The sequence below is a fragment of the Protopterus annectens genome, chromosome 8.part0, assembly GCF_019279795.1.
Source record: "Protopterus annectens isolate FY-2018-M chromosome 8.part0, PAN1.0, whole genome shotgun sequence".
NCBI lineage: Eukaryota > Metazoa > Chordata > Ceratodontiformes > Protopteridae > Protopterus > Protopterus annectens.
The window spans coordinates 64,271,727-64,343,815 of record NC_056741.1 but is presented as its reverse complement, the minus strand read 5'-3'; the positions used below and the strand labels follow the sequence as shown (position 1 = coordinate 64,343,815).

General features: G+C 40.6%; 1 protein-coding gene across 2 annotated transcripts; it reads left to right on the top strand.

The window, feature by feature from the left end:
* Positions 1-15,703: 15,703 nt before the first annotated feature.
* On the top strand, positions 15,704-55,572 carry LOC122808649 (T-cell surface glycoprotein CD4-like). Of its 2 annotated transcripts, none has more exons than XM_044079620.1 (8): positions 15,704-15,894; positions 22,037-22,181; positions 30,015-30,235; positions 31,880-32,146; positions 47,061-47,375; positions 48,214-48,504; positions 50,037-50,158; positions 53,869-55,572. In XM_044079620.1, exons 1-8 carry the CDS (start codon positions 15,846-15,848, stop codon positions 53,986-53,988), a joined length of 1,530 nt encoding a protein of 509 aa, XP_043935555.1. In that variant the 5' UTR covers positions 15,704-15,845; the 3' UTR covers positions 53,989-55,572. The 2 variants fall into 2 exon arrangements, with proteins under 2 accessions (XP_043935555.1, XP_043935554.1); XM_044079619.1 differs by having other exon boundaries at positions 15,706-15,894; positions 53,866-55,572.
* The last annotated feature ends 16,517 nt before the right edge of the window (positions 55,573-72,089 follow it).

Below are 72,089 nucleotides of genomic sequence, written 5' to 3'. Positions count from 1 at the left end.
GTACGAAAATTGGGGACAGCAGAGTGCTTGTGGAGAATGATTACTCACTGCATACCAGGCAGAAGAGAAATCAATTATTCCACTATTTAGGGAATTTTGAGAAGCAGGCATGAAATTCAAACTGCTTTACCCAGCTATCTTCAAAATATTTGTTCCTGTAGAGGCAAAATCATTTTGCTACAGTACATGCTAAGCAGGAAATACAAATGTTTGTCCAACAAAAAGTGAGCTGAGAAACAGAAGAGAATTCTGATTCTTGTTCTTCTGATAATAAAGACCACAGAGACTGTGCCAATGAAACCTTTTTCAATGTTTTAATGGAAAATGATTGAGAGAAGGACAAAAGCACAAGAGTTGACTAGAAAAAACAAGAGCACATTGGAAATGAAGCAGAGACAGGATTTACTAGATGGAGATGAAGAGGAATAAAACTAGTAACTTGGAAATTGATAAATGTGGAATTACAAAGCAATAATTGCATTTGTGAAACATGAAAGAACAAGAAAATCTGAAAATATTGGACTTTTTTTACTTTCTTTAACTTGCAGGGGACTCTAAAGCATATGCCCTACTTCAGGTTATTAATGTTTGGGAAAATAATTAGGAGAGGGGAAGAAAAGGGAAAAAGTTAACTGTAAGTAAACATTAGCAATATGTTTATAGTGAATGATTTTCTTTGCATGTTATAAAACAAAGTTTTCTCAGTTATCTTTAAGTGTAATGCAGATACTAATGTAAATAGGTGCTCCTGTTTTTTTTTTTCTTTTTGTTTCTGTCTCCATTCTTCTCTCTTTCTCCTTGTTCAGTTTTAAGAAATATAGGCAATGAAATGTAAAAAAAGCAGAACGTCTGGTCAAAAGAACATGACAAAAAATTGATGTACTTTTTCTCATTCTTGGCTAGGGGAATTACTCAGTTAAGGGTGTTAGTCTGATCTTATAAGAAAACAAGTAAATGAAAAAGAACATTGAACATTATACAGCTTTTTTTCCTAGCAAATAAATGTATGCTTTTGGTATCAGCTTTGTATCTGGTCCTCATTTCTCCCTGGAGACAGTGTGATACAGAGAAATAGATAAGAGATAATGTTTTTTGAAAGCGTTCAAGTGTTTTCCCGGCTGGGAGAACCATAATGATAAGACAAACACCAGACAGCACTTAGTAGAAGCACAGGTTGTACCATGTGTCTTAGCATGGATACCATTTATTTTAGGTTATCCAAAGTCTGTAAGTGTGCATGTCAGTTTGGGACACTTGCTACTATTAGGAGGGTAAAACTTCAATATTTGAAAGTGTAAATAGTTTTATGTGTTAGTATTAAGCTTATAGGTTTTAGGGGGTATTGGGGGCGTGTTTGTTTTTTGGTTAAGGGCTTTCAATAAAACAAAAAGTTTTGTAAGATGTGACATATGTTCAAATGGATGTGACAAGAAACAACTGTATAAAAGATCAACCTGACAAACAGTGTATGCATGTAACACCAGAGGTGGAACTTAACAAAAAAGCTGTTACATTTAAAATGTGGGAGTAATAACTTTTAAACAGAATGATGCTCTCTGTAATGTCTTTAAATGTCACTGGTCTCACAAATAAATGCAAAAAAGAAAGAGTAGTGAACTATATTTAAAAATGTAAAGTGCAAATAGCTATGCTACAGGAGACACACTTGGAAAGAACTGAACACGTGAATTTGATAAAGAAAGGTTTTCGGCATGGTTATTCAGTGGAATACTTGGGACAAATGAAAAGAAGTACTTATGTTAATTGCAAGAGTAGCTCCAATAGAAATAGATTAAGATAAAAAAAGATAATAATGGTATATTTTTAGTACTAAGGAGCAACCGGCAAGGGAGGAGGATTACACTGGCATGTATTTATATTTGAACTAAAACTGCTATAATGGAGCGTAAGAAAATACTGGGAGAAATAATTAATTTCAGGAAGGAATATTACTTACAGGTGGGGACTGGAATTTAATTTGCAGCACTGAAGATGTGTCTGGGGGCCCAGAAAGGAAATATAACAAAGAAGGGTAGATTATTGAAGATATTTATGAAAATATTTGGCATGGATGATGTGAATTCAGTACTAGGAGTTCAGAGTAAATTTATATATTATTCCCCAAGATATAAAACATTGCTAAGCTAGACAGAATTTACATTTCACAGGGACATGTGCATTTAATTCAAATTTTGATATGCACCCTATAACCTTTTCAGATCATGTGCCAATAATAATTAAAATAAAAACACAGGGTAGTGAAATCAAAATTAGACGCTGTCACTTTCTCACCTATCTTTTGAAAAGAGAGGAATTTAAGGAAAGGGTAGTGGAAATTATACAGGAGCTATTAGAGAAGATAGAAATTTCTTCTGACAATATAGCTAGGGAGTGGGATAAAATTAAAGTGGAGTTTAAATAGGGTGGAAATGAAAGAGAGATGCAATTCAGATTCAAGAATTATTTAGAGAGACTAAGTATGGCAGAATAGGGGAATCTCACAGAACAAGAAGAAGAGCAACTGCAGAATGCTAAACAAAAAATAAGGGATTACCTTGATGATATGTATGAATTTAGTAAGATTGCAATTAAGCAACTTATAATAATTCTAGAGCCCAAAAACTTTAAGCACAAAGACGCAAGTAACAGAAAGTAGAAAGGGCTGTCATCAAGCTTCAGGAGCTTATAACAAGAAAGATAACAAGAGATCCCCTAGAGGTATTAGAAATATTTTGGAAATTCTATGAAAGTCTGTATAAAGCAGAGAAATATGGAAACTAAGAAAAGGCATAACTGGAAATGTTTATGGAAGAATTAAATATGTCAATGTTACAGGCAGATGAGGCTCAATTACTTATAGGATAAGATGAGATGAGATAAAATGGTGATGTAAAACCAATCCACAGGAAAATACCAAGGAATAGATGGTATTCCTGTGGAAGTTTCAATACTAACTATGATTATAAATTGTTCATGTCTATAATGGCAAAAAGAATAGAAAAAGTAATGCCAACATTGATAGATGTGGATCAACTTGGTTTTGTGGAGGGGAGGCAAACATTTAACAACATTAACAGAACACTGATGATCCAGAGGGAAGCAGAATGTAAGAAAATACCACTGTTGTTGGTGGGTCTTGATGCAGAGAAAACATTTGACAGACTAAGCTGGGACTTTGTGAGCAGGGCAATGGAAGCATTTGCATTCCCTGATAAAATCATAAGGCTGATTAGGAGGATGTATGAGAGATCGGAGGTGAAAATTAAAGTGGGTGGATTTCTCTCTGATAATTTCTGATTGAGCAGAGGAACCAGACTACTTTCCCCACAGCCATTGGCAAAGAAAATACAGGACTCAAAAATTCAAGGATATAATTATTATAGTAGTGAAGAAAAGATGGCTCTATTTGCAGATAATATTATTTTGTACCTGACAGAACCAGAACTGGACATTTCATGTTGTGGAACATTTTGAGACCATTTCAAACCTTTTCAGGATACAAAATTAATGAAGGTAAAATAATGGCAACAGCTGTAAATTATGTAACCACACACAAATTGCTTCAGCAATATCCATATTTATGGGGACATGATAAAATGAAGCATTTAGGAGTATGGATTAAAATGGTTCCTGTGTGGCAGCTAAGGATATGTGAGAATAAACTAAATAAAAGATAACACAACTGAGAAATTGGAAGCTCTGTTATATGGATATGGATAGTAAGACACAAGCAGTTAAAATATTTTAGTCCATTTAATCTTAAATAAACTTCAGGCAAATTTTTATCAAGCAGAGGAGTTGTGGATAACAATTAATAAAGAGCTGAAGGATTTTATCTGTGAGGGGAAGACTGGAAGAGTTATTTCGGATAAGCTGATTCTTACAACAGAATAAAACGGATTGGGATGACCTGATTTGAAGGGATATTTCAGAGCTACATAGTTGAAGCTCCTATACACAGCACAAGCATAAACTTGTAATTTCAAGTGGAAAGGGATGATGATGAAACGGGGGAAGCTCAAGAAACAAGGAGATACTGGGATTGTGGGTGCAGATCTTTAAGGAGAATAACAATAATCATACAGAATATTATATTCATAAAGTAGTTGAAGGTATTCTAAGATCTAAACTCACACAGGAATGGAGAATAGAGATTCTGCCAATAGGGATGACTGCAATTAAGGATACAGACAACAGGCAAGAGGGGCTGGAATCTATTGGAGAAAAATGGCAAAGGAACCAAGATATTGGGAGCAAATAACTAGAGAGGGAATGGCAATAGAATGGGAAGAGGCCAAGAATTTATTTGGACTGCAGGTTAGAGATTGCCTTCCCTATCAAGGATTGATATCACAGTATAGGCAAAGAGAAAGAAATAAGGGGGCCCTAAATGAAAGACCAGCACTGGTAGAGTTTTTAGTAGAATCTAGAACAGAAGCTGCTGTTAAAAAAGGAATAATTAGTAGAGCATATAAATATTGCATGATAACTATAAGAATCAATTAGTGGAGATTAGAAAGGATTGGGGAGAGGGATTGGATAAGCGATTCACAAAGAAACAATGGCGAGATATATGCATTCATCCAAATATGCAACAAAATCTAGAAGATTTAGGACTTTTGCTTGGAAATGTTTACATAGGCATTTTTATACCCCAAGTAGACTCCAGAGAAATTTTCCTCAGGTAAACAGCAAATGTTGGAGGTGTGATGGGGAAGAAAGAGGTAACTGGGAACATATTTTCTGGGAGTGTAATAACTTGGCGGATTAAAGATTCCCTGCAGTCTACTCTATCAGAGAAACTGGGTGAGCAAATTGGTGTTTCTAGGGAAATTATTTTTCTGAGTTATGGTACAGAATCAGAATTGCCTAGACATAGTAAGGCCTTGCTGAGTCTAACTATGGTGGCTGCCAAAAAGCAATCACTAGAAAATGGAAATCAAAGTCTTAACCTACTGTACTAAAAGTAGTGAATATAGTTTGTGTCTTTCGGCTTTTCCCGGTTAAGGGTCGCCACAGCGGAACTTCGGTCCACTAATGATTGGCAGTAACAGAGATAAAACAAATTGGGATAATTAGAAAAGGGTAGGTGCAAATTACATAGAAAAAATGGGAATTGCGGGGACAATACAGGGGGGTGAGGTTTAAAACAAGTCAGGATTTGAATAAGCTATGTCATTTTATTTAGTTATTTATTCTGACATTTGTTAACTGTGTTAGTTTAACTGGACAGATGCCCTTTTTCAGTGGAGACCCAAGGAAAAAAGCTTCAGATGGTACATACATGGTATAATATGACATAGGAAATTAAGTGAAAACTGTAATCACAATACTATTACATCCTTACATAATCACAATAAAATTATTTAAAGATTAGTAGCATGAAGTATGTTCAGGATAAAATGTGATATCTGACTGACAATTACTGGATAGATTATAAGTGATGTATAATGTTTGCAACTAAAATGATGTCAATATGGTTTGTGATGTTTAATGCTTATAACTAAGATTATGTCAATATGGTTTGTTTTTATTTGTATAAATGTATGATTGACTGTGTCATACATGATAATTTAATAAAGATGTCTCTTGTTTAAAAAATAGTGGCTGTAGGTGCTACTGCAGAGGGATCGGGGGTAAAATATGAGTGGTCTGAGGTACAACTAGTGGCCACACCACAGCTACTCACCTGTGGCTAAGGCAAACTGCTAGACTGCTGTGATGGCAAAAGCTATTTAACTTTTTCTTTTTGCGGCTGAATTGCCCCAAGCATGGAAATGACAAGACTGCCATGGTCATGCCGAAAATGATGCCTCCTTCCTGGGGAAAACCAGCAGCAAATGCAAGTAAAAACAAAAAAGTCTTTAAAAGGTCACCTTTGTCATAGACAAACATAGCAAAAAGCACTTAAGCACTTTGCCATTCTCACAAAGTAAAGTAAACACAATGTCTCCACAGAAAAAGTATTTTCCAGTTACTTTAAGCAACTTTTAAACTAACAGGTGAAAAGAGTGATCCACTTTAAAAGTACAGTACAGTCTCATGACAGCCTGTAAAAACACAAACTCCTAGCTTTAGAATAACCTTCCTAAAGAGGAAAATTTTTAAATTTTTATTTATTTATTTATTTATCATTTGTTGACCGGGAAAGTCCAACTAGGTTCCACAGAGCCTGTTTTCAGCGGAGGCCCGGGGAGAAATGCTCCAGATATAATAAATAATAAATAAAATTATAAAATGGAGTTTTTTTCCCCTCAAAGGGAAGTTATCTGTCCTCAAAGGAACAAGACAAACCGGCTACTGATCCTTAAAAGCCTTACAGGAGTGTACTCTTCCATTGAAGTAAAGCCCTGAAGGACTTGGCAACCAAACTTGTCTTTTCTTCAGCTCAGCTTGAGCTGCTTGACAGTGTAAGTGTGTGGAAGTTGCCCTGAAGCTTTTGCTATTAGCATGCTGTTATATCATTAACAGGATGTGTCCCATAGAACCAAGGCTACTGCAGCAGTGATCAATATGATGAATATCAATTCCTCCTGTTTTTAATACCAGAAAACGTATAAGGCTGTTTGTTAAACTTTAGTTTGTGTACCCTGGAGAAACTTCAGCTATTTAATCTTTGCCTGCAGGCTGCATACTAGCAAAGTCCTAGGAGCATGACACACAGCACTGGTGAGGCGGCTCTGTAAAGTACACCCTAATTCCAGCTGCAGAAACTACAGGCCTATCAGCCTAATGAGTCTCATTTTGTAAGGATATGGAGAACCTTATAACCGGCTTGATTAACACAGACATTAAAGGCTAAATCAGGCTAGATCTGCAGCAATACGGATTTTGTTAAAGGTATCCTGTCTAGTGAACGTGGTAAACTTCAAAACGGGAACACAAACTGTTGACAGTAGTTATACTGTACACACCGCTTACCTTGATTTGGCCAAGACATTTGACACCACCCTTCATGCTAGTATAATTAATAAACACAGTGTGTTAAAACTAAACCCCTGGGTTGTGGTTCAGTGTATCTACTGCTGCCTGCACATTATGATAATTTAACAACATAAGTCCCTCCCTCTTCCTGTTTATTGGCTGCTGGCAATAAGTACATCAGTATTATTTTACAGTCTCTTCCCTCCCTCTTCCTGTTTATTGGCTGCTGGCAATAAGTACATCAGGATTATTTTACAGTCTCTCCCCTTAATTCATTAACACCTCTGTGTTGTGGAATGTCGCACCTCTAGCAGCCTACACACATGCTTGCATTCCAAAGCATTTTCTGAAAAATCAACTTAAAAAGTGTAAGGTAAACAAATGTAAATAATTTAACAATAAAAGTGATTAAACTATAGAAATAGCAATGTTTTCAGTGAGAAGCATTTTTTGCAGAGATAATACTCAGGGTATTCATAGTATTTCTAAAAATACTATAATTAATTCTCACAAACCTAGAATTTTATTTTTGCTGAACTTTCACAAATTGTCGTATCTTAGACATCGCATTCAATGAACACATATTGTTATGTGTAACTTTTGTTAACTAGACATAAGCTTTCATATGACAACAAGAAACTCCTCTATAAGTGCATGTTTATAGAGATATTTAAAGAAATATGAAAACGTATGTTTACTTACATAATTAGTAATATAAATAATACCTCTCAAGATGTGCAAATATGAAAAACAATTTTTCAACAAAATCTAAGTTTCACTAATGCTATGCAATAGTTTGTAAGTCATTTCTTTTTTGAAATATTAATAACATCTGGAAATATTGCTTATTTTCATAATTACTAGCACAAAACTAGCAATATCTGCAGTACAGTGTGATATAAATTGACACTGACAATGAATTTCTCTGAGTCCCACCACTGTATTTAAAATCATACTCCTCAATAACACGTAGGTATCTCAGTTATGAAAATATGACCATAAATTTGAAAGCATGAATAATAAGTGAGAAACAGTGATTCATTTTGGCACTGCAGGGTATCATAGATTAATAATCTTACTGTCATTTGTCAATAAATCTTTGTCTTGTCTAATACTGCCCATCATTATCTTTTAAGTCACTTAGTTAAAGAAGCCAGACCTTAAAATGATAAGAACGCCATAAGGAGTTATGGGAGTTAATGGGAAGTATACAAAAAGGGCACTATTGGCTTGAGTGAACTGAGCAGCAAGTCCATCCAAACATTATCCTAATCAAACTGAACTCCAAGCACCTATAGTCACTCCTGCCCGCTGAATCACTCCATTCGAAACCATGGACCAACACTTCTCCACAACTTCTGCAGCAAGCCTGGTTGACATGAGGATCTTGAGATCTTGAGTGCAAAAATTGCTGCATGCAGTCTGATGACCATCTGTTACTCAAACAGCATGACACAGCGTGTGAAAGATGGGTAGATATATATATATATATATATATATATATATATATATATATATATATATATATATATATATATATGTATATATATATTTATATATGGGTCTACTGTACTTCTTCGAAAAAGAACAATAGACCCACACTTACGCAAAAGTGCACTTAACCAAAAGTGCACTTTTGCAGTGAACCGTTAACAAACACCAAAACAATGTTTTTGCAGGAGGGCAAGCCCCCCTGCACCCACCATGTGGGGGGCTGTGTCCCCCACACGCCCCTACATAAATATATCAACTCTGAGATCGCACTACAGTGAGGAAACAAGTAAATTCTCTTTTCCCCACTGTAGCGTGCTTTGGTGCCTCAGTGTTCCTTAATGGTTAGTTGAACCGTTCTTTGCAGAAATGCACTGTCAGTTAAGTGCACTTTCACGTAAGTGTAGGTTTACTTCTCTTTTTCGAAGAAGTGTTTCTTCGATAAAGAGAAGTAGACCATATATATATATATATATATATATATATATATATATATATATATATATATATATATATATATATTGTCCTGTTACACTCACAGTAAACTCAGACACCAAAATCATCAGCTACACATCACAACTCTCCAGAGCCATCACAATACACACAATCCATCACATGCTGAGGTTCTCACAATTAACCAAAAAAATCGTCGCACAAGCAGTATGTAGGCAGTAAAAGCCAGTGAGCCCTGAAATAATCCAATGTGAGCTTTAAATCAAGCCAATACATCCAATTCATTACAATGATGCTTTCTTTATTCAAACAAAAAAGTAGGTATAAGCCCTTTTGTTCCAAACATTAAAGCAGGAACTTCATCAGATACAAGGAAAGGAAGGGAATGAACTGTTTTAAATAGGAAGTCTTACATGACATCACTTCCTGAACTAATGAAAACCACTCCTAAGTCTGAAACACTACACATGAATGTGTCAGCACAAAACAGTATAAATATGAAAATATGAAAATATAAAAATACATATAAAAACTGATTGTGCAAATGTCAACACCCTAACTATATATTATAAACACAAGAATAAATATGTAAATATGTGTATATATCAAAATGCTTTTAAGATGCTTTTGAAAAGAATATATATGCATATGAAAACATGTAAATAAAATATGCATACAGTTAAAAATCCATTAGGAACAAATGAATAAATTTCATGTACATATACATACAACAGGTATGAAGATCATTTATAAAAAACATTTTTGTACCTATTGCTTGTGCGACGGTTCTCATAATTAACTTGCCTAAACCCCAAAGACGTTTAGAACAGAACTCAGGCACAAAGCACACTTAGTAAGTTATGCTTACACAAGGAGTCCCAAAGTCATGGATGCTGAGCTTGTAAGGCAGGCATCGACCCAACCAAACCTTGATATAGGGGACTGCACTGTAAGACATCTAGATGTACCTCTTATCATTGGCTGACTAAGGAAAAGAGTGAAGGTTAGTTGCTTTACTTGTTCCAGGATCCGTCAGATCATGCACACACTCAAGTCCTTGAACAAGTAACCGTATGACCCTGTCATAGTTCATGCCAGTCTCAGTGACTTGTGGTGTACCTCCTTAGACTATATCAACTGAGGCATGATAGAGCTCTCAGACTATGTATCTCAGGCAGATATGAGTCTAGCACTGAGCAACATTATACCTTGTCAATGGATGATGCTGCAATATGAGCAAATATTGACTTAAACAGTCAGCTTCGGTTTTTAGTGTTATTCAAAGGGGGTCCAGTATTTGTCAGCTTGGGAAGATATGGTTGACAGACACTCACATCAAGGATGGTAAAGCAACACAATGCACTAGAACTTCTTCATGCCCAAATATACACAGAAAGGTTCCATACAATATATTAGTCAACTATACAACTCCTTCTATGACCCATGAAAGCCACAACGACTATCTACAGGAACTAGAACCACTCGGTGTTAAACCCAGTACCATTTTCCTAGGTGATCTAAACTATCCAACTATAGAGTGGGAAACCTACACCACCTCTAGTGGACAATCAGAGATTCCTAGACTTTGTCATTACAAATGCCCTGGAAAAATTAGCCAGAGTATCCACTACAGGGGATATCTAATATGGGGTTGTCCTGCACCATCCCTTACATATCTTCATCACTTGTTAGGTCTGAGTATAAAGCCATCTCCTTAGAAACAAAACTGAATCCAGCGATCCCTTCCACCCAAAGTACCTTTAGAAAATTCTTGAACGTAAAACTACCTACTCCTAAGTGATACATTGGCAAGCTTCAAATCCCCACCAAAGCCAGTTAACTGCACTAAATATGCAGAAATATACACCATGACACTATACCAGTATGTGAACAGCTACATGGATGCAACTGTACCCTGTTGTAACAAGCTGTGGGCAAACCCTAGAAACAAACTCACGTGGTAGAACCATAATATCAACAAGCTTTATAATAAAAGGAACAGAATTTTGACAAAAAGTAAGAAGACCAATTCCCAAAACAATAGAGCCCTCATCACTGAAAAAAAACAATCAACCAACTCAAGAGCTTAATAAAATTGCACCAAAGCCAAGTTTGATGCTAAAAATAGCTATCCAAGCCAAATATTTGATTACAGGGCCTTTTTAGTTATGTTCATAATGTTCATAATCTCAAAAGCACAATGCAGCAATGTGTTGAGCTGATTGTGAATGATGTTCCCTACACTGAGTCTGAAGATATAGTGAAATTATTAGCCAATAAATTCAGCTTTAACTTTACCCGTCTTCCCTCCATTTGTCCTTCAAGATACACCTCAAATTGGCTTGCCTTCAGCTATCACACAAGACCAAGTCCTAAAAGTGCTATCAAAAGCTAAAAATATTGCATCTATGGGTCCTGTCCTCACAAAATCCCTGGATGCATCTTAAATAGAATGAAGCATAATTTAGCCACCTCCCTAACAACACTGTTCAGTCTCAGCCACACCCCTAAGACCACTGTTCAGTCTCAGCCACACCCCTAACAACACTGTTCTGTCTCAGCTACAGCCCTAACAACACTGTTCAGTCTCAGTCACACCCTTGACAACACTGTTCAGTCTCAGCCGCACCCCTAACAACACTGTTCAGTCTCAGCCGCACCCCTACCAGCACTGTTCAGTCTCAGCCGCACCCCTAACAACACTGTTCAGTCTCAGCCTCCATACAGGTTTTGTACCAAGTGAATGAAGAACAGCAACAGTCACCCCCTGCATAAGGGAGGACCTTCCACAGACCCAGGTAATTACACACACATAAGTATGAACAGCCTTGTATGCAAAGCTGTGGAAAGACTTATGGAGCTAATCATTAAGAACACAGTACACCTCCAAACAGTGGGCCCATCTCAGTTGAGATTTGTTAAGGACAGGTCATGTTTACTGAACTTGGTGGACTTTTTTGAAAAGGTTAACAAAGTAAATGGGAGAAGGTAAAATGGTACACACCACATACCTCAACCTGGCCAAAGATTTTAACACAATACCCCACTCAGGCAAAGTAGAAAAGCTAAATAAACTGGGATTAAACCCTTATGTCACCCACTTGATTGCCAACTAGCTCACAGATAAGAAGCAGGAAATTAAAATAGGGAAAGTTACCTCCACAAAGAGACTAGTCCTCATTGGAGGTTTGGACTTCTAATGTTTGTCATCTAAAGTAAAAGCCAATACCAAAGGGCTCTAGCTGGCTAGGTTTGCAGATGACTGCAAGCTTGTGCAGTCAATGAATCTAAAAAATACTTAGTTGCCCTGCAGGAAGATTTGTCCCAAATAAATAACCGGTGCCAGATCATGGACTGAAGCTGAATGCCAAAATCTGCATTATTGTATCATTTGGAAGTCATCTCCCTCAGGGAACTACCACATTGACAATATATCCCTAAGGGTTGAACCAATTGTTTGGGATTTGGGAACTTATGTGGACAGCAACCTAACTTTAAACCACCATGTGTCCACTGTCATAAGAAAGTGCTTCTATGTTGCATCATGACAATGACATCCCTAGATCTAGGGATGTCATTGTCCCCCTTTACTCAGCCCTCATTATGCCAGTATCTGAGTATAATGCCCTAATGCCCTCTTTCCATGAATCTATCCAGACACATGGAGCAACTGGAATCCCACACAGACGCCTTACTAAAAGCAACCAAGCCTAAACAGTATGTCCTCCATTGACTGACCCAAAGCCTGTCACTATACCCGGTTTCCTACAGACTGCTAAGAGGTGGCCTGTGTCTGGTATACAAGGCGTCCTACAACCCATTACTGATGGATTTACTGCACATCAGCAAGTCAAATGTCATGAGAAATACCCAGTCTAGGGATCTAAGCCTCTTCTGCAACATCAATAGGACAGTTTGGAGGTACAGCTATATCTCACCGAGGAAGCCACTGCTGTGGAACAGACTCCCCATCCACATAAAACAAAGCTCAGCCCTTTCCATATTCAAGCACAATTTGGATTTGTGGATGAGAAACAGAAAATTTACCCAAGGACTGCCCTTGTACTACTAATGGACAGAGGCAGCTCCTTAAATGCTGTACCCCATGCATGTGATATTACCTAAGTTATTCTCACTAGGGGTAATATATAATTATCGACCATGCATGTGATATTACCTAAGTTATTCTCACTAGGGGTAATATATAATTATCGACCATGCATGTGGTATTACCTAAGTTATTCTCACTAGGGGTAATATATAGTTATCGACCATGCATGTGATATTATCTAAGTTATTCTCACTAGGGGTAATATATAATTATCGACCATGCATGTGATATTATCTAAGTTATTCTCACTAGGGGTATATAAATATCGACCATGGGAATGGTAAGGTCTATATAACAACAAATGAGATAGGTTAATTCAGGCACTAAAAGGGAAACTGGCTACACTTAAAATGGCCCACAAAGGCAGCTAGCCTAGTAGTTACCTATGAATCTATGTGGTAATAAGGACAACAAATTGTCTAAAGGATAGAACTCGCATGGTGCAAGTGGCAGGGCAGAGTAACAGAACATGAAGATACCAGTGGTGTCCTGCAGGTCTCATTAGTAGGACCAGTTTTGTTTTTGGTGTTTAATTCCCCAACCTACAGACTAAAAGCCAAGATTATGGCTAAGTAAGTCTGTAGATGACTGAAAATTAAAAACCATTGTCCAATCCCCCCTCTGACACAGAAGCCCACCATCAGAAACTTACAAAAATTGGAGGAGTCCTCAGGTGTTGGACCCTGACACTGCTGACATTATGTTGATGCCTGACTAGCAAGGGATGGTGGATAACTACAATGTTTGTCTTATACCCTGTGCTCATTTTTGGTATGATGACTGATTTTACAACATATTTTCAGAGAAGTAAATAATCAGGAAATCATGCCATTAGGCTCATGGTCACAATTTAGCTGGTATTTTTGAAAGCTCAGCAATGAAATTCCTGCATCCTGTTCAGTATTGTATGTATCTGCTTCCCTAATTCCTTCCTGGTAGATCATGCATGCAAGTTTCCTAATAGCTTAAACGATCAAGCACCCTGTTGCAATTCAAAATCATATGTAGGTTTCATGTGCACAGCAAATCTTACAGAGATTACTAAGTGATGAGATATTTGAGAGTCATTCACACAGTAAATGGAATCCCAATCCCATCTTGTGAAGCTATATCCACACTATATCACAACATAAATATCTTTTAACAAGTAAAAGACAATGTACTTACTTTGGAATTTTGCGAAGAAATATCTTTTACAGTTACTTTTAAATAAAACTGCATGCTTCTAGGAAAAAATGCTGACAAAATGTAAGAAAATGTACACAAAGTATAAATATATATGCACACACACACACACACACACACACACACACACACACACACACACACACACACACACACACACACAGACACACACACACACACACACACACACACACACACACACACACACACACACACACACATGAAAGGATGCAAAAGAAAAATATTAAAAATGTAAAGGAGAATAAAGCAGTAATAGTAAATATTTCACGTTTAGGGACAGATGGATATGATAATAACAAGAGTAAGTGTGTGCGTGTGTGTGTGTGTGTGTGTGTATTTGAGTGTAAAATGAAAGAGTTTAAATTCACTGATTTCTGTTTGTTGGTTTTTAAGTACCTGATCTCATTTCTTATAAAAAATCCCTACTGACGTGGTTCCATTTTTCGCTGTTTCTTCATGGCTGTATTGCAGAATGCGGAATTTATATATATATATATATATATATATATATATATATATATATATATATATATATATATATATATATGAATAAGGGTATGTGGAAGGCTCCAGGGGGAGATGCCCCCTCGACCCACATATGCACATGCATGCACACACGTAGTTATCCCTAGTTAAAAAGAATGAGTCCAAACTGCACTTTGGAATAGCCATTTTTATCTTTTTTCTTCTCTGCGAATGCAGACTTTCTGTCAAAGCCTTGGAAATTTCACTGGCTTGATCTATTGAGTGTACCAGAGATTCCCATTAGCCAGATATGCTTTCATCGTAAAAGGCTTTGTTTCATGATAGCACAGTTGCAGACAGCCCACATATGTGATAGTGGAAAGTTGGGTAAACTTATTACACTGATTTGCAAAGTTCCATGAAGAAATATCCACTCTTAACAATCCCCCAGCGCCCTTTGAGACCACTTTAACTCCCTTTTGAATGGTTCATTTGCATATTCATTTTTAACATTGAATAATATGTATATTTATAATTTATTTTTAGAAACGCATTCACTGTTTTCCTTTCTTGAGTTGATGTGCGTCCCGCCATCCCACCAACCTCCCCCTCAAAGACCCTCTTCTGTCTCCCTTTCTCTTCTCTTATCTTGTTCTACATCACAATGTACAAAGGGTCTCATATTTAATGTCTAGTTTATGAATCACGAAATTAAAAAAAAAAGCACAAGAAATGAGCAAACCACAGAACCCACAAGCATAACACCAGTTCCTGACATTGACAGCCAAAGGCACTTCACTTTTTCCACTGGTGAACCAGAACTAAATAATGACATCCTTTTTTTTTTTCAAAAAGAAAGAATAAAAAAAAGGTTATTTTCTCATTTGTTTCTGCTAATCAGATGCCCTGACTCAAACGTCTTTCCGATGAGCAAAAATAAGAATGCTTTACACAGATAAACAAGCATTTTTAGGGGGGAGGGAGCATTGTATTTTCATGTAGTCCAATCAAACTCACCTTGTTTTCCCACAATGACGTCAATTTAGATCTAGCTGAGTCTGATTTAAATTATTCCATGGGGCAGAGAAGCCAGTTTGTTACATTTCACTAACTAGGCATAGTCATTTTCAACTCATCAGTCTGTTTAAATATCTGCAACTTTATTTCTTACTACTGTGACACTGGAAAATAAAGGATGCTGATTATTTTAGGATTTGTGTTGACTAGCTGGCTGGCTGGCAAAGGTAAGACATTTTCATGTGTTTTATTTAGTGTTATATATACTTACTTTACTGCTGATTTTGCTTCTTTTTGCATACTGGTGCTCTGTACTCTTGGTGCTGAAGGTTAAGTCTGTATGCTCCATCTCCAGCATGGGTAGCCAACTTCTCAATGACTATTATTGCTGTTCTGTGAATGGATAAAGGGAAATAATGCATTACTATGGGGTAATCTGTATCCTGACCAGCACTTCACCTCTGCAGTGTAACTGACCCTCAACTATTCTCATTGTGAGATTCCCAAGACTAACTTTAAACCTCAGCCTACCTGCTGACAATAGGGTTTAATGCTGCTCCTTCACAAGCATCGACAGAGTGCTGTAATTTACCTTTGTTTTTACTTTACCAGTCTAGGAGCACTCTGCTTTTAGTTTTATGTACCATACATTTAACATACTTATCACTGAGAGAAGGTAAAAAATATGTCTCTACTTAGGTCACCTTTAGAATGAACATTGTATTGGCTGATGAAGTATCAGTGACTCTAAACACATAAATTATATCAATCAGCCCCCCCCCCCAAAGGGAGTTTCGGACCACCCTATCCCCTAATTTTAAACAACTGTCTCTAAGATGACCACATTTTGGAGAAAAGAGCTTTCCTAGCTGCAGTTATTTCATCATTTTCAGAAGTACAGAAGTATGTTTTGTGGCCTTTTATACTACAGACATTCTAAAGGCATCAGTCTATTCAAGTAGCAGCTTTGTAATGTACACTGTATATACACACAGACACACATCCATATATATGATACACACACACACACACACACACACACACACACACACACACACACACACACACACACACACACACACACACACACACACACACACACACACACACACACACACACACACACACACACACACACACACACACACACACACACACACACAACATAACATTGTGCAGTTTTGCTCTGCAGTTGCTGAAGCTGCATGCAGACTGCAGGTTATTCAAAGTCCTCATCTTTGCCCCTTGCCTCATGTTGTACAAAAGGTATGCGTATATTACAGTCTGCAGTTATATCTACTTGCGTAATTGTGTAAATGTCATTATGCATGTCAGTGTCTCAGATAGTTGCACACTTATCCCTAATGCTTAGAACAGCCTGACCCTGGAAGTTCAAATCTCAGACCAAGTATGTAGCTCTGTATTCCTTTATTAACACCACAGTGTAGTGTAACAGGGCTGCTGTAGTCTAAAGTTGCAAACAGTTGAATGAAATGATAACTTTATGTTTGAGTAGATGTCATTGTTTCAGAAACTGATGTCTGGCAAAACAAAGAGGCTTCCCTGGTGCCCTGGTTAATCTTCTCCACATGAGCATAAATTCAGTCCTGTATCCGCAACAAAAACAAAGAGGCCTGAAGGACACAATCAATATACCTGGGCTGTTGTTGTGTCTTTCGGCTTTTCCCGGTTAGGGGTCGCCACAGCAGAACTCTGGTCTGCTAATGATTGGCAGTAGATTTTTACGTGCCGAGTTGCCGGCCTTGACACACAACCTTCAACGAAGGTACGCCCATTCACACATGTCTCCACACAGAAGATTCTCTAGCTGAGAATCGAAGAGGATATCGTCTTACTGTGAGGCGGCAATGCTACCGCAGCACCACCACTGCAGTATAATCAATATACCTGGGTACAAAGTATAAATAAACATTGCAGTACAGATAGGATGTGTTGTGGAGTCATGCACAGCAGACATTTGTTATTACTTCTGAGCATGGAGGGTACAACTCTTGACCTCAGTTCATGATCTGTGGTATTGTACACTCTTCAGAAATACTGCATAAGAACTTTGGTGACATTATTTAACAGAATGTTATATCATCATACCATTCTGTAATGCCATCCTCTAACATAGAAATGTGACAAGCTTCTGTTTTTGGATTCCTTCGATAACACATCTAAGCTATCAAGTACCAGCATACCTCTCAACTATCCACATTTTCACCTCATATTTTTGCTTAGTTTCTCATAAAATTTATTTTTTTAGAAAATCGAGGACTGAAGTCACTAAATAATGATAGATATTTGAATTTCAGACTTCATATCCTTCAGAAAATGCATTCCAATAAAAAACTATTGCAACTATCACTCTATCAACTTTCAAAGGTTATAAGAGCAGTATTTAACATTTGTCCCTATTTTGGGGTATTTATGGCTTTGTCCAGATTTCTTATGCTAAGAGGTTCAGAGATATGAGTAACAGTGGAGCTGACTTACTCAAGACTATAGATATTATAGCAGATACTATATATTAACTTGTATGAGATATGTAACCAGCAACTGAGAAAACTTTAGGTCAGTTCCTTTATCTGGTGAATACTGGCTTGGAAAGCTAATTCGTGATGGAGTGAATTCAATGTGCTTACAGACTGTGTGACCCTAAGCTTATCACTTAATGCCTCAATATTTCAGCCATATAAGGATTACATTGATAATGAGATGGGATTTTAGTTATATTTGTCGAATAAACACAGTGAAAAAAAAAGAGCCTAGTGTAAATGAGACATCAAACCACTCATCTCCAGTACATTCTCCTGAGCAAATACTACAATATGGAGCACTGAGAAAATGAGATACTCTATATATACCACGGGTCTAACCTTGGCACATGCACTAAATATGTGAAGCGACACAACTCTCTAGAAAATGAAATTACTGCAGCTCAGATGAGCTATCTTTTTTCTAAAATACTGTCAAATATCTAAAAATGATGTAATCAAAATGTTAAATACGACTTCTTATGCTTTTGCATTGTACCTGAAGCCAAAAATCTATAGAGGACATATTACTTAAGTTCTCTTACTTCATGGTTCTGGGACTTGGTCTTGCCTTCTTGCTACTGTTGGCATGCAGTATTTTTCTTCTAGGTACTCACATTATCTCCCAACTTCCAAAACCATGCTGGATGACTTTATTTATTTATTTATTTAACATTTGTGGACTGGCAAAGTCCGACTGGGACAGAGACCATTTTCAGCAGAGGCCTGAGGAGAAACGGTCCAGATGCATGTCTTAGGGATGAGGGAGGAAACTGGAGCACCCGGCTGAAACCCATGGACACGCACATGCTGCACAGAAGGCCTCCCAGCTGAAAATTGAACTGGAGATCCTCTTGTTGTGAGGTGACAACGCTAACTGCTGCACCACTGTGCCGCCCAAATTTAAAATGTACATTTGGTGTTGTGATCGAGGCATAGCTAAAAAAGGTCTGCAAGACGCAGATCATGTACTTACCCATATTAAAGGTGACAAAAATACTGAAACTGGCTTCCTTCAGGAAAAAATTCAAATAAGGCTTGCCAAAAACTCAGAAACTCTCCAAAAAAATAAGGCCTTGTCATGCTGTACAATTACAGGGCAAAGATGGCCTAAAGGAGGACTTGGCCTAATAGAAAAAACTGCATATGTTAATATTCTTAATCACCAAGAAACATATTGATGAAATGGATCAATATTAAAGCAAGTGTTCAGGTAGGCTGTATCCTCCCGTGCACTCCCCTAATATAGACATTGTCTCCATTACACATGTGCACTCCCCTAATAAAAACGCTGTCTCCATTATAACTTCGCACTCCCCTAATATAGACGCTGTCTCCATTACACCCGTGCACTCCCCTAATATAGACGCTGTCTCCATTACACCCGTGCACTCCCCTAATATAGACGCTGTCTCCATTACACCCGTGCACTCCCCTAATATATACGCTGTCTCCATTACACCCGTGCACTCCCCTAATATAGACGCTGTCTCCATTACACAATCTGTAACTGTGTTATCTCCTTAGTGGTAGTACATTTAGAAATTAGGTGTGTGGGAGGGTATAGTCCCCATCCAAATCAAGCCCCCTGCAAAAACATGTGTTTTAAAATTTTCATTTTTTTATATATGTCTTGATGGCATACTGGGTGGTGGTAAGCTGGTCAACAGCATGCTTGCTGTGGTAAGTTGGTCATTAGGAAACTAACACAGAGCTGAAAATAATGTAGGCACCTGTACCCCAGGAAGTTCTTTACAAAACTTAATGACCTATAGGAGTCATCTTACTGAGATGACAACATAATGGGTGATGTTTAAAGTTGCTTGTCATATTTTTACTAATACATAGTTAAAAAGGTAAAATACTAGTTGATGCTTCTATGCTTACCATACCTGTGACTCACTATGGATTCTAAAATTGTTATGTTGAAATCCATCATTAACAAAAGGACTGACCTTTTGTTTGTTATGCTTTTTGGCTACCGACAGATGACCATCGCATGCTCCCAGGGCTTCTCCTCATGCATCGGATATACTGAACCTGACATAGCTACATGAACTACCTCTGTCTCATGTTTGGGATTGGTGAGGAGGTCATGGCTTCCTGGAGTACTGGCACACTGCTGACAAAGGAGTGTTTTCTCATAACACCTAACCCCCAATCACATGCCTGAACCACCTCAGGGGTGGGCTTGCAATACACTTATGGTTAATCATTTACTATGTATGCATGTGCAACTCAGCCAGTACCCTGCTTCAGTATGGGTAACACCCCCTTTTTTCCCCTCCACCAGGGATTCATTTAAGCATATGTGCCCACTCCCTAAGGTGGCATGCCCATCCATCCTGCCTGTACTGTCAAATGCCTGAGCCAGTAATCAAGTTTCAGTCCTCTGGACTGTGGTCAGTGTCTGCAGGTGGCATGCCCATCCACCCTGCCTGTACTGTGGGCTGTGGTCAATGTTTGTAGGTGGCATGCCCATCCACCCTGCCTGTACTGTCAAACGCATGAGCCAGTAGTCAAGTTTCAATCCTCTGGGCTGTGGTCAGTGTTTGTGCCCCTGGAATGGTAGTGTGCCCTGGGCATAATCACACCTCATAATGTTGAAAAGGGTACAAAAGAACCCTGAAAGTGTTGAAATTTTAGACTGAGCAAAGCTCTGTTATGTGCTAATACATGCAGAACTCCAATGGAACTGAGACACCATGCATCATGACTCGTATGCTCCAGAGGAAACACTGCACAAATTAGCCATGATCTATAATAAAACCATTCCCCACGCAATGCAGAACTGACTGCATACATTATGAATATGGTAAAACTGACCCTGTGAGGTATAAATGATATCTTTGCTTTCCTGTCTAAAGTGGGAAAAAAGCCACAGTTAACTGCTCAACTTCCAGAATGTAATCAAATAATTCTTTCCATTCCATTGTACATATGTGTCCATTCATGTTTCCTTACTCTACTTGGTCCTATCTTCATTTGTTAGAATTCAGTTCCCATTTAGTGAAAACCTTTATCTGTTTCTGCAGTATTTGTTTTCATTCTACCTTGTCTGAAACTTTTCATGATTGGTGATTTTTTTTCTGTATCTTTGGAATTTACCCTCAATCCCAATATCTGAATAATTTGCTCTTTTCAACTCCTTAAAGCTCTTCTAAACATGTTTACTGTCTCTTGACCATCTACTTAAGCTATGGACCACCTAAGGTCCCTGCAACTTGGGGAAGGGGTAAACCATAACCTTCAGTTTTTGTAGTCTCCTTCCTTACTTAATCTTTCAGCAACTAAGATATGCTAGATTGAGACGTCTACTTATAAGGCTGAGTTGTGAGCATTTTGGAAATTAAATGACTTGTTTACAATTATATTATATGGAAATGAAAGCTGTGTTGACTAAAACATATTGCTGTTTCAAGTACAAACTGACTTTTTACAGCTTAAATATATTCCATAATTTACAATAGTTTGCTTTAGTTTATGTCAAAAATGCTTTGTTGCCATCAGTGCACTTATTTATACTGTACTCATATGGTTCTTCCAGTGATACTGATTGCTAGGTTTCCAGCACACTGCAGCATGTGACAAAACTTTAGAAGCTTCCCAAGTCCTAATCTTACCAACACCTGATATCTAGATCATATCCCAGACATACACTGCTAATAATACAAGTAATAATGTGGTTAAAGGTAACTGCATAGTCTGGCAATCCTGAGCAACTGGAATTTTACTAAATTGAATACTGCTTAATTGTGAAATTATTTTTACATTAATTTAAAATATTAAAATATAATTGTTAATAATCCAGTTACCTTTTCTCTTTAAGTTCACAGTGCCCCAAAGCTGGACGTGTATGCAATGGTTGGCTCAAAGGCTATCCTGCCTTGTTTCTGGTTGAAGGTGGACTATAATCAAGTCACCACTTACAGAAAACTGTCTGTGCTGTGGAGAAGGAAAACCTTGCAAAGCAGGTAAAAATCTGAATGTTACTAGAAAAATCACATATGAAGTGAGTTTGTGGGGTCTTAGCTTTAATCACAAAACAAAGTCAGCCTTTCAAAGCATGGACAGAATGGTTGCTATGTACCACTTCTATCAGCAAATGTCTGTCTCACTATCCCCAATTTACTCCTCATGAAGGAAAATGGAGTCTTTAGGGTATACATTTGGACACAATGAACAAAACGTTACAATGCTGGCACTATACCCTGCTCATGACTTCCCTCTTCCTATGGATTAGAAAAGGCTTCTCTTTTCTCACTCAGGAACTCAGGCAGCCATGAGGTATCAAAGTTGAAATATGCAGACAGGAACTGTGTGTACAGTACTTTGTATTTCCTGAGGAGAAGCCAGCACTGCACACTTCCCAAGGAGTAGTCAGCAATGTACGTTTCCCATGATTCCAACTGGCAGTCAGAACCCTGTTTTCTTGGCTCTGCCAGTGAGTGTTTCTGGCCTGGAACAAAACAAAGCAATATTCCCACCCTCTTAAGTAGTATGGTGATCTACCTGAAGTGTAAGAATTTATAGTAACCCTAAACATAAGAAGGTCATTATATGGTAGACAAAGTGTTGTTTTAATGATGTTTTTTGTTTTTGTATTCTCGACTTAAATCCCATGCACTTTAGCCTGCACCTTTTAATTTTTCTTCTAGAAAATTATGGCACATTGTGAGACAAATGAGAAATATGTGTAACACACAATAACATCTGAGAGTGGAAGTGCAAAAACACAGTGAAATTGGGTGCAGCAATGTTTTATCTCAGATCATAAATTATTATAAAAGTTTTATTCTAAAAGTCATAGGACTAAAATACGTTCCTAATATTTCTACAATTATTCATCCTATAAATATGTCTGCAACCGTACCATAGGGTAGTTTGGAATCATCTGCACAGGTGGCACACCTGCTTTCTACACAAAGGCCCACTTGAATTGTTGTCTTTTGTTTCTGAAGTTTTACTTCTCAAGTGCTCTCTAACAGTAGTTGTTGTATGCTGGTAAGTGAACTAGTTGTAAAAGCGCAGACAGACTGGACAACCAGAAGCAGATGTTTAATTTGCAACTAACTCTAATTTTAGTAATAAGGTACAAAGAAACCACACACACACACACACACACACGCACACACACACACACACACACACACACACACACACACACACACACACTCATAGTAGAGGTTTCAAAATCAATGCAATCAAATTATGCACATAGGTAAATTTAAATTCCTAAGGCATGGTGCACAAATATGTAAACTGACCCACTCTTTAGGTGCAACTTATAAAATTACGTACGTTGCGGTGCTAAAGATGCAAACTTATATAGCTGTACCAAAAAAGGTGCCCTTAATGCATTGCAAAAAGATAGACATGCCTGCTTTCTTGTTGTTTTTATACATGCCAGTCATAAATATATATTCATTAGCTAAATTACTAAGTTTGTATACTTTCGATTTGAACAAGACATGACTGTGGAACTTTCGTTTAACACACGTTTATGCTGCAGTTAATACATAAAAGCACAGAAAACACTTCGGACTAGAAATGAAACAGAGCTCCAAGCATTTCTAAGTCACATACAGCCTAACATTTTCCTCCTCATTTGGGCCATTTAAAATAAGATTCTTTGCTTTCTCCAAAGAAAAAAAAAATATTTTGTTAATTTAAATTCAGTACAATACACAGATCCAATTACAGCAACATTCCAAAACTTAATTACAACCTGCTTTATAAACCCTTACATTTTTGAATAAAATGCATTTCATTTTTCCATGGCTCTTTGTCTTTCCTGCTCAAAATAACATTATAATGAAGCTTTGCAATGTGTAATTATGCACACACACACACACACACGCACACACACGCACGCACACGCACGCACACACGCGCACACACGCACACACAATCACACACACACACACACACACACACACACACACACACACACACACACACACACACACACACAGATGTAACTGCCTATTACAGCCACATGTATGACAGTGTACACTTCAGATGTTTGCTTGTGAGCAAATTACTGAATATACATAAATAATGATGTAGAAATGTATTTTAGCTTGCTGTTATCAGAATCAAGCATTGCAACCTGCTGCAATCCCCCCAGTGTCCTCTTAACCTCTTAGCTCAAGAATTAGGTACAAAGAACCAAACTAGGGAACATATTTTAAATATTGCTCTAACATACTGATAGTATAAGAGATCTTTCATAAGCAAGAATTTTCTGAAGGATGTGAAATTTGAAAACCACTTGTCTGTCATTATCCACAGCAGTTTGCCAGAAAGTCACAGATTTTACGAGGAACAGATTAAAAATATGAGACAAAATTCAGAGACAGTGGAGCACTATGCCCTCTGCACAAATGCACTCAGGCATGCACTCACGTGCACAAGCTTACACACACACACACACACACACACACACACACACACACACACACACACACACACACACACAGGCACACGTGACTATTAATTACAACCACTTGTGCATACTTGGGATGTCTGCTTCTGATCAAACAAATGAATAAATATAAAAGCAATGGTCATGAAATGTATCTCAGCAGCTGCTGTCAAAGTCATCCAGTGCGACCGGCTGCAATCCCCTCCTTTCCTTCCAATTTATTAGCTAAAGAAATATAAGAAAAAAGGCCCCAAATCAGGGACATATTGTAATTATTACTGATATATATGTTTAGAAAACTGCTAGAATGAGGTTTTGCATTAGCAAGCATTTTCCTACAGGATACTCTCATATATCGAATTATTTGGTGACTGCAAAAGAAAACTGCAAGTCTGCTAGGAACAGACCAAACTACCTCTCAACATTTTTTACTCAGCACTTCAGTACTCCAGATACAGATTTGCTGTATCCAGGACTGTATGTAAGCTTCTGAGTCCCGCAAGCCTTTCTGTGTTGGAGGAAAGCCTATCAGCTTATCAGTGGGAGTGGTAAGCACTAGGTAGCCTGTTCTTGGCCCAGAAATTGTAGTTTATTCACCATTTGGACAGTTTGGCCATCTCTTTCAACTTTCTGGTTTTAAAAGACCACATCTGAGCTTGTTTCCAATCTTTCCTGCAACTAACCTACTGGGAAGCACTAGAAAGCCTTAAATGCCAGCCTTCAAGCTTAGAAGAGAAACTTTGGAGTGATTAAGTATCAGTTTTCTGTACTTTCTTCCTATACTTAACTGTTTTCCACCTAAACGTCAATTTTCCAGCATTTATTGTGATTCAAAAGCTTGTTTTTTTTTCACATATTGTACTTATTTGACTGCCTGCACTTTTAAAAAAGTATTTTTTTGTTTAAATAATTTGTTTAACTGTTGTAGGCTACACACTAAAGTGCGATTGCCTTTTCTGATCGTTTGTAGTTGTTTAAAGCTGTTTTAATTGTTTTTTACTATCTCTTTCATTTCCCTGCTATAAAAACCACGTTTGCATGGTTTTGTGTGCCTGGCAGTGTCGGTTAGCTAGGGTTAAATTATTCCCGGCTCCACTAAGTCTCCTCTTCAGTTTTTCCCTTGAAGCTAGTTTAACTCTCAACCTAAGCACTCAAAAAGCATCTTACAGCCGAACACTTGCTCAAAGCTAATAGCAAGCACTAATATATCCTGACACTTGATTGCCCAGCAGGGCAAGGCTCTTTATTCACCCCTCACCAACCAAGCGACTAAGCAGCTCACCCTACTATTCAGGCATGACCAAAGGGCAATTTCACATGTACTCTCCAGTCCAGCTGGTGAACCTGGGTATCCTGAGGCAATGTTATAACTGCCTCATGTACACAGACAACCCTCTCCTCCTACCACAAAACACTAACATATGCGAGAGGTGCAATTATCCAGCCAAACTGGAGGCTAAGCTGTCTCCACCCAAGACTGGAACAGGCAGTCAAGAGGAGAAGGTTAACACTTGCACCACACGTCCAGCCACACATAGACCTACTAAACCAGCACTGGCAAAAAATACACATAAATACACAAAATCATACTTGGAGGCTGTAAATAAAAACCTGCAAAAGCATCAGAGACCTCCAAAGCAGACACCCAAACAACCTGCACCTCCCATCACAAACCAGACAACACAAACACAAAATCAGTGTGCCGCACAATTACAGCCCTTAAGGCGAAATAACATACCTAACACACTAGTAATAGGTGACTCTATAGTCAGGCACACTGACGTCCCACTCACTAGGCTAGACAAGCAGAAGGTTACTGTTAGCTGCCTGTCAGGAACCAGAATCTGCCACATAACACAAGCACTCAGGTCACTCCAGAACAAGTACAAATATGACTCTGTCATTTTTCATGTTGGTGTGAATGACTTGAGACGTACCTCCCTGGACAACATGAAAAGAGACATGAAAGAACTTTCTGATCATGTAGCCCAGGCAGGTATGACCCTGACCCTGAGTAGCATCCTGCCCTCACCAAGAATAATACCTCAGTATAAAGAAAAAATGATCAATTTCAACAATTGGATAAGCTTCTGGTGTCATTCAAAGGGGATCCAGTGTCTGTCACCCTGGGACGACATGCTTGACAAGCTGCGTTGCTTCGCAAGAGATGGCTTGCACCTGTCACCCCTAGGCTTTCGAATACTGGCCAAGGCTCTTGCTGCCCCCATAGTGCCTTTTTTAGGCAAGGCTAAAAAGTCAAACCCACCTCCGTAAACAGCACAAATAACAAAAAACTGAGGGTTATGCTACTCAATGCCAGGAGTTTAAATCTCAAAATGCACACGCTCAAAGCACTCCTCAGTATGGAGAATGTCAACATCTGTGCAGTAACTGAAACCAGGTTCAAGGCTCCAGAGAGCACCCCAGCATTACTGGGCTATAACTCGTACCACATGTTTCAGCCACAGAACACGGACCGAAACACAAAAGGAGGGGCTGCATCCATATTCATCAAGGATACCTACACCTCCAGGTTAGGGGCACAGTATGATACATCTGAGATCATCCATTTGCAACTAACATCAGGCAAATCTGCAATGCAAATTGTGGCCTGCTACAGATCACATTCCATGACCCAGGACCACCAGTCTACCTTTCTGGAGACACTGGAAACATGAAGGTCCTACCGAACACCCTGATATTGGGCAATTTCAATTACCCTACCATAAAGAAAAATAGCCAAGGATTCAAAAGATAACCACAAAGCCTTCTTTAGCTATGTTAAGAATCTAAATGGCAACTCGCAGATATGCACTGAACTAGTGCAAAATAGCACAAAATATAGTGAACCTACTAACATTGCCAACATCCTAGCAGATAGATTCAGTGCAAACTTCACCCCCCCTCACCCCCAAAAGGGCCCACAACAATAATGGAAAAGTGCAGTATCCTGGAAATCACAGATGCACAGGTGAAAATAGCCCATTTAAAAGCTAAAAACACAGCGTCAATGGGTCCAGATGGCGTCCCAGGCTGCGTCTTGCACGAACTACAGAGCGGACTAACCCCCTACCTAAACACACTGTTCAACCTCAGCCTCTCCACAGGCTACTTGCCCATAGAATGGCACACAGCAATGGTTATTTCACTCCACAAAGGAGGGGCCACAACTGACTAGTGTAACTATAGCCCCATAAGCCTGACTAGCCTGGTATGCAAGGCTATGGAGCACATCATCATGGAACTCATTAACAAAGACATTGGGAACCTCCAAACACTTGACCCGACCCAGTTCGGCTTTGTTAAGGGCAGATCATGCCTACTAAACCTGGTTGACTTCTTCGAGACAGTCACCAAGGCCATAGATGAGGGGAAGGAGGTTCACACAGCCTACCTTGACCTTGCCAAGGCTTTCGACACCATTTCCCACTCAGGCATTACAGAAAATCTCACCAGCCTGAACATAAACCCCTGCGTCACGAGATGGGTTGCCAACTGGCTTACAGACAGAACTCACACGGTAAGAATAGCAGGCTCCAGGTCCGACTCTAAACCAGTTACAAGTGGGTGTCCTGCAAGGCTCGGTTCTGGGACCCCTACTGTTCGGCATATATTTCTCAGAAATACAGGCAAACACAGGATGACTATGGCTAACCAAGTTTGCCGATGACTGCAAACTGGGAACCATAATTGACTCTCTGGCTGACATGGACATCCTCCAAAAGGGCCTTACTGAGATGGACGCCTGGAGTCAAATTCAAGCCTCAAGCTAAATGCCAAAAAATGCATAGTCATCCCGTTTGGGAAAAACACCCACGAATTACCACATAGGTGGCAGCCCCCTTAATACAGAAGAGGTAATAAGAGATCTGGGGACCCAGGTAGATAGTAATCTCTCCTTTGACAATCATATTGCCAAAGTAGTTAGGAAATCCTTCTATGTGGCCCATCTAATTACTAAAGGGTTTGCATCGAGAAATAAAGAGGTTATAGTGCCCCTCTACTCGTCACTCATCAGACCCATCATAGAGTACAATGCCCCATTTGGGATGTACCTCACAAGACTCTTCCAACAGCTGGAGAGACCACAAAAGTACCTCACCAAGAGGATTAGTGGCCTCAGACATATGTCCTATGCAGCCCGACTGAAAAAATTCTGGCTGTACTCAGTGGCATATCACTTACTCAGAGGTGATCTCTGCCTGACTTACAAAGCCATGTCCAACTCAGAAGTGATAGAAATGCTCCACCTAAAGAAATCCAGGTCACTGTGAGCCATGCACTCTAGTGAGCTAAATCTAGCCACAACAATAAATAAAACATGCTAGAGGGATAGATTCCTGTTACAGAGACTCCCCATGCTCTGGAACAAAATTCCAAACTACATTAGGCAGAGCCCCTCACTAACACTCTTCAAGGGAAACCTTGACAAATGGATGGGTAACAGAAAATAAACCCTGGGATCACTTCATTGGATCTGCTTGACAGAGGATCAGTTAATTAATCAGTAGGGGTGGAGAAAGCCAACACACTCTGGCTAGGCTTATAAATGCCCTCAGGCAGATAGCCTAGTACTTACCTATGAACCTATGAACCTAATACAACAAGCTAACAATAATTAGAGGAGAAATGCCCATCCCCCCAAGCAACAGAAAGCACTTTCAGTGTCTTGCTCAAAGTCATACAGCAGGCAGGAATTAAACATTGTATGCTTAACTACAGGAAGCAGTTCAGTAAGAAATCCTAGCCATAAACCGTGTCACTAACAGTCAAATATGCATTTTCTGTGCTACATTAACTATGTAACTCTATGGACTGGTATTATTGACTGACTGTAATTCTCAGTCACACAGGAAGTACATCAAAATATAGAGAAATAAACAAATACTTGTATTTTGTCTCTGTTAAGGTATGTGTACTAGAAAGAAGACTGTCTATTTTCAAATGAAATACAAGGGATTACAAATGCAAATACAAAGTAAACAAGATGAATGGAATATTATATTCGTCAGAGTAAACAAAAGTAACACATATACTTAAAGTCTTGAAAATATAATATAGTGCCAAAGGTCAGATCTTAATTAACTCATGTTGTGCTGTAGTTAAAGTGATAATTGTAAATGCAAGTGGGTCTGTGCACATGCCTACATCCAGCAATAGACTGCCATCCTATCCAGGATTGATTTCCCTGTCCTGTGCATAATGTGCACCAGAATAGGCTTTCACTTGCCTACAACCCTGAAATGAATAAAAGTGGGTAACTAGAGAAAGGCTGATTAAATACTTAAAATGAAGCAGTTTTGTCTGTCTCTGTTGTAGTTATGACATACATGTTTCTTGGGCTGCAAGCAATGTTTTACCAATGCTTTTATCATTCCAGGGGAGACTTCAGCACAGTACTATCAGTGGAGAACAGTGGGCTAGTGAAGAAGGGTCTTGTTGTACTTGATCGAACCTTTATTTTGGAGTCACACTTCCACACCGGGAATTATTCACTGAGAATTGAACCTGTAAAAATGGAAGATGCTGGAACCTACATCTGCAGAGTTGATTATGGAAGTGAAAGCATACAACAAGAAGTGCAGCTTCACCTCATGAGAGGTAGGCAAGGATCAAAAACAGAAAACCTTTAAGATTCGAAATGTTGTAACACATGGTTGACTTCCCATTAGCCAGTGCAATGCAATCTGCTACAGAGATACTTAGTGCTCAGATTCATTTTGGTTATGGAGGGTAAGAAATAACCCACATAATTTCTTCTTGGGAAGTGGCTATTTTATTTTTATTTTAGCAAAACCCGGTGATTGTCTATGCATAATAGATGAAACTATCAGTAAGAGTGCAGAGCCAGTGTTTTCAAGTTAGACTACATGTACCATGATGCACTTGGTATTTTTGTGTTTTTCTGGGCTTCTCCTGGATATGTAATGCAAAAGGACTAAGAGGTTTAATGGGATATCCCTGGCAAATGGGTGAACAGGTAAAATAATTCTATGGATGAAGGAACATCAGTATGTCCATGAACACACTTCTAAATGTTTTCATAAATGTTTGCTTCTGCCACAAATCCCAGTACATTCAAGTATCTTAAATGTGGAATTTCCACCTAAATGGATGTGACTAGGGAGTCACTCAAAGCAGATAGCTCTTGGCAGTGTCAGTTTATTGGTCCACGTAGTAAGTGAGATTGTGTGCACTCTGCTCATATGATGGGTAAGAAACAAAGCTGAAAGATTCCCTTAAAGCTTGCATAGATCATGTACCATCTCTCACAGTTAAACAGAACATCAGACAAAATAAATGTATGTCCTAATACTCAAAACCCATACACCATAAACAGAACATGCAGGCAAGTGACTTTAGGCTCACTGTTTATGTTAACAATATTTAAAAAGTCAACATACCACAAGTAATGACACCAGCTATGCCTCAGATAACAAGGGCGTTAGTCCAAAGACAATATTGCTAAGGGGGTAGTACTTGTGTGGAATGGCTAAGCTTCCCATCATGCACTTCTGAGGAAATCACTCCAGCTGAATAAACCAAATCCATGGGGCACAGGATGCTTGACATCTGTCTATGTATGTATCTAAATCTATAAAGTTAGCATTCTTTGTCTGACTTACAAATGTAGCTACTACAGTAAGCTTTTTTCTACAGCTGTCATTGAGGTTACTACAAAACATGGTGGGGTTACTGAACATTACCGAACATACTGTGCAATGCTGAGGTTTCACTGGAACATTAATGAAGTTACTATATAATATTGAGGTATCTGACTGAATATTTGACATATTACTGAACAACAAGGGTATTTGTGGCTGTTAGAAATTTGTACAGCACTAGCTCTTTATGTAATCAAATGGGATCAGTACAGCTAAGTTTATGGCTGAGTATTAGTGTCGTTAATACTCATGTTTGTGACCATCAGTAACTTTAAAATGTAGTGCTATGCTCTGTTTCTTTTAGTAATTTGTCATGTATAAGACTGGGATATATAACTATTACTGATAACTACTGACTTCTCACTCTTGACTTGTAATACATATTGGTTTTACATCCGATGGCATATTGTTGCACCATGAAAACTGTACAAAGTCAAACCCAAACACACATTTCATAATCTGTTGGAAGCATGAACATTACTACATAGCAAGAACAGAAAAACAAATGCAAATGAACTTAAAGATATAACATAGCTGATGCTGTTGTTGCTAATTCTATTCTTCATTGATTTCCTTTCAGTGCTTCCATCTTTGCAGAGGTCCCCAAGAGAGGGGGATTCATTGATGTTAACATGTGAAATAACTGGAGAGCTTCCACAAGGAATTATGCTGCAGTGGTACCATGAGAAAATGCAGATAGTTGACAATGACCAATACTGGTCAACAGGCACTAATAAAGAAAAGCTTTCCATAAGAGATTTAAGAAGCAGTTACTCTGGGCAATGGAGTTGTCAACTGAAACAAGAAAATCGAGTGACAGAAGCAGTCTACATGCTGGATGTTATAGGTATTGTGTCATACCTTATTTTTTATCCACATGTATAATTTTTGTACAAAAAACACTCTAACTGTATAATTAACTTACCCTTACAATTCCTTGTCCACTCTAACTCCCCTTACATCATTGTTTCACCCACCAAATGGCCCAACATATCCATCTAGTCTGTCACTTCCCCTAAAGCTCTAATTGGCTGCTTGACTTCTCCCCCCTTGTTTCTGTTTTAAAGACTTCTAAGGCTGGATTCATGTTCTTTCTCTTTCTTTACAAAACTCTATCACATGGTTGATATGGCAATTTACTAAAAGTCTCTACACTTTTTATTTAATGAGGTGTCTCTTCTTTTAAAATACCACACACTGTTGGTTTTGAACCTCTATTTTCATCTACTTTCTGTGGTAGGGATGACTGATGGGAAGAGAGTTTGCATTTTGTTAAGGGTTTGTACTTGATGGAGTCAGCCACTGGAAGCTTCCACTTTCATGCTGCAACCTTTTTTTTTTAATTGACAAGGCTTAAGTACAATAGCAAGGCACAAAACAACTTGTTTCTAAATGCAATTTTTACTAAGACGTCTTGGGTTGAAGCAAGTACTCCCCCGACTTTCATCCTTTTATTCACAATACCTTAATCCATTTTCAATACAGTCTATAACCAGAACATATCAAAGCAAGCATATACACGTGCACCCACACACACACACATGCAGACACACGTACCCACACGCGAGCACACACACACACACACACACACACACACACACACACTCATGGGTGTACCACATTTAATCTAAAACATTCAACATTGACTACAATAATATCGACCCAAAAAAGTTCAAAAACACAGTAACTCGCACAGTGCTCACATGCACTAAGAAGGAGCCTCAGCGCATACAGAATGTAACTTAAAAAAAAAGAAAAGTAGTTTGTTCCCCCGCTACTTATATATATATATACTAACTCCGAGACGGCATAAATATGAGGTAAAGGCAAATTTCCCAATCCCTGCATTTATGTGGTCTTGGATCCCTGTCGATGAACTATTTAGTCAACCATATATAGCCCACTAGACCACCACACCATAAAATACTTGTCTCGGTTTAATTTCTCAAAATCCTTTATAAGACCTTTATGGGAATGGATTCTATAACTAACGTTCATGACATTAGTGTTGTTTCAGTCTTTGATGTCAGCCCAATGTGCGCTTTGCAGCACCCACAATGTGCCCAGAACTGTCTCCTCCTGCAGTTCATCTTCTCTCTGGAAATCCTGGGCTTCTTGCATAATAGTAACAAAGTAACAATACATAATTTCTTCCTTATGCTCAATAGCTGAATCAATCATCTTTACAGCTCTTTCTGGCCTGTTTTTGTGGACTAGGTCGAGTGGCCTCCGAAAGACATGCGTGAATGGGCGTGCCTTCGCTGAAGGTTGGGTGTCGGGCTGGCAACTCGGCACCATAAAAATCGACTGCCAATCATTAGCGAACCAGAGTTCCGCTGTGGCGACCCCTAACCGGGAAAAGCCGAAAAGACAAACAACTACTTCCTTCTAAAATGGGGGGGGGCATCATCCCCCTGAGACTGGTGTAACCCCTTTGTTGCAATGTTTCTGTTTCTTGAGGATTCTACACTGCCATTTTCCCACTTCTGGCACCAGTGTGTATGCCCGGATTGGGCACTTTGTAATCCTGGAACCTGTACACCAAGCTGTTTTTTTTTATTTTTTAACCTATCTCTATTCAGGACATATGCTACATAAAATACAATCTATATAACAGTACTGTCTTGATGAGATTTTGTGAAAACAGGGTCCACCGTGTAAAGGTATTCACCATTTCAGGCAATAGCACTCTCCTTTTATTGCTGATTTAATCATTTCTGCATTTGGACAAAAGGCCTCTGTCTCCTACATGACATCTCAAATGTCTAGTCTCTTAATCATCAGTGCCTGCCCATCCCTCATTCTCCATCCCACTCATATTGTATTGCAGCCCCTAGACGACGCCCAGAGTTTTCTACCTTCCTTCAGTCTCATCTTCAGTCCTGTATATCCACAATGCTTTTAGTGTGAAACGAGTTCTGCACTTTGCTGTTATTTTAGGAGATTCATAATTCCTCTCCAGTCCCTTCTTCATGCTTCTGTTTACCACCTCATCACCTAGCATTATATTTTTTATACCTGCAGCCTCTGAAAGCTTCTGCTTTCATGATATATCTTTTTATAACTAATGCAACTTTGACTGCACCCCCACACTGTTCATCCTAATTCATCAACTTGCCAGAAACGTAAGACATCAAAATGTCTTCTACCTCCTTTACATAAACCTTTAAAAAGGATGTCAGTTACCATTTTTCCACAATTACAGCAGTCCAGGCAGTCATACCATATATAAAACATTATCATGCTGTCCTGAACACACTTTCAACACGCTGCATCCTCTGGTTGTCCCTCTTTTTTAACCTGCTTTGTTGTATAGTACCAGTGATGCAACAAGCATCACTGCAAATCATAAACTGACCCCATCAAGCACAAACCCTTAACAACCCCTACTGTTCGGCATATACTTCTCAGAAGTACAGGCAAGCACAGGAGGACTATGGCTAACCAAGTTTGCAGATGACTGCAAACTGGGACCCATAATTGACTCTCCGGCTGATACAGACATCTTCCAAATGGGCCTTACTGAGACGGACAACTGGTGTCAAAGTCATGGCCTCAAGCTAAATGCCAAAAAATTCATAGTCATCCCGTTTGGGAAAAATAAAACACCCACAAATTACCACATAGGTGGCAGCCCCCTTAATACAGAAGAAGTAATAAGAGATCTGGGGACCCAGGTAGATAGTAATCTCTCCTTTGACAATCATATTGCCAAAGTAGTTAGGAAATCCTTCTATGTGGCCCATCTAATTACTAAAGGGTTTGCATCTAGAAATAAGAGGTTATAGTGGCCCTCTACTTGTCACTCATTAGACCCGTCATAGAGTACAATGCCCTATTTAGGATGTACCTCACAAGACACTTCCAACAGCTGGAAAGACCACAAAAGTACCTCACCAAGAGGATTACTGGTCTCAAACATATGTCCTATGCAGCCTGACTGAAAAAACTCCGACTGTACTCAGTGGCATATCGCTTACTCAGAAGTGATCTCTGCCTGACTTACAAAGCCATGTCCAACTCAGAATTGATGGACATGCTCCACCTAAAGAAATCCAAGTCACTGTGAGCCACGCACTCTAGTGAGCTAAACCTCGCCACAGCAATAAATAGAACATGTTGGAGGGATAGATTCCTGTCACAGAGACTCCCCATGTTTTGGAACAAAATTCCAAATTACATCAGGCAGAGCCCCTCACTAACACTCTTCAAGAGAAACATTGATGAGTGGATGGGTAACAGAAAATACACCCCTGGGATCACTTCATTGGCTCTGCTTGACAGAGGATCAGTTAATTAATCAATGGGGTGGCGAAAGCCGACACACTCTGGCTAGGCTTATAAATACCCTCAGACAGATAGCCTAGTACCTACCTATAAACCTATGAACCTATAAAATGCAAACCCCCTTCCCAGCATTCGTTACCTTATTTTTTACTCTCTGCAATCCATACATACTTCAGTTTATCCACCTTCTCTCTCTCTTCCCTTATCCCCAAATATCTGCATATCACTCGTGTGTGCCCTTCCTGCACCCCTAACCACTCCACGTTGGGAATAACACAACAGCCTCAGAATAGAACAAGAAAATGAGATTCAAATGACAGTTTGAAAAACAAATCACTCCAGTCCCCATCATCACTAACATTATCAGCCACTAGATTCACTCCATTCCCCATCGTCACTAACATTATCAGCCACTTGAGTCACTCCAGTCCCCATCATCACTAACATTATCAGCCACTAGATTCACTCCAGTCCCCATCGTCACTAACATTATCAGCCACTAGAGTCACTCCAGTCCCCGTCTTCACTAACATTATTTGCCACCAGAGTCCCTCCAGTCCCCATCTTCACTAACATTATCAGCCACTAGAGTCACTCCAGTCCCCATCGTCACTAACATTATCAGCCACTAGAGTCCCTCCAGTCCCCAACTTCACTAACATTATTAGCCACTAGAGACACTCCAGTCCCCATCATCACTAACATTATCAGCCACTAGAGTCACTCCAGTCCCCATCTTCACTAACATTATCAGCCACGAGAGTCACTCCAGTCCCCATCTTCACTAACATTATCAGCCACTAGAGTCACTCGTCCCCATCTTCACTAACATTATCAGCCACTAGAGTCACTCCAGTCCCTATCTTTACTAACATTATCAGCCACTAGAGTCCCTCCAGTCCCCATCTTCACTAACATTATCAGCCACTAGTCACTCCAGTCCCCATCTTCACTAACATTATCAGCCACTAGAGTCACTCCAGTCCCCATCTTCACCAACATTATCAGTCACCAGCGTGGCAGAGCTGTTCTGATACCGTTCACTATCTCAGGTCCTTATAGATGTAATAATGATGACTATCTCAAGTCCATAAGAATCCATTTAGAAAGAGGATCCTTTTCTGGATATCCTCCTTCTTTCATTGCAGCCTCTCAGACATACCTTCCTTATCAGCGGCTTTCATAGGTTCATAGATTAGTACTAGGCTAACTGCCCTTGCAAGCCATTTTAAGCCTAGCCAATTATCCTTTGTGAGACTCAAACCCTGCACCTTGTGTTTATAAGGCAAACACCTTAACCATTAGGCCACCCTCCCAACCAACTTTGTTCAGATGAGCCAGTGTATGCCAACTGCCAAACTCCTCATCATCTTCTGATACAGCATGCCATCATGGCTGCTCTCACTCCTTCTCTTTTAACAGAGAATGATCCTTTACTTCCTCCAGCCATGTTGGGACGTTTAACTCCCAACAACCAAAACAGACCCTTTCTTTGCAACTTTAGCTGCAGGCTCCTCTCCATCTATGAACTGCACACCTGAGCAAAATAACAGTCTATCTACATTAGATTCAGCCACCAGCAGACCATGCAGCTTTGTCACGTTTCTTTGGTTATCCACCAAGCACGCTCCCCCTTTACTTGATCAATGTATAGGTCTACTGCATCCTGAAGAGACCTGCAACAATCTAGTATACCTTGTTAACCCCTTCATAGCTTCACAGGGTATAACAAATGGAACACTACTTCCTCTTTTCTCAAATTCCAGACATAACTGTCAACGATACACCACTGAACAAATGTATTCTATAATTTCCTCCTGATTTCCAGCCAATGTTATATCCAGCTTCAGTGCTACATGCTTTACTAGCTACTCTTTCACTGCAAAACTGTGACATTTTACAATAAGCTGCCTGTGCTATTGTCCAGTTCAAGAATTTATTTAGTATACCACTCTAGGGGCTCTAGGCACAAGCCAGTCCAGGCCCCATTCTCCACCTATAAGATTTCTAAGTCAGACCCTTCCTTGAAGCTCGCAATCTCCACATTTTTGCACTGAATATGATTTTCCAAGTCCTCCTGTCTCTCTTCCCCATAGAATATACAGTAGCCTGCTAGTTACACAGATCACCACCTTGTCATATTCTCAGCTGAAATAAGCACTGTCTAACAAATCTCTCTTCTCCTGCATAGTGACTAATTTCCGCCACATGCCCCCGGACTTTAATCCTGTTTTTCCTCCATTTCCTTTATCCATAACTACAGGATATTTCCCATGGGATACAAGACACCTTAGCAAACAGATCACCAGTGCTTTGCCTGTAGAGCTCTAAATCCATCTCACCAATTATGGTATTTTACTAACTACTGAGGTCAAAGCAAACTGACTCCAGCTGTTGTATTGTTACTGACTCACCTGCATCCCTTGTTTTAGGGAAGCAGTAAATACAGTTATACTTTGAATTAGTGACTCAGCTGCATTCCCTGTTTTAGGGAAGCAGTAAATACAGTTACACTTTGAATTAGGGACTCAGCTGCATCCCCTGTTTTAGGGAAGCAGTAAATACAGTTACACTTTGAATTAGGGACTCAGCTGCATCCCCTGTTTTAGGGAAGCAGTAAATACAGTTACACTTTGAATTAGGGACTCAGCTGCATCCCTTGTTTTAGGGAAGCAGTAAATACAGTTACACTTTGAATTAGGGACTCAGCTGCATCCCTTGTTTTAGGGAAGCAGTAAATACAGTTACACTTTGAATTAGGGACTCAGCTGCATCCCTTGTTTTAGGGAAGCAGTAAATACAGTTGTACTTTGAATTAGGGACTCAGCTGCATCCCTTGTTTTAGGGAAGCAGTAAATACAGTTGTACTTTGAATTAGGGACTCAGCTGCATCCCTTGTTTTAGGGAAGCAGTAAATACAGTTGTACTTTGAATTAGGGACTCAGCTGCATCCCTTGTTTTAGGAAGCAGTAAATACAGTTGTACTTTGAATTAGGGACTCAGCTGCATCCCTTGTTTTAGGGAAGCAGTAAATACAGTTGTACTTTGAATTAGGGACTCAGCTGCATCCCTTGTTTTAGGGAAGCAGTAAATACAGTTACACTTTGAATTAGGGACTCAGCTGCATCCCTTGTTTTAGGGAAGCAGTAAATACAGTTGTACTTTGAATTAGGGACTCAGCTGCATCCCTTGTTTTAGGGAAGCAGTAAATACAGTTGTACTTTGAATTAGGGACTCAGCTGCATCCCTTGTTTTAGGAAGCAGTAAATACAGTTACACTTTGAATTAGGGACTCAGCTGCATCCCTTGTTTTAGGGAAGCAGTAAATACAGTTGTACTTTGAATTAGGGACTCAGCTGCATCCCTTGTTTTAGGGAAGCAGTAAATACAGTTGTACTTTGAATTAGGGACTCAGCTGCATCCCTTGTTTTAGGAAGCAGTAAATACAGTTGTACTTTGAATTAGGGACTCAGCTGCATCCCTTGTTTTAGGGAAGCAGTAAATACAGTTACACTTTGAATTAGGGACTCAGCTGCATCCCTTGTTTTAGGGAAGCAGTAAATACAGTTACACTTTGAATTAGGGACTCAGCTGCATCCCTTGTTTTAGGGAAGCAGTAAATACAGTTACACTTTGAATTAGGGACTCAGCTGCATCCCTTGTTTTAGGGAAGCAGTAAATACAGTTACACTTTGAATTAGGGACTCAGCTGCATCCCTTGTTTTAGGAAGCAGTAAATACAGTTACACTTTGAATTAGGGACTCAGCTGCATCCCTTGTTTTAGGGAAGCAGTAAATACAGTTACACTTTGAAGTAGGGACTCAGCTGCATCCCTTGTTTTAGGGAAGCAGTAAATACAGTTACACTTTGAAGTAGGGACTCAGCTGCATCCCTTGTTTTAGGGAAGCAGTAAATACAGTTACACTTTGAAGTAGGGACTCAGCTGCATCCCTTGTTTTAGGAAGCAGTAAATACAGTTACACTTTGAAGTAGGGACTCAGCTGCATCCCTTGTTTTAGGGAAGCAGTAAATACAGTTACACTTTGAAGTAGGGACTCAGCTGCATCCCTTGTTTTAGGGAAGCAGTAAATACAGTTACACTTTGAAGTAGGGACTCAGCTGCATCCCTTGTTTTAGGAAGCAGTAAATACAGTTACACTTTGAAGTAGGGACTCAGCTGCATCCCTTGTTTTAGGAAGCAGTAAATACAGTTACACTTTGAAGTAGGGACTCAGCTGCATCCCTTGTTTTAGGGAAGCAGTAAATACAGTTACACTTTAGTAGGGACTCAGCTGCATCCCTTGTTTTAGGGAAGCAGTAAATACAGTTATACTTTGAAGTAGGGACTCAGCTGCATCCCTTGTTTTAGGGAAGCAGTAAATACAGTTATACTTTGAAGTAGGGACTCAGCTGCATCCCTTGTTTTAGGGAAGCAGTAAATACAGTTATACTTTGAAGTAGGGACTCAGCTGCATCCCTTGTTTTAGGGAAGCAGTAAATACAGTTACACTTTGAATTAGGGACTCAGCTGCATCCCTTGTTTTAGGAAGCAGTAAATACAGTTACACTTTGAATTAGGGACTCAGCTGCATCCCTTGTTTTAGGGAAGCAGTAAATACAGTTACACTTTGAATTAGGGACTCAGCTGCATCCCTTGTTTTAGGGAAGCAGTAAATACAGTTACACTTTGAATTAGGGACTCAGCTGCATCCCTTGTTTTAGGAAGCAGTAAATACAGTTACACTTTGAATTAGGGACTCAGCTGCATCCCTTGTTTTAGGAAGCAGTAAATACAGTTACACTTTGAATTAGGGACTCAGCTGCATCCCTTGTTTTAGGAAGCAGTAAATACAGTTACACTTTGAATTAGGGACTCAGCTGCATCCCTTGTTTTAGGGAAGCAGTAAATACAGTTACACTTTGAATTAGGGACTCAGCTGCATCCCTTGTTTTAGGGAAGCAGTAAATACAGTTACACTTTGAATTAGGGACTCAGCTGCATCCCTTGTTTTAGGGAAGCAGTAAATACAGTTACACTTTGAATTAGGGACTCAGCTGCATCCCTTGTTTTAGGAAGCAGTAAATACAGTTACACTTTGAATTAGGGACTCAGCTGCATCCCTTGTTTTAGGAAGCAGTAAATACAGTTACACTTTGAATTAGGGACTCAGCTGCATCCCTTGTTTTAGGAAGCAGTAAATACAGTTACACTTTGAATTAGGGACTCAGCTGCATCCCTTGTTTTAGGGAAGCAGTAAATACAGTTACACTTTGAATTAGGGACTCAGCTGCATCCCTTGTTTTAGGAAGCAGTAAATACAGTTACACTTTGAATTAGGGACTCAGCTGCATCCCTTGTTTTAGGAAGCAGTAAATACAGTTACACTTTGAATTAGGGACTCAGCTGCATCCCTTGTTTTAGGAAGCAGTAAATACAGTTACACTTTGAATTAGGGACTCAGCTGCATCCCTTGTTTTAGGAAGCAGTAAATACAGTTACACTTTGAATTAGGGACTCAGCTGCATCCCTTGTTTTAGGGAAGCAGTAAATACAGTTACACTTTGAATTAGGGACTCAGCTGCATCCCTTGTTTTAGGAAGCAGTAAATACAGTTACACTTTGAATTAGGGACTCAGCTGCATCCCTTGTTTTAGGGAAGCAGTAAATACAGTTACACTTTGAATTAGGGACTCAGCTGCATCCCTTGTTTTAGGGAAGCAGTAAATACAGTTACACTTTGAATTAGGGACTCAGCTGCATCCCTTGTTTTAGGGAAGCAGTAAATACAGTTACACTTTGAATTAGGGACTCAGCTGCATCCCTTGTTTTAGGGAAGCAGTAAATACAGTTACACTTTGAATTAGGGACTCAGCTGCATCCCTTGTTTTAGGAAGCAGTAAATACAGTTACACTTTGAATTAGGGACTCAGCTGCATCCCTTGTTTTAGGAAGCAGTAAATACAGTTACACTTTGAATTAGGGACTCAGCTGCATCCCTTGTTTTAGGAAGCAGTAAATACAGTTACACTTTGAATTAGGGACTCAGCTGCATCCCTTGTTTTAGGGAAGCAGTAAATACAGTTACACTTTGAATTAGGGACTCAGCTGCATCCCTTGTTTTAGGGAAGCAGTAAATACAGTTACACTTTGAATTAGGGACTCAGCTGCATCCCTTGTTTTAGGAAGCAGTAAATACAGTTACACTTTGAATTAGGGACTCAGCTGCATCCCTTGTTTTAGGAAGCAGTAAATACAGTTACACTTTGAATTAGGGACTCAGCTGCATCCCTTGTTTTAGGGAAGCAGTAAATACAGTTACACTTTGAATTAGGGACTCAGCTGCATCCCTTGTTTTAGGGAAGCAGTAAATACAGTTACACTTTGAATTAGGGACTCAGCTGCATCCCTTGTTTTAGGGAAGCAGTAAATACAGTTACACTTTGAATTAGGGACTCAGCTGCATCCCTTGTTTTAGGGAAGCAGTAAATACAGTTACACTTTGAATTAGGGACTCAGCTGCATCCCTTGTTTTAGGAAGCAGTAAATACAGTTACACTTTGAATTAGGGACTCAGCTGCATCCCTTGTTTTAGGGAAGCAGTAAATACAGTTACACTTTGAATTAGGGACTCAGCTGCATCCCTTGTTTTAGGGAAGCAGTAAATACAGTTACACTTTGAATTAGGGACTCAGCTGCATCCCTTGTTTTAGGGAAGCAGTAAATACAGTTACACTTTGAATTAGGGACTCAGGTGCATCCCTTGTTTTAGGAAGCAGTAAATACAGTTACACTTTGAATTAGGGACTCAGCTGCATCCCTTGTTTTAGGAAGCAGTAAATACAGTTACACTTTGAATTAGGGACTCAGCTGCATCCCTTGTTTTAGGAAGCAGTAAATACAGTTACACTTTGAATTAGGGACTCAGCTGCATCCCTTGTTTTAGGAAGCAGTAAATACAGTTACACTTTGAATTAGGGACTCAGCTGCATCCCTTGTTTTAGGAAGCAGTAAATACAGTTACACTTTGAATTAGGGACTCAGCTGCATCCCTTGTTTTAGGAAGCAGTAAATACAGTTACACTTTGAATTAGGGACTCAGCTGCATCCCTTGTTTTAGGGAAGCAGTAAATACAGTTACACTTTGAATTAGGGACTCAGCTGCATCCCTTGTTTTAGGAAGCAGTAAATACAGTTACACTTTGAATTAGGGACTCAGCTGCATCCCTTGTTTTAGGGAAGCAGTAAATACAGTTACACTTTGAATTAGGGACTCAGCTGCATCCCTTGTTTTAGGAAGCAGTAAATACAGTTACACTTTGAATTAGGGACTCAGCTGCATCCCTTGTTTTAGGAAGCAGTAAATACAGTTACACTTTGAATTAGGGACTCAGCTGCATCCCTTGTTTTAGGGAAGCAGTAAATACAGTTACACTTTGAATTAGGGACTCAGCTGCATCCCTTGTTTTAGGGAAGCAGTAAATACAGTTACACTTTGAATTAGGGACTCAGCTGCATCCCTTGTTTTAGGGAAGCAGTAAATACAGTTACACTTTGAATTAGGGACTCAGCTGCATCCCTTGTTTTAGGGAAGCAGTAAATACAGTTACACTTTGAATTAGGGACTCAGCTGCATCCCTTGTTTTAGGGAAGCAGTAAATACAGTTACACTTTGAATTAGGGACTCAGCTGCATCCCTTGTTTTAGGGAAGCAGTAAATACAGTTACACTTTGAATTAGGGACTCAGCTGCATCCCTTGTTTTAGGGAAGCAGTAAATACAGTTACACTTTGAATTAGGGACTCAGCTGCATCCCTTGTTTTAGGGAAGCAGTAAATACAGTTACACTTTGAATTAGGGACTCAGCTGCATCCCTTGTTTTAGGAAGCAGTAAATACAGTTACACTTTGAATTAGGGACTCAGCTGCATCCCTTGTTTTAGGAAGCAGTAAATACAGTTACACTTTGAATTAGGGACTCAGCTGCATCCCTTGTTTTAGGAAGCAGTAAATACAGTTACACTTTGAATTAGGGACTCAGCTGCATCCCTTGTTTTAGGAAGCAGTAAATACAGTTACACTTTGAATTAGGGACTCAGCTGCATCCCTTGTTTTAGGAAGCAGTAAATACAGTTACACTTTGAATTAGGGACTCAGCTGCATCCCTTGTTTTAGGGAAGCAGTAAATACAGTTACACTTTGAATTAGGGACTCAGCTGCATCCCTTGTTTTAGGAAGCAGTAAATACAGTTACACTTTGAATTAGGGACTCAGCTGCATCCCTTGTTTTAGGGAAGCAGTAAATACAGTTACACTTTGAATTAGGGACTCAGCTGCATCCCTTGTTTTAGGAAGCAGTAAATACAGTTACACTTTGAATTAGGGACTCAGCTGCATCCCTTGTTTTAGGAAGCAGTAAATACAGTTACACTTTGAATTAGGGACTCAGCTGCATCCCTTGTTTTAGGGAAGCAGTAAATACAGTTACACTTTGAATTAGGGACTCAGCTGCATCCCTTGTTTTAGGAAGCAGTAAATACAGTTACACTTTGAATTAGGGACTCAGCTGCATCCCTTGTTTTAGGGAAGCAGTAAATACAGTTACACTTTGAATTAGGGACTCAGCTGCATCCCTTGTTTTAGGGAAGCAGTAAATACAGTTACACTTTGAATTAGGGACTCAGCTGCATCCCTTGTTTTAGGAAGCAGTAAATACAGTTACACTTTGAATTAGGGACTCAGCTGCATCCCTTGTTTTAGGGAAGCAGTAAATACAGTTACACTTTGAATTAGGGACTCAGCTGCATCCCTTGTTTTAGGGAAGCAGTAAATACAGTTACACTTTGAATTAGGGACTCAGCTGCATCCCTTGTTTTAGGAAGCAGTAAATACAGTTACACTTTGAATTAGGGACTCAGCTGCATCCCTTGTTTTAGGAAGCAGTAAATACAGTTACACTTTGAATTAGGGACTCAGCTGCATCCCTTGTTTTAGGAAGCAGTAAATACAGTTACACTTTGAATTAGGGACTCAGCTGCATCCCTTGTTTTAGGGAAGCAGTAAATACAGTTACACTTTGAATTAGGGACTCAGCCGCATCCCTTGTTTTAGGGAAGCAGTAAATACAGTTACACTTTGAATTAGGGACTCAGCCGCATCCCTTGTTTTAGGGAAGCAGTAAATACAGTTACACTTTGAATTAGGGACTCAGCTGCATCCCTTGTTTTAGGGAAGCAGTAAATACAGTTACACTTTGAATTAGGGACTCAGCTGCATCCCTTGTTTTAGGGAAGCAGTAAATACAGTTACACTTTGAATTAGGGACTCAGCTGCATCCCTTGTTTTAGGAAGCAGTAAATACAGTTACACTTTGAATTAGGGACTCAGCTGCATCCCTTGTTTTAGGGAAGCAGTAAATACAGTTACACTTTGAATTAGGGACTCAGCTGCATCCCTTGTTTTAGGGAAGCAGTAAATACAGTTACACTTTGAATTAGGGACTCAGCTGCATCCCCTGTTTTAGGGAAGCAGTAAATACAGTTATACTTTGAATTAGGGACTCAGCTGCATCCCTGTTTTAGGAAGCAGTAAATACAGTTATACTTTGAATTAGGGACTCAGCTGCATCCCCTGTTTTAGGGAAGCAGTAAATACAGTTATACTTTGAATTAGGGACTCAGCTGCATCCCCTGTTTTAGGGAAGCAGTAAATACAGTTATACTTTGAATTAGGGACTCAGCTGCATCCCCTGTTTTAGGGAAGCAGTAAATACAGTTATACTTTGAATTAGGGACTCAGCTGCATCCCCTGTTTTAGGGAAGCAGTAAATACAGTTACACTTTGAATTAGGGACTCAGCTGCATCCCTTGTTTTAGGGAAGCAGTAAATACAGTTACACTTTGAATTAGGGACTCAGCTGCATCCCTTGTTTTACGGAAGCAGTAAATACAGTTACACTTTGAATTAGGGACTCAGCTGCATCCCTTGTTTTAGGGAAGCAGTAAATACAGTTACACTTTGAATTAGGGACTCAGCTGCATCCCTTGTTTTAGGGAAGCAGTAAATACAGTTACACTTTGAATTAGGGACTCAGCTGCATCCCTTGTTTTAGGGAAGCAGTAAATACAGTTACACTTTGAATTAGTGACTCAGCTGCATCCCTTGTTTTAGGGAAGCAGTAAATACAGTTATACTTTGAATGCTTGTTGTTTTTCACCATGAGCTCACAAACACAAAGGTGTTAAAATAACTTTGATAGTCCTAGAAGAAACAGTGTACTGCTCAGACTCAAAATGCATGAAGCAGATGTGGACAGAATCAACCTAAATGATGTTCGGTCAATAAGTTTCACTTTGTCTTTGCCATACTACACGCCCAAAGAGTTATACTTTAGAGGTTTTGTAGGTAGGTATGGTTGAGTGAGTAAATGCAGGTGTGTGTGTGTGTGTGTGTGTGTGTGTGTGTGTGTGTGTGTGTGTGTGTGTGTGTGTATGTATGTACATGTGCAGCAGGGATTAAGACTTACAACCAGCTATAATCTCATTACTCGTATGATATCTGCTGAATCGACAGGAAGATGAGTTTTACGATAACCTTAATACAGTCTTCCTCTATATATGCTATATTTATGTTGGCAGAAGAGACCGAAGCTCTATAGACTAATATTTCTGCTGTAATATTAAAAACACGCATGTACATCTGCGCACACACACACACACACACACACACACACACACACACACACACACACACACGTGCTCACGCACACTCATGACACTTCCTCATACTGAAGTCGTCACAGCTATAGATGTACTCCCCACCTGGCAGTCTGCTAACCTACACAGCAAAACATCAGACTGGGGAAAGACATTGACTCTGAAGCCAGTGTCTTTGTAGTGTAAGTGCTGCAGACTTCAGGGCTGGCACACTTATGTCACTGCCTACACACATGTGCATGCACACTCATGACACTTCCTCAGCTAGCCTGAAACACAATACTTTGTAGTGTAAGTGCTGCAGACTTCAGGGCTGGCACACGTATGTCACTGCCTACACACATGCATGCACACACACTCATAACACTTCCTCAACTAGCCTGAAACACAATACTTCATAGCGTAAGTGCTGCAGACTACAGAGCTGGCACATATAAGTCACTGCCTTTCATAGTTTGGGAAGGTGATGGTCACTATAAATTGGAAAAGGAGTCATTGCTTTTAAATTTAATATGTATGGCACTCTATATGCTAGACACAGAATTAATTACATTGTATCATATACTAAATTACTTCCACTAAATTCTACCTAACACCTTTGTGGACAGTGATGTAAAACATTTGGGTACTTTACTCTCAAATCAATAACAAGTCCAAGCATATAAACTGTGACTTAATAATTTCAGGTAAAATAATTAAAATTGTTCATTCTAAAGGTGTGAGCAGATGTAAACATTTACTTTTTCTATACTCTTTTGCAGGTTTCCTCAATCCTGTCTCTCAAGAGGTCACTATCTGTGCTGGTGTGGGATCCGTGGTAGAGCTTCCTTGCCATGTCAATGACAGAGAACCTTCCATCATTTCTGGGTGGACCAGGCAGGGACTCCAAGTAGAACCACTTCAATCCAGGATGAACTGGAACACGGACTCACGGATAACAATTAAGGAAGAAGGAAGAGGCGATCTCACAATGACTATCTCACAGGTCCTGGAATCTGATAGCGGTATCTACTCTTGCTTTCTACAACTGCCAGAAAAAAGGATGCAGAGAAACATTGTGTTAGTGGTGGCAAAAGGTAAGAATTACCCCTTCCCACACTTTCTTGTGAATATTTGTGCTCACAGCAGGTAACCAACTGACAGCATGGAATAAAAACCTCACAATTAAATTGTGATTGTGTAATACCCCATCCCCCATATCTAGTGCTCCCTATCAGCATCCAAAGTGATACCCACAATTAGTGACAGGACTGTGACCCAGCTGATAATTTCTCATAACAGTACCTTCCTGTATCAGCAATGGGTCCTGTGACTTGACCCTCTCCCCATGCCTAGTGTCCATGTACCAGCACCCACAGTGACACGCACCAGCAGTGATGGGACTGTGACACAGGTGACAGTTTCTCACAGCAGTGCATTATCAGAGCTAGCTATGATTCCTGTACTCTGATCCCCCTTTTATGTATTGAATACCCTGTACCAGCACCCACAGTAAGACTTACATTAATGACAGGGCTGTGTCACAGCCAAGCCTTTCCTGCAGCAATACCCTGTCAGAGCTAGCTATAGTTCCTGACAATGCGGTATCCCTCAGAGTAACATACTGTTAACAAACATTTTAAATTAAAATGTTATCATACATTTACTGATAATATGTTTATGTGGTATTGTCCAGTTTAAGACTTTATTTAGTATGTTGCATTTTTGATATTAAGATCTTGCGGTCAAATACAAGAGAGAGTACACTTTCCGTACAGATTTTTTACCCAGTTTATTTTGCTGAATTTGTGAGCACTAAACATTTATGAACTCAAATCACCTGAAACAAAACATATCTATGATCTTTGCTGAAACAGAGATTCTCTGTTAATCATGTGATTGCAGCATCTTTGTTTTGCTTTGTTTCATCTGTAGTGAGTGCCAGCATTTCAGGCATGGTAAAAGAAGGCTCTTCTCTGAAACTGGTATGTGACCCTGATGAAGTAACTGGAGGAGATGGATTTGAATGGACTCATACTGAAGTCATCTCAGCTGCAGATGTACTCCCCACCTGGCAGTCTGCTAACCTACAGAGCAAAACATCGTACTGGGGAAAGACATTGACTCTGAAACCAGTATCATACACTGATGCAGGAATATGGATGTGCTCAGTGTCGAAAGGTGGCAAGAGAATAGGTCACATAGACTATAATTTGGAAATATCAGGTAAGTCATTATATGGAAAAAATTCCTGGAAAACATGTTTGCTGGCAAATCAAATTCAGTATATGTATAAAAGTAACCAGTTCATTCAAAATGATATCTTTTAGTGTCTTTGCACTTTTTGACAAAGATCACATCTTTTAAGCATTGTCACATTCTCTGCGCTCCACCAGCCTCAGAGTTAATACTATTTAACTGCAGGTATGAGGATACAGTTATCAATACCATGATATGGGATTTTGCTCTGCACAAAAATATCTTTTCAGTGTTGCGTTGATTTTGTTTTCACTGGGGATTTTTTAGGGTGTTTCATTCTGTGACTCACACACACCCACTTTTGAAATTCCAGTGCTTCATTAGTTCTATAATCTGTGCTCCCAAATTTGTGGGGAACACCTGTCAGCTGTAGGTGACACACGATGCATACCTCTCAAGTGTACCTCATTACGAGGAATGTACCTCATTTGGGGTCTTAAAAAGTTCATGTTCCTCCAAGTTCCAAAAATGTTCCACATTGAAAGACTCTGTCACACATTCAGTCTTAGGAATTTTTTTAGTGAAATTCACTGTAAATAGAAATGAATCCTACTAATTCATTAAAATATCTTCCTTATAAGTAAAACCAGCATATTTTGACCATCCTATGACCCTTCTAGTTAAAATTGTTAGTAAGCCATTAGTATGTGTTCCACATTTTGCCCATTTGTTCCACATTATGAGGGCTAGTGTTCCTCATTTTAGAAATGGAAGGTTGAGAGCTATGACACGATGAATGCAACAATTCATTTCTTGATGGGTTTCCCCTGATCTGGTTCCACAAGTATGGTCTTGTACGATGCATAAACCCAGTTGGAATATCCCAGTAAACAAATGTAAATAAAATAAACTAATAGCACTTGCTGGATGTCAGCCTATCATGTACGCCTCAGTTGCAGTCTTACTTATGAAAACACCCTGGTTATCTAACAAACCGACACTGTCCTGAACCTTTTCCTCATTTTGTTACCCTGCTGATTACCATCCAGTAGTTTTAAGGAGGAAAAGATAGCAAAATCTTCTGTGTGTTAAGAATTTGCTAACTGTTTTCAAAGTCAAATCAGCAAGTCTCAAATGACATGCAACTTGTGAACAGATTCCAGGTATATGCACATGCGTAGTGTTTCTAGTCAATCTGTTTTTTATTCATTTGAGTGATTTTGGGGCCTTTGTTTTTCATACCCTTAAAGAAAAGTAGGAGCAATCATTTTCTGTCATGATCAGATATGTTAAGGGAGGAGCAATCATTCTCTGTCATGATCACATGTTAAGGGAGGAACAATCATTCACTGTCATGATCACATGTTAAGGGAGGAGCAATCATTCTCTGTCATGATCACATATGTTACGCTTTATTTTACGTAGATGCCACCCAATACGCTTACCTCTTATTTCTGCTCTTCTTTTTGTCTCTAGTTATGTTTTTATTTTTCTGTCACAGTATGGTATTTATGCCAGAAAAGCTTTGTAATATTTCCCCATTTTCGTCTCTTTTACAGGCTCCCTGCTTGGAGACAAGACGTCTGAGGTGACTGGAAAAGTCTTGACTGCAGTTATTTTTTCACTGATAATCGTACTGCTGGTAGTACTGCTGCTTCTGATTGCACAAAGGCGCAGACAGGTGGGTACATTTTACACTTTGTGGATAATATTAACACAAAATACAGAGTAATCATAGCAAATAAAAAAATAAAGTCTAGCAGTGTTGACAATGTGTTGTAAAAGTGACATGACACTGTTTAAAGATTCCCACAATAGTGCGTGTCAGTCCAGCTACGAGTCCTGTGCCCTGACCCCTTCCTGTGTATCTACTGCCCCACACCAGCATTTACAGTGCTATTCACAGGACGTGATGGGGCTCTGACACTGCTGAGAGCTTCTACAGCTGTACATGGCATTACCAACTATAGTTCTTTTTCTATGACCCCTCTCCCCTGTTCCCAGTATGGCCTGTAATGACACACATACTGTGACACCCAGTGGATAGTGACAGGACTGTAAAACTCCTGAGACCTTCCCACAGCAATACATAAGGGCACCATTTGTGGATCTTGTAACCTGACCCTGTGACCTGTATCTAGTACCAATCTTCACTACAAAGGAATACGACTTTACTCTGCACAAAAGTATTTTTTCAGCTGAGCTATAATCTACCAGGTATACTAGTCTTAAAACCTTCACAGTCACAACTACAGCTAAGTGACAGTGCTGTGACACTGCTGAAACCATTCAATAGTAGCATCTATACCTACTAGTTATGGTTTTGCATCATGGCCTTCTCCTTGTATCTGTTGCCATTGTAAAATACTATCCACCACCAACAGTGGCACTCACTGATTCTGCCACAGCTGTGACCCTGTACAGAGCTTTTCAGAGCAGTATTTGTAAGTGCCAAATATGGTTCCAATACCACAAACTTCTCCTTTGTAATTAGTTCCTATATACCAGCCCCTGCAGTGACACCTACAGGTAGCTAAAGGACCATGACATGGCTGGGACCTGCCCACAGCAGTACCTGTTCGAATCAGTTATGGGTCCTACATCTTGATGCCCACCAGTGTACCCACTGTAGCATTCACAGTGCCACACACAGATAGTGACAGGGTTGTGACACTGCATACAGCTTCTCACAACAATACCTGTCAGTACCAGTTATGGGTCCTGCATCCTGACCCCCATTCCCTGTATCTAGAGGCCCTGTACCAGCTATGGGTCGTGTAACTCAAGCCCCTTCCTGTATCTAGTATCCCTGTACCAGCACCCAAAGTGACACACACAATTAATGACACAACTGTGATCCTACTGAGACGTTTCCACACCAATACCCGAGCACCAGATATGGTTCTTGTATTGTGCTCTTCTCCCTTGTATCCTGTGTACCAGAACCCATTGTGACACCCACACATAGAGACAGGGCTGTGATACTACAGAGAGATTTCCACAAAGGGCTTGTTAGAAATAGCTATGGATCTTCCATCCTAACCCCTCCCCTGAATATAAGTGTCCCTGTACCAGCACCCACAGTGACACTCAGGCCTGTGACACTGATGAGAGCTTCCTAAAGCAGGACCTCTCAGCACTAGCTATAAATTCTTCACCCTGATTCCTTCCATGTATTTAATACTTCTGCAATATAACTCATGTTGATACCACTTATAATAATGGAGCTGTAATTCTGCTACACTGCTGAGCTTCTCCAAAGATATTACTCTCTGAACAGGAAAAATGTAGCTGGTAATGACATTAGCATGACTTGAAAAATGTTTGTATTTTCCAGTTAGATAGCATAAACTTGAAATGAAATCCTTCGGATAACACAGAATGCTGCAAATGCAGTCTTGTAAGGCACTCGTCTGACAACCTGGGTGTGGGGTGTGTTGTAATACCTGTGTGTTGCATACACTGACGTGATGTTTTGTGTGTGTGTGTGTGTGTGTGTGTGTGTGTGTGTGTGTGTGTGTGTGTGTGTGTGTGTGTGTGTGTGTGTGTGTGTGTATGTGTGTGTGTGGTGAACTCAGAATCATTAATAACACTAACATTTACATAAACTGATTGAATGCACTTCTGAGTACCTCTTTAACTTCAAAAGCATGCACTCCCAGATGGAGAACTGTGTCCTCTACACCTCCATGACTATACTATCTCTGAGACTGCACAATATGGGGGAAAGAAGACATTTTCTAGTCCCCAGTACCATGCAGTCTCACACAACTCTCCATTTGACCATTCTAGCATTCAGCATTAAAAATGTACTTGATTTTGATTCAGCCAGAAGGTAGTTTGACGAAGTGACGTACACACATATCTGAATAAATATAAATATAGCAGATAATAAAATACAATAAAACAATCCTGGAAATACATTCCACTAAAGAAACTTTATTAAGTATACTACACAAAATGTAAAACAAGAGCTAAACCACAAAAACTAATAAGACAAAACCACAATCTCATAATTAGCGTTTATTCTGCACACAACAACAATATAATAACATCACACTGAAACAAATTAAAAAGAATATCTCTACCACTAAACAAAAACTGCCTACTCCTAAAACCTCATTGTTCGCCACTTAAAAGAACTGATCTGGTAAAAATAAAGACTGCAAACATTACACATCTACCACTGTATATAAACATAACTGTCATTTTAATTCTACTGATATTAATATTGTATTCATATTCAGTGTTTCATCCATACAGCTGCCATAATCACAACTGTTCAAATACACTCTAACCTACATTCATCCTTCACTTTACAGTGATAATAAATGTTTATGTGAGGTTTCACCAGCTACACCACTCTTAACTTATACATACACTATAACTCCATAGTCAACACAACAGCAACAAAAAATTTACAGCGAGAAAGCGCAAATACATTTAATAGACAAATCTGATTAACAGTGATACAAGATAAAATAAGCACTCAACAAAACATTACACTCACTGAAGACATCTTGTCTGAACACGTTCAGTGATAATTCTCTCTATTACCTTTCACAATCTTCTTGTGAGGCTGACTGATCTGTAACTACAGGAGCAGGGATTATAGTAACCTGCTTCCAGATGTCAGAGATAGCCAGCTTTTAATGTCCAATTAAAAATGTGAATAAAAGGGTATACTGGACAATTTTTCATTGCAAAATTTAGATATTTTGGCATCTCACCTGGTCCCATTAAGCTGATGAAAGCACAGTAGACCATTTCAAATTCAATTCTGGGTGGGATTGTGCCGGAGGGTGGAACAGTGGATGGGATTCCCCTATGTGGCCTGAAGTTTGCCCTGAATCTGTATGCTAGTGTGCTAGCTGTACCTGTTGGTTCTGTTATGGTCACACTATTTTGTGCAAAAATACTACAGCTAGCTGTAATTTGGCATTCACCAAAATTGCTATAGATGTGCAAGTCTTCTCTGTGTGTGTATGTGTGTATATGTGCGCGTGCACGCACGTGTGTGTGTGTGTGTGTGTGTGTGTGTGTGTGTGTGTGTGTGCACGCACGTGCATGTGTGTGTATGTGTGTGCATGTGTGCGTGCATGTGTGTGTGTGTGCACATGTACGTATTTGTGTCCAAAGAAGAAAAAGAATCCCATACAGGATTAGCTTCTCTGCCTTGCCCACACTATGTGCTGGGATACGCTGCAGCTATACTGCAGTCCTGAAATTAATAAAATGGGACACAAGAAAATGACTGAATAAGTAAATGCAAATATGAGTAGTAGGGAGGAATAAGGTTCCCAGTAAAGGGAAAACTGTGTTAAGATGAAAAAAAAAGTATACATTAGCATTCATAAATAGATGACATTGTCTATGTTTCTCCTGCAGCAGAGGCCAAGAGAATTTCCAGCTTTGGAGAATGCAATAAAATTACCACCAGTGACAAAAGAAGTTTTCAGAAAAGGGCAGAGCAGCAAAATGAATCCAGAGAAGCCATGTGAGATGTGCTGACAATACCGCTCACCCTTTATATAGGGGCATGACTTCATCAGCTTGAGATCTCTTAAGAGAAGAAACTACAAGGCCATTATGATGTAGCACTTTGTCTATCTAGAGCTCATTTTTCTGTTTCACATTTACTGTGGTATCAGCATTTCTTAATGTTTAAGTTTTTACACATTTACTGCAAGCAAATCTTCTTTGAGAAGCCTTCATGGCCCTTACTTCTGTGTGATGGCCATTTGAGTTTTTTATTATCAGTCGGCCCTCTTCCATGCACTAAAAAAGATGCCTGTGGTGAGCAGCAATACAGCATGGGTTGTAACTTTTGACTCAATTTTCTTGCAAATATTAAGACAAGCAGAGTACCTGCAACATGTCTGTTCCATTCTGGCAGTTATGTTTTAGTAGCTTGTAGCAAGTAAAAATTTCTTAAATACCAGACAGGAGAACGAAGTTTAAGTTTGTTAGTAAATAATGATGTTGGTAAATTAGGATATAAGCAAGGCATAAATATTGTAATGCATTACAGACTGCAAAACTTACACAACATATTGTATTTATGTGCATGTGTGTGATAATGCTGCAAAAAAGGATCCATAAACTTGGAGACGAACTTTAATCCACCAGATATACTAGTGTTTTAGGAAGCCATAACAGCACTTTCTGCTAATTGCTGTAAGAGGCAACACATTTATGGCAGCCCCAGCCTTCTGCAATCTGCCATTGTAAGATTTGCTGACTATAAGCACATTAGCAGATCAAGACTTGAGGTTCTCAGGTCTGAGCTGTGAGGAAGCCTTCAGTCCCGATCTCTCCCAACAGAGTGGCAGAAAAGAGGCAGCCTGGGAGGGCAGCAGATGTTATATGCTTTCTAAAACAAAAGGGCACCAAGAAAATGTTTGGAGTAACTATAAGTGTATCATTTCCCTTACCAGGTGATTCTGCAACCTGCAACCTCATCCCAGAAAATACAGAACTGATCGAATTAAGGAATACTATGAAGGCAATATAAAATGAACACTGAAAATATAATGCCATGGCCTAATTAAATACCTCTTTCTTTCTTTCTATTTTTAATTCTGTACATAATAAATATATTATATATATTATATATCTATAAATATATAAAACTACAAGTTTGTATTTCATGTTATTGGTTGCTTACTTATGAAATGAATAAAAACTAATCTCATAAATGTCTTACTATAGCTGTTATGATACAGCAATCAGACTATCATTTATTGCCATTTGCATAAATCCAGAATAATTTAATTACTTTTCTCATGCTCCCAGGTTACCATAATAGGGCATTATGAAAATCATGTGTTTACCTTACTGACAACATGAAGCATTGCACTAAATCTCCACCCACAAGAGACACCTCTTACGTTCGAGTTGTGCTTTACGGAAAGAGAGGTGTGTCATGAAGCCTGCACTATGTTAGCCCTCGCTTCCTTTTATCATAAAACTGGTCACCTCTTAGACACACAGACATCTCAGAAATGGGAAGCACTTTGTGGGAAATTTGTCACGTGTAATTATTAGGTTTCAGCAGAATAAAACTAATTCTGCAGGCAGGAGACAGGAAACTGATCAGCATGCATGGTTTTACTGAGTCTTTCCCCAAGTATCTGGGTTACGACTAATTATCTTCAGTTATGAACAATGAGGAGGTGTTTACTGTTTGAATTTATGGAAAATAAGATAAAAATGACATTCTGAAAAGTCTGTGGGAGAATAAAGCATGAGTTACTGTCTCCATTGAAAATAAGAGTAGAATTCATAATATAAAGCCATTTACGTAGCCAACTGACTCAAGTTTATGTCATTCATCATGTCATTCATCACACGTGAAACAGACTGAATGTGCATTAGCTTTCTACACGACTGGTTATCCTACAATGACGAAGATGAATTAAGAATGCACAGGACCAGAGTTCCTGTGCTTCATTTTACATCAGTAATGGGGTTACTGCACTTGTTTTTACTGACATTTTAAATAATTTCATAAAATCACAAACTTAGCTTCTGATGCTTTCATTGTAAAATGTGACTATTTTTCTGTAAATACTTTAAGTATTTCTAAGACATCGGTAATGTCTTGATTTAGTAATTGTTCAGAGAAAGTTTTTTTTTTTTTTTTAATGGCAGTGCAAGGTTTTCATTGCATATGCTTCATACTTCTGGACATCAGAGGTCCAGCTCTGGTCACCTACTATTTGTAACACTGCAGCACTGCTCTCTGGCAATACTTAGCCCAGCAATGGCTAGTGACATCAAAGCAAGGTGGGGAAGCCGGGAGCAACAGACTGGTTGCAATTAACTAAAATGGGATGAGCCTACATCAGGGAAGAGTCAACTTTAGATAAAGTTACATTGTTTAAATAAATAGTGGGCCATGGACAACTGCAATATATATATATATATATATATATATATATATATATATATATATATATGTGTGTGTGTGTGTGTATGTATTATGTGTAGATATCTTGCTTTTAGCACTAATAGACAAAGGCATTATACTCCTTACCACCCCCTTGGTACTGCAATGGCACTGGGGATAATACAGAGGTATGATTAGCTATCATGGCATCCAGTACCATTTCCAAATCTGGTACTCCCACAACTTTTAAGTTAAGGAAGGAAAAAAAAAAAACAGCAACAAAAAATTAATTAGATAAATAAATAAAAATGCTCTTTCTCCTTAAACTGTAGCAAATCACTTGATACATTTGTTGTATTTGTAATAAGCACCTTCCTACAGTTTATGTCACACATGAAGAGATAAAGCTCAGCCCTGAGTGCAAATGCAGTATTGTCATTTGTTTCTAAATGCCAAAACTACACTACTACCAAATGGCATATGCCAGTCATGTCTGCTAACAAATGATGCTCAAGGCAGCTGTCCTCTTTGCCCCACCTTAGCAATGCCTCTGGAATAATATAAAGGATTATAACTGGGTCACCGATCATAACTTGCTTATTATGTGCTTCAGACATGGATTCCTAGAAGTTCACCTCTCAAGCAAATATTGAGAGATGAATCTTACCATCCATGTCGAGAACACATAATATTATGTTATAATCAGTGACACAATCATAATTCTGTTTATAGGTTCATAGGTTCATAGGTTCATACTAGGCTATCTGCCCAAGGGCATTTATAAGCCTAGCCCAGAGTTTTGTGGCTTTCGCCACCCCTTTAGTTTGAGGGATACTATGCCCATTTTTTTGCTGTGCCTCTGTCAAGCAGTGACACTGAGGTAATCCCTGGGGTATATCTGCGATCTCCCATCCATTGGTCAAGATTCCTCTTGAACAAGGCCAGCGAGGTGCTCTGCCTCACATGTACTGGGATTTTGTTCCACAGCATAGGGAGTCTCTGGGTGATTGTCCCTCCAGCACATCCTATTACTAACTGTGTCAAGGTTTAAGTCTCCCGCCCTTGTAGTCCTGAGGGATCTAGATTTTTTGAGGTGAAGTATGTTCATCAATTCCAGGTTGGACATGGCCTTGTATGTCAGGCACAGGTCACCTCTGAGCAGACGGTAAGCGACTGAATAGAGCTGGAGTTCCTTCAGTCGGGCAGCATAAGACATATTTTTGAGACCCTTTATCCTTTTGGTGAGGAACTTTTGGGGCCTTTCCAGTTGCTGCAGGTGTCAGGTCAGATACATTCCGAATGGGGCATTGTACTCAATCATTGGTCTGATGAGTGACGAGTACAGGGGGGCGATGACCTCCCTTGATCTAGATGTAAATCCCTTCATGATCAGGTGGGCAATGTAGAAGGTCTTCCTAACTACTTTGGCAACGTGAGTGTCAAACGAAAGGTTACTGTCAACCTGGGTCCCCAGATCCCTGATAACCTTTTCTGTGCTTAGTGGGTTGCCACCTATATGGTAGCTGGGGGTAACCTTGTTTTTCCCGAAGGGTATGACTATGCATTTTTTGGTGTTTAACTTTAGGCCATGGCTCTGGCACCAGTTATCCGTCTCTATGAGACCCTTCTGAAGGATATCTGTGTCAGATGTGTTCTCGACTATGGCGCCCAGTTTGCAGTCATCTGCAAACTTAGTCAGCCATAACCCTCCTGTGTTTGCTTGTACTTCTGAAAAGTAGATGCCGAACAAGAGTGGGCCCAGGACTGAGCCCTGTGGGACACCACTTGTGACAGGGTTTGAGTCTGACATGGCGCCAGCAACTCTGACCCTGTGAATCTGTCACTTAGCCAGTTTGCAACCTATCTTGTGACGTATGGGTTTACATTTAAGCTGGTGAGTTTTTCAATGATACCTGAGTGGGGTATTGTGTCGAAAGCCTTTGCCAGGTCGAGGTAGGCTGTGTGGACTGCCTTTCCCTCATCAATGGCCTTGGTGACTGTTTTGAAAAAGTCAACCAAGTTTAAAAGGCATGATCTGCCTTTGACAAATCCAAACTGGGTTGGATCCAAAGTCTGCAAGTCCCCTATGTCTTTATTTATGAGTTCCATTATGATCCTCTCCATAGCTTTGCAGATCAGGCTTGTCAAGCTGATGGGACGGTAATTTCCAGGGTCGGTGGAGGCACCGCCTTTGTGAAGTGGGACCACAGTTGCCGTACGCCACTCCTTGGGTACGTATCTTGAGGTGAGGCTAAGATTAAACAGCTGCCCTAACTGCGGGTTTAATTCCTCAATGAGTTCGTGGAGCACACTACCGGGGACACCATCTGGTCCCATGGATGCTGTGTTTTTCGCCTTGGAGAGAGCAGCTCTCACCTGAGCGTTAGAGATGTTTGGGGGGCTACAATCCTCTGGTATAGATATCTCTCCTTTTGGGGGGGAGAGAAGTTTGCACTGAACCTGTCAGCCAGTATGTTGGCAATGTCTGTAGGTTCAGTGATTTTTACATCATTTTGAACTAATTCTGAGCATATCTGGGAGTTTCCTCCCAGGTTTCTAACATAGCTAAAAAGGCCTTATGATTGTCTTTTGAGTCCTTAGCGACTTTTCTCTCAAAATTTGCCTTGGATGATTTTATGAGAGATCTTAGTTTTTTACTTATAATGATCAAAGGTGTCTTCCCTTTTAAGGATTTTGCTCTATCTTGTAGTAGCTTCCTCCTTTTGTTGTAGAGCTTGTTTATGGCTGGGGTCCACCAGACTGGATGCTTGCCTTTGGTACAAAGAGTCTTTGTTTTGTTTGGGATTGCCTGATCCATGCAGTCCTGTAGGTGCTGGTAGAAGGCATTTGTAAGTGATTCAGCGGCTTTAGTAATGGTTTCTGCAGGCTCAGGGGCCTTAAAAGAGACCACACTAGTCTTTAGAAGTGTGAAGTCGGCTTTTGAGAAGTTCTTCACTGTGGTCTTTTTTATCTCAGGTGGGGGCGGGATGTGGACTTCCAGTGAGATTAGTTTATGATCTGATCACACCAGTGAGGTATACTTCTGGTGTTGAACATTGTGACCCCATGTTCGTGATGATGAGATCTAGTATGTTTTCTCCTCTTGTGGGGATGGTGACTAGTTGTTCCATGGCATTTGAGTTTATGAACTCAAGGAACCTTTGGGTTAGAGTGTTGGGGCTTGAGTAGTGATCCCAGTCTATATTCGGGTAGTTGAAGTCACCTAGTATGATGGTGTTTGGAGATACATTTATCCCCTCCAGTGTTTTCAGGAAAGCTATGTGAGGTTCCTGAGTTTGAGAGGGTGGCCTGTAACATGCTACAAATTGCAGTACAGTCTTGCCTATGGTTAATTGCACCTGGATGGTCTCCGATGCATCGTGCGTTGCCACCAACCTTGAGGTGTGGGTGTCCTTGATGAATATGGACACCCCTCTCCTTTCTTGGTGGTGTCCGGATTTTGGGGCGGAGCATGATATGAGGTAAAACCTGATAGTGCCGGGGTGCTCTCAGGAGCCTTGAACCAGGTTTCAGTCACAGCACAGACATCGATGTTCTCCATACTGAGAAGGGCCTCAGCGTGCATCTTGAGGTTGAGACTTCTGGCATTGAGCAGCATTACCCTTAGTTTTTTCCTTTTTGTGTTCTAGGGTGGTAGGTTTAGAATTTGAGCCTTGCCTAAAAAGGCACTATGGGGTGGCAAGAGCCTTTGCCAATATCCGGAAGCCCAGGGGTGACAGATGCAAGCCGTCCCTTGCGAAGCAGCGTGGCTTGTCCAGCATGTCATCCCAGGCAGACAGACATTGGATCCCCTTTGAATGACACCAGAGTTTAAGCCAATTATTAAAGATGATCATCTTGTCACTGTATTGTGGCATCATTCTTGGTGAAGGTAGGATACTGCTCAAGGTCAGGGTCATACCTGCCTGGGCTACATAATCAGAGAGCTCCTCTATGTCTGTTTTCATGTAGTCCAAGGAGGTACGTCTCAGGTCGTTCACACCAGCGTGGACAATGACAAAGTCGTACTTGTACCTGCTGTTGAGAGACCTGAGTGCTTGCGTTATGTGGCAGATTCTAGCGCCCGACAGGCAGCTTACTGTGACCTTTTCCTTGTTCAATCTGGTGAGCGGGACGTCAGTGTGTTTGACTATGGAGTCACCAATGACGAGTGTGTCTGGCATTGTGTTTGGCCTTAAGGGCTGTGACTGTTTGGCACACTGACTATGTGGTCTATGTGTTGCATGTGTTGTGTCCTGAGATGGCAGTTGTTTGGGTGTCTGTTTGGTGGCCTCTGCTGTTTTGGTAGATTTTTGATCAGAGCCTCCGAATATGTCTTTGTGTATTTATGTGTATGATTTGAAGTTGTGATAGTACTATGTGAGACTGGGTTTGTGGTGTGTGTGGTTACCTTCTCCTCCTGTCTGGTCTTGCCAGTCCTATGTTGAGAGAGCTCAGCCTCCAGTTTGGCTATATAGTTGCATCTCTCGCATGTATTTGTGTTTTGTGGGAGGAGGAGAGGGTTGTCTGTATACATGAGGCAATTGTAACATTGCCTCAATATTCCCAGATTCACCAGCTGAGCAGGAGAGGACACTATGGAGCTTTGTGTGCTCCATGTACTACTAGTTACAGTAAAAGAGAAAAAAAACAAACACTAAGTGTTTTGCCAGCCTTCAAAGCATCTATATTGAATGTTCGAACATTCAAAATTCCGAATCTCATATGGTCGACACCATATGATTGGATTTTTGAATGTTCGAACATTGTAACGGAGATCTCCGTACAGCACGGAATGGGAAGATTTCCCTTTTCTGCACTGTAGTGCAATCTCAGAGTTGGTGTATTTAAAGAGCAGGGGTGTGTATGGGGCTTGCCCCCCTGCTTAGAGCATTCAGGTAGATGTTTTGTGTAATTTATTTGTTTTTATTAGATATTCGAACTTTTGCAAGTTTGATCATATGGTGTCGACCATATGGTAGTCACATTTTCAAAGTTGAAGTATCTAATATAGACCCTTTTCAAAGCCATAAAGCAGAGTACGCAGTGTAATGCAGTCTGTTACTTTTACACTCACCTTGCCTGCCTCTCAGCTGTCCAGATCTTCACAGAACATCCAGGTTATTGCTTCATATTCTTAATATGTTCCTCATGAAATCAGTAATTTGTGGACCCACTGAGCATTGAAGTCACTAAATAATGACATGCATTTTAGTTTCTAAGTTAGTATTCTTTAGAAAATGCAGAGGAACATACATCGTGTTATTCCAGCTAGTTTCTAAGTTTATTGGAGAAAGGGGTACCTTATTCCTGCGAACAGCAGGCAGAACCAAATCTTTTGTTCTGCCACTGTTATATGATGGTCAGTACAGGCAGATTTTACTGCCTAGTGTGAGATCTGACCTTAACCACTTTAGCAGTGGGTGCTGAATTAGAAGTTATGTACTCACCATAACGTTCCATCTGAGTAGGTGACTTCATTCGGATGCAACCTGTGGGTATCGGATCCGACCTCGGATCCGAGCCGGCAATTCAAAAGCTTAGGCTCCGAGCTCCTAGCTCCTCCCTCTTACCCATAACCCCTTGCCAAGCCCTGACTGACCTCAGATTGAGTTTGCCTCAAATACTGACCACAGTATAGGAAAAAAAGCATAAATACTCGCTCTATAAAGGTCAGGGGGATGGAGGGGGGGATGGTTGCATCCGAATGAAGTCACCTACTCAGATGGAACGTTATGGTGAGTACATAACTTCTAAATCTGAAGTAGGAAGACTTCATTCGTCTGCAACCTGTGGGACAGAGTCCCTAGCTACCTGAATCTTGGGCGGCCATCATGGAAGGATGTTCCGGAGCACCGCTGAGCCAAAGGATGCTCTTCCTCTAGAAACAACATCCACCTTGTAATGAGAAATAAAAGTATGAGGCGAGGCCCAAGTAGCTGCCGCGCAGATATCATCCAAGGAAACACGGGATTTAAAGGCGGCTGACGTAGAAACCGCCCGAGTAGAATGAGCCGTAACCCTCTGAGGAGCAGGTCTGCCTGAAGTGTCATATGCCTGCAATATGCAATTAGCAATCCATTTAGACAGAGTGACTTTGGACACCGCTTTACCCAGAGCAAATTTAGCAAAGGAGACGAACAACTGATCTGATTTCCTGTGGCCAGCTGTCCTGTTAATATAAAACGTAATTGTCTATGAACATCCAATGAATGCAATTTGTATTCCCTTTGTTTGAATACTTGGGAAAAAGACAGGCAAATTGATTGACTGGTTAATATTGATTCAGAAGAGACCTTCGGAAGAAAAGATGGATTGGTCCTGAGGCACACCCTATCAGGGAAGAAAGAAAGATAAGGCGGTTTGACACAGAGCCTGAAGCTCAGACACCCTTCTGGCTGAAGTGATAGCTACCAGAAAGACAGTCTTCCAGGAAAGGAATTTTAAATCAGCAGAAGCTGCAGGCTCGAAGGGAGGAGCCGTAAGGGCCTGCAGGACTAAAGACAAATCCCAAGGCGGTACAACCTCCTTAATTGGAGGCCTTAATAAAAATATTCCCTTGAGAAAGGATTTGCATAATTTCGCTGTCATAAGGGGAGCTGTGTCTTGTCCAATATGATAATGCGATAGCCGCCAATTGTACCTTAATCGTGGAAGAGCTGGCCCTTGATGAAAGAGGTCCGTTAGAAATTCTAGCACCCAGAAATAGGTGCTGAAAAAGGATCCACCGTTAAGCTCCGCCCATATAGAGAACCTCTTCCATTTACTCCGATAAACCTGTCTGGTAGAAGGTTTATGAGCAGCTACCAAAATTGCTTTGACCGGTGAAGAGATACCGGGAGTCCTAATTAAGGTTGGAATGGAGCAGCCAAGCTGTCAATTTCAGGGTCCGCAGATTGGGAACAGGCATTCCCAGCGGTGAGAGATGAGATCCAAATTGGATCCAGAATCCATGGTGGATTGACTTTGTGAGACCATACAAAGGGGAACCAAGGTTGTCGAGGCCAGAATGGGGCAATGAGAATCATTCTGCTCCCAAACTGTTGGCTTTCTGCAGAAACCTCTGCATCAGAGGAAGTGGGGGTAGGCATAAAGAAGACCGGAGGCCAAGCATGCACCAGAGCATCCTCGAACTCCCCTGGTGGGGAAGTAGAGCGAAGAAATTGTCGCATTTGGCGTTTGAGGGAGAAGCAAAAGATCGCAACAGGGTTGCCCCAAACGGCAAAAATCTTCTTCGCTACTTGAAGGTTTAGGGACCACTCGTGTGGGGAAAGGATGGTGCGACTGAGCTTGTCCGCAAGGATGTTGGACTTTCCCGGAATGTGCGTTGCTATCAGAAAGCGTTTGGTGGAAATTGCCCATTCCCAGACTCTCATGGCCTCTCGACAAAGGGGATAAGACCTGGTTCCTCCTGCTTGTTGATATACCAGACTACGGACATGTTGTCTGTCTGAATCGCAATAGTCCCTGAAGGAAGAGCGTGGTGAAGTGCTTGCAACGCTAGTAGCACCGCCTCATTTCCAGGACATTTATATGCAATGATGTCTCTGTGGGATTCCACGTGCCTTGGACAATCTTTCCGCAGAATGCCCCCACCCGAGGCAAGAAGCGTCCGTGGTCACTGTGGCTCGGGAAATGCAGCGCAAAAAGGTCTTCCTGCTAGGGGCTCTGGAGAAAGAAGCCACCACAGAAGGGAGTCCCTGCACGCTTTGCTGATCGCAATCAGAGCGTTTAGAGACGAATAAAGAGGAGACCACTGAACTTGAAGAGTCCATTGAAGAACCCGCATGCGTGCGAGCATGAATTAGAAGCGGGATAGCTGCCGCCATAGAACCTAGGGCCCTCAGGACCGAAGCTGCAGTTGGTGATGATTGAAGGATTGCTGTCACATGACACCTCAGGCTGACGATACGATCTGGGGTGAGGAAGGCTCTCATTGATCTGGTGTCTAGTCTTCCTCCTATGAAATCTATAATTTGGGTTGGATTCAGGAAAGATTTCTCCCAGTTGATCGTTATGCCCAGCCTTGGTGCTAGTTGCAGGAAGTAATCCCTGGCTGAGCACAGAAGATGCCTTGATGATGCCGTCAGGAGCCAGTCGTCCAGGTACGGAAAGACCTGTAATCCCTGGAGCCTCAGGTGGGCCGCTACCACCATTAACACCTTGGTAAACACCCTGGGGGCTGAGGTGAGACCAAAGGGGAGGACCCTGAACTGATAGTGACTGGCTCCCAGCCGGAAGCGAAGAAACCTCCTGGATCGTCTGTCCATTCGAATGTGGTAGTACGCATCCTTGAGGTCTATGGAACACATCCAGTCGTTCTCCCTCAAAAGGGGAAGTATAGATTGCAGGGTGACCATCCGGAACTTTTGCTTGGCTACTGACAGGTTCAACAGGGAAAGGTCTAAAATTGGTCTTAAGTCCCCCGTCTTCTTTGGCACCAAAAAGAACCTGGAGTAAAACCCTAATCCGGCTTGATCTGGGGGGACGCGCTGGATGGCTCTTTTTCCTAGCAGCTGCTCGACCTCGAGAGCTGCCGCCTCCCTTTGGTCGGGTGGAACATCTGGGAGGCTGCGAGATTTGGGGGTCTTGATTAGGGGTATTGAATAACCTCTGGATATGAGTCGAAGCACCCAACTGTCTGTTGTTATGGACTCCCAAGAAGTCAGGTGCATCGAAAACCTCCCCCCGACTGCCTCCAGAGACGGACAGCCGGGCAACCCTTCAGGGCTGCTGCGTGGGTCTCTCAGAGAAAGGTTCTCTGGACCCAAAATTGCCAGGAGCCCCCCTGCCTCTGGCACGACGACCTCCCCGTCCTCCTCTGCCACGGAAGGACTGGTTGTCCGGAGCAGGTTGGGACTGCTGCAACTTCCGGAACCACATCTTCTTCTGTCCCTTTTGGTTCTTAGAGAAGGACCTCTGGGGAGCTGAGAAGCGGACTCCGACGGCAGACAGCGTCTTCCCGTCCTTTTCGCTCTGGACAAGTGTCTCGCGAACAGACTTGCCAAATAAGGCAGAACCATCGAAAGGGGCATTCGCGAAGGTCGCCTTAAAGGGCTCAGCAAAATCACAATGGCGGAGCCAGGCCTGTCGCCTCATGACAAAGCCTGCTCCGCTGGCTCTAGCGGCTCCCTCAGTAGCATGAGAAAGCAGCCGCATAGAAGTATTGGATACAGATCTAAGAGTGGCCATTCGGGTGGAATAAACTTGCTTATCCTCACTCGAGATGGACTCCGGGGGAGATGCAGCGTACTCTTTAATCAGATCTCGCTGCATCCTAATGACGTGCGCCATGTAGTTCAGCGCTCTCAAGGAGAAGGTCGCTGAACTAAACACTCGCTTCCCAATTCGATCCATCGACGGGACTCCTTGCCCGGAGGATGGACGGAGGGACTCTCCTGGGCCAATTCAATCTTCGTGGCTGCAGCCATCATCATGGCATCTACTGGGGACCCTCACTCCAGCGGCTGCGGTCTGATGGAGGAGACACGATGCGGTCCGTCGTTTTGGGATAGGCTCAATGGTGTCCGGATCCTTCCACGCCCTGATAGATATAAGATCTACCAGGGGTCAGCAGGAGGGACACCCAAGAGGTAGAAGGGCCTGCCTCGAATGCCTCCAAGAACACAGACTCGTCCGAAGAAGCCTTGGGGGCAGACCACCCCCCCCTGATCCTTAACATCTCCATGATGTCTCCAAATGAGACGTCTTCAGGGGTGACCTAGGGAGCCTTCCCTTCATCCAAGTCCGTGTCTTCAGTGGCGGACTCAGGGGAGTCCATGTGCCTCCTCTTGCACTTGCGCTTCCGAGGTACTTCATCGGGGGGGCTGTCCGAGGAGTACTCTTCAGCAGATGGATGTTCCAAGGGAACCACTTGGGACATCAAGGCGGGCTGTCCCTGGGACCGGCTGGTGGGGGCCTGGCCCAACTGCAATGGAGTGCGGGATGGAGCCGTGGCAGGGTCCGGATGTCCTCGACAGTGCCCTTTCCATAACGTTGAAAGCCGAGGGGGAGCCAGCTTCTCTAAGCCCCGAGAGCCGACCCCCACTCGGATCCAACGTACGGATCGGAGTCGGAGCCGAAACCGTCGGATCCGAGAGACCAGTGTGCTCCGACCTGGACGGAGCCGAAGACACACCAGCTCCCTCGGATCCGAGGCTCGGCCCTCGGCTCCGAGAGGTCGGGTCCGGCACCAAGCACTCAAGGGATGGGACGGATCCGAGGTGCTCCGACCTGTCGGATCCGAACCACCCCCGGATCCAAATCTGCACGGCGCCGACAGCTCCGAACCCATGGTATGGGTCGGAGAAGGAGCTACTGGGGCGAAAAAAGGGGTCGAAGCCCCTCCCGGTTGGGGGGGGGGCTACGAGCACTCCCATTTGCACTTGGGCCTGGATGAATTTCCTCATCATCCGGTCCATATCCGCTTCACTCATGGAAAAAGTCGATCTAGAGGAGGCCACCGAAGCGGACCTAGAGAACCGTCTCGGTGACCTCCTGGAAGGGCTAGCCTCCTCCTCCTCGGGTCCAGGAGAGAATCGAGGGGAGTGGAGCCGAGAAGGAGGAAGGCTAGAAGGCACAGGGGAAGCCCGCTTAGATGGAGGAGCCGAGCTGGAAGCTTCAGCTCTCCTCTTGTGGTGCTTATCCCTGTGCCTCTCCTTCTGTCTCCTACTAGAATCCTTCCCCTCCGGCATTTTTAAGGAGGTTAAGTCCCAGCCGAAGGGGGAGAACTCACAGCAACAAGTTGCTGACTGGAAGGAGCAGAGGCCGAAGCAGTATCTGGGGTAAAAGACCCGCCAGCACTAACTTCGACCTCCGCTCCCTTAAAGCCCGGGGGTTGAACCCTGCGCAAATGGTACAACCAGAAGACAGGTGTTCAACCCCCAAGCATTCTTGCAGAGTGTGGCCATCCGCTGGGGACAGCTTATGGCCACACTCGGTACATTTCGAAAATACAGCCTTAGGGGCTTCAGACATAACACCTAAGGCCTAAACACACACACACACACACACAAACAAACAAACTACGAAAAACCCGAGAAATTTTAACTAAAGAGGGAGGGAAAGCCTGAAACACACACAACACTAACTATTTTTGAACCAAAAAAAGAGAATTTAAACAATTTTCCTGTCAGAAAACTACTTATCTTAACCACGCTAGGAGCTCAAGAATTCCGTTGCTTCTTGAAAGCGGCAAACGAAATCTGAGGTCAGTCAGGGCTTGGCAAGGGGTTATGGGTAAGAGGGAGGAGCTAGGAGCTCGGAGCCTAAGCTTTTGAATTGCCGGCTCGGATCCGAGGTCGGATCCGATACCCACAGGTTGCAGACGAATGAAGTCTTCCTACTTCAGATCATTTGTTAAGGTTGGGTCTCATGCCACTTCAGCACTTAACTGGTTTGTCTTTTTTCCAAATATCGGAGCATAATAACTATGCTCCATGCATTACACATGCATTTAAATGATGAAATGCAAGTAGTACTAAAATAATTTATTTCAGCTTTTCCTAATATGAAGCTTAGAGGCAACAACTTCCCCTCTCCCAAACTCATACCTCTCAACTGCACAGATTTTTGCAGAATGTCCAGATTTCTGGTTCACATTTTTGGTCAGTCCCTCATAACATCTGTGGTTTTCTGGCAACTCACTGGGATGATCTGAAGACTGGAGTCAATAAATAATGACATATATTTGAGTTTCAGACTTTAAAGCCTTCAGAAAATGTATGTTAAAACAAATACTGTTACTCTAGCAACTTTCTAAACTTATGAGTAATATTTAAAATATGTCCCTATTTTGGGGTCTTTGTCCCCCCATTTTCTCAGTCTTTGTCCAGATTACTTGCACTAAGTGGTTGAGAGGTATATCTCCCACCCCCATCTCCTACCCCAATAATCACACTGGGGATGTTTTACTGACCACATGCTAAAAATACTTCCAAGTATAATGCTCTTTAGCTTATTTTCAACAGGGGACAATGGCAGAAAGTCCTACAATAACCACAGTTGCACTGCCTATGATAATATGAATTTCAAGTTGTTTCTATCAATAACACCCACAGGTTTAACAGAATAGCAAAAATCCACCTTCCATAATCAAAATGACACTTGTACAGTGATATGTTTGACCAACCAAATATAAGTAGTATCCATAATAATCCTCCTGTGACTGCTCCTGCCAATCCCCAGGTTAATCTATTTCCCCACTCTTTTATTTTTTCTTTTTTTTCCCTTTTCTCAACTACAACTGAGGTGGTGGTGCTGCGGTAGCACTGTCGCCTGACAGTAAGACATTGTCCCATTCGATTCTTAGCTAGAGCGTCTTCTGTCTGGAGACATGCGTGAATGGGCGTACCTTCATTGAAGGTTGTGCGTCAGGGCTGGCAACCCGGCACGTAAAAAATTATGCCAATCATTAGCGAACCGGAGTTCTGCTGTGGCGACCCCTAACCAGGAAAAGCCGAAAGACACAACAACCTTTTCTCAACTACCTGCTAAACTCTTTTTTGCAAACTTTAATTTAGATATTATCTAATGTCTGCTCATTCTGTACTGTAATTGTACAGTTCCACTGACTGAATAATATGTTCTGCTACGCGGTTGTTACTGCTACTGCCTTTGTACAGTTATATTGTTTGTACTATTTTTTACTGCTTCTTGGTTGTGTTGCACTATTGTGGGGCTTTCTCCCTGGGTCTCCTCTAGTCAACAGGACCTTGTATTGCACTGTTTCTCGATATTGTAAAATAATACTATTGTACTAATGTTTTGCTGTTGCTACGTTTTTATTTGCTTGTTGTTTTTTGTATTTTTTTGCGGTGCATTTCTCCCCGGGTCTCCACTGAAAATGGGCCTCAAGCCTAGTCGGACATACCTGGTTAACAAATGTAATAAATAAATAAAAGATAAATAAATAATAATGCATTCACCTTGGTTCCAACAATAAACATAAAGGGTACAATACCCTCCATAACTAGAAAGGTACTGGGAAAAGGTCTGACCAAACAAATGTAAGAAACTTTTGTGTATCCTAAAGTAATTGTGTAACAAAAGCATGCAGTGCAACAGACATCCTTAAGTAATAACATACAAGAAATATTGCTCACGTTAATGTTCTTCAGCTTGATTCTCGCAGTAATGCTTAAAGGCTTCATCTTTCTTCCATAACCATAACTGCACTGGTGTCTCAGGGTATGTGTCACAGACCAAAAACTAAAAATGTTGTCCATAGTAATGTATTTTATCTTGTTTTCTTTTATTCTTTTCTATTTATTTGTTAACCTGATAAACCCACATAAGTAAACAAAGGCTGAAAGACACAAGCTCAGGACTACAGAATGAAATGAATTAACAGCTCATAGCCTTAATTCTTTGCGCTAATCCTTTTAACAATGAAGTACATAAGAGGCAATACCACTGCTTTCTAAAAATGACACACAGAATTGCAGCAGACAGACATGCCTGACTGACCATAAGTCAGAAAATAAGGTACACAGGTATGTATTTCAGCATCTTGCAGCAATAAAACAATGTCAGAAATTACCCACCTCCAAATAACCTCAGTGGCAGCAGGCACAGAAGGCTTGTTTTATCCCACTGTTTTTTGGAACAGCATTTAAGTTTCCACACACTAAAAGAGCTGCAGTAACTGCTTTTAAAACATACCTTTTAATTAAAAATAAAAACAATCACCCATGTTGCCTTGGCATCACTGCCTTCAAGGAGGACTGAAAATTGTTACCTCAAAAGTACAAAAAAAAGTGATTCATATCACATGACTTCAACAAGCTCATTAATTCAGCATTTAAAGACACATCCTCAAATAAACTGGAAACCCTGTCCATCAAAACATTATTTACATCATTTGTTTTTTAAAGTGTCTTAGTGTTGGTCTGTATATATCATTATTCCGTACATCACCAAAATGTTCCAAAATATGTACTTTAGACATTCTGTTCATCAGACCAGTTCATAATTCATTACAAGAGAAACAAAATTATGTAAATAACCTGATCCAATGTGCATGTTAATCTCATTATTAAATTATATCATTTTTAAATCGTTTAAAGAGTGGTTCTGCCAAGGATTGTTTAGTGACTGTTATTAAAAAGCCAGTTTTTTTTGTCAGGTTCCATTGAGGAAGCATTTTAAGCCTTGGAAAGAACCTTCATTACATGTACTTTAGTGATGATGGTGGGGGGGACGACTGACAGATTCAGGGATTATTGAGCTTTGGATATTAATCTCTGAGCAAAATTCTCACAGAATTTGATTGCTAGTATATTGGTAATGTCAACTGAACCAGAGCAGGTGATGCCATTATAAGTTCAGAACATTGTTGGGGTTACTTTTTAGTTACCTAGCATAGCTAAATAAGGATTTGCAATTGTCCTTAACATACAGTAATAAACACAGGACCAAATCATTTGTAATTAATTGCTTTGCCAATGAATTGCAGGGGGAGGTGTTTGTAGATATATTTATTAATTTGTTTAATGGGTTTTCACGTCGTTTGGAAGAAGTACTTGTTATGTATCAAAGTGCATAATGTTTTTAAATTTTACCTATTAAAGAGGTTCTGCGGCACAGTACAAACACTCCGGTTTCATATTTTATTTGTTTTTTGTTATTTTTCTTTTACTAACTGTCCTTAATATCAGATGCTAACTTAAGCTGATAGGCTGCTTTAGTTGACCTTTAGTTAATAATATTTTTCAAGTTTTTAGTAAATTTTTTGACATTATCTTTGGTATAAGGACCTTTTGATAGACACTATACCTTAAGGACTTTTTTATTTCTATTGGTTAATCTCTAGGGTTGCTTGTTTTCAAATTTCCCATTATACTTATATCTGGCTTAGACTGCTGGTTTTATACACTTATCGCAGTGGACACTGAATTCTTTTGTGAAACTACCTGCCATGGCAATGTCGGGGCAATGCTGCTTTAAGTAAATTTGAAGCTTCATAGTAGAAACTGATGAAATCGATACATTTGTAATCTTTGAATTCTGAGATACTGGTTTGAAGGTGATCAGAGATTTGGAAGTAAGTAACTTAGTTTGTGATCTGATCTAACCGTGGAAAGAGATATCAGGCGGATAGTACATGAATATTCATAAGACCAAGTCAAGAATATTATGTCCTCTAGTGAGTTTGTTAACATTCTATTCCTGGCAGACTTTGTTTATTAAATCAAACAACCTTTGGACATACACTACATTGTAGATATAGGTACTCTAGTTCAGTGAGGGGCAGTTAAAAGTCTCCAAAATAATGAAGTCAGTTTTATTGGGAGTTCATCAAGTAGATTTAACAAAACTGCATGATTTTCAGGAGACATAAATGATGTCCCATTACAGGCTATAAACTGATAGCTACTCCTGTTTATTGTGATTTGGGTCTCAGTGAGTTGTGCTTGTAGGTCTCTGGGGTTTTGCCTGGAGGTGATACTGCTCCTAACAAATATGGCGACATCAACACAGTGGACATCAGATCTGGAGGCATGGTAGGCACAAAATACAGGTTTGGAGGGAACAAGTGCTAAATATAAATAATACAGGTTTGAAGGGAGTGAGTGCTATCTGTACATTTAAACAAAGTTTCAATAATGACACAGATATGAATACATTACAAATGCAGGACAATCTCAGCATTGGGCATTTTGTTGTTGAGCCTTCTGGCATTAAGCAAAGCCATGTCAATGTGATCATTTTTTGGACTTGA

Excerpts from the sequence above, each read along its gene's own strand:
- LOC122808649 (XM_044079619.1), top strand. The coding sequence starts at position 15,846 with ATGCTGATTATTTTAGGATTTGTGTTGACTAGCTGGCTGGCTGGCAAA. Across the intron at positions 47,376-48,213 it reads TGTGTTAGTGGTGGCAAAAG|TGAGTGCCAGCATTTCAGGC; the intron begins GTAAGAATTACC and ends TTTCATCTGTAG. Across the intron at positions 48,505-50,036 it reads CTATAATTTGGAAATATCAG|GCTCCCTGCTTGGAGACAAG; the intron begins GTAAGTCATTAT and ends TCTCTTTTACAG.